General features: G+C 44.4%; 3 protein-coding genes across 4 annotated transcripts in view; 1 reads left to right on the top strand and 2 right to left on the bottom strand.

Annotated features, from left to right (window-relative positions):
• SLAMF8 (SLAM family member 8) overlaps window positions 1-1,933 on the top strand; it is a gene marked incomplete at its 5' end in the record, with an annotated part of 9,393 nt that extends 7,460 nt beyond the window's left edge. The window contains 1 exon segment of the mRNA XM_037130708.2: window positions 1-1,933. This exon segment is cut by the window's left edge and continues 252 nt beyond it.
• A 19,873-nt stretch (window positions 1,934-21,806) lies between these two features.
• On the bottom strand, window positions 21,807-29,666 carry VSIG8 (V-set and immunoglobulin domain containing 8). The gene is made up of 7 exons (XM_053667914.1): window positions 29,201-29,666; window positions 25,659-25,834; window positions 25,049-25,250; window positions 24,705-24,926; window positions 23,770-23,898; window positions 23,264-23,456; window positions 21,807-22,428 (listed from the first exon to the last, which is right to left on the bottom strand). Exons 1-7 carry the CDS (start codon window positions 29,247-29,249, stop codon window positions 22,155-22,157), a joined length of 1,245 nt encoding a protein of 414 aa, XP_053523889.1. The 5' UTR covers window positions 29,250-29,666; the 3' UTR covers window positions 21,807-22,154.
• A 7,283-nt stretch (window positions 29,667-36,949) lies between these two features.
• CFAP45 (cilia and flagella associated protein 45) lies at window positions 36,950-59,940 on the bottom strand. 2 transcript variants are annotated; one of them, XM_037130700.2, is made up of 11 exons: window positions 59,768-59,940; window positions 57,455-57,591; window positions 55,410-55,554; window positions 54,906-55,076; window positions 53,639-53,817; window positions 51,746-51,875; window positions 47,637-47,783; window positions 44,960-45,073; window positions 44,148-44,341; window positions 39,291-39,515; window positions 36,950-38,949 (listed from the first exon to the last, which is right to left on the bottom strand). In XM_037130700.2, exons 1-11 carry the CDS (start codon window positions 59,921-59,923, stop codon window positions 38,871-38,873), a joined length of 1,677 nt encoding a protein of 558 aa, XP_036986595.1. In that variant the 5' UTR covers window positions 59,924-59,940; the 3' UTR covers window positions 36,950-38,870. The 2 variants fall into 2 exon arrangements, with proteins under 2 accessions (XP_036986595.1, XP_036986596.1); XM_037130701.2 differs by having other exon boundaries at window positions 39,425-39,515.
• Window positions 59,941-71,112: the final 11,172 nt, after the last annotated feature.

Below are 71,112 nucleotides of genomic sequence, written 5' to 3'. Positions count from 1 at the left end.
CATGACCATCTATACCCTCCCTCTTCCCTCTCCCCTTGTTGCATGTCCTGGCACAGGTTTGGGAAAGTTGGGCCAAAGAGTATATTCCCTAAAAGACACTGGGCAGTCTCTTGGACCCACAGGGACAGTGATTGTTGAGAGCATTCACATCCTACCACTGCTCATGAAGTATTGTTATGGACTATTTGTCCCCTCAAAATTCATATGTTGAAGTTCTTAAGCCCCAATATCTCCAATATGAGTATTTGGAGATAGGGACTTTAAATAGATAAATATGGTCAAATTAAGTCACTGGAGTGGGGTTTTAATCCAATATACCTGGTGTCCTTTTAAGAAAAGGACATCAAATGTCCTTGGTGACCAGAAATACACACACACATAGAAAAATGGCATGGGAAGACAGAGAGAATGAAGCCATCTGCAAGCCAAAGAGTGAGGCCTCAAGAAACCAAACCATCTGACACATTGATCTTGGACCTTCAGCCTCCAGAACTACAAGAAAGTAAATGTCTGCTGATTAAGCCACCCAGTCAGTGGTACCTTGTTATGATAGCTTTGACATATTACTTAACCAGCTAGCACAGAAAGATTGCCTCTAGCCTGGGTTTCAGGCTTTAAAAGACATTAGGCCTCTGAAGTAACCGTGAATCTCTGAATCACCCACTTCTAGCCCCAGTCCCATCCCCTAGAGTTTAAGACCTTGATGCTTCCTGAAGACCAAGGAATTATTATAAGAAAAGATCTAGAAATACATGAAAGTGGGAGGCATTCTCTTATTGGTCTGAAAGACTTTCAGATCATCTTAGTTCATGACCCTCAAAGATAATTTATGGTTAGTTATAGAAAATCAAAGGATGGTTAATATACTGTGCTTGAGGTGGATGCCATTTTACACTTAATACCTTTTTATATAGAATGGAGGCCAAGGGGACTGGGCCAAAACAAGATAGTGAGTTTGTTTTGCTTTGTTTTGTTTTGTTTGATTCTTACTTTTTTGTTTTACATTTTACATATGAGTGACATCATATGGCTTTTGTTCTTTTCTTTTTGACTTATTTCACTCAGTATAATATCCTCAAGGTCCATCCATATTGTTGCAAATGGCAATATTTTATCATTTTTTATGGCTGAGTAGTATTCCATCATATATATGTACCACATCTTCTTTCTCCATTTGTCTTTCAATGGACACTTAAGTTGTTTCCATATCTTGCTGCAATGAACATAGGAATGTAAGTTAGTGTTCTCATAGTCTTCAGATAACTACCCAGAAGTGGAATTGCTGGATCATATGGTAGTTTTATTCTTAATTTTTTGAGGAACCTCCAAACTGTTTTCACAGTAGCTGTACCAATTTGCAATGCCACCAACAATGCACAAGTGTTCCCCTTAATCCAAATCCTAGACAACATTTGTTATTTCTTGTCTTATTGGTACTAGCCATTCTAAGAGGTATGAGGTAGTATCTCATTGTGATATTCATTTGCATATTCCTAATAATTTGTAATGTTGAACATATTTTCACATGCCTGTTGGCCATCTGTATGTCTTCCTTGAAAAAATATTTATAGAGATTCTCTGCCCATTTCTTAATTGGGTTGTTTGCAGGTGTTTTGTTGTTAAGTTATATGAGTTCTTTATATATTTTGGATATTAACCCTTGACTGGAAATATTTGAAATATTTTCTTCCTTTCTGTTGGTTGCCTTCTTGTTTAAAACAAAAATGTAACAAACAAAACAACACAAACACAAACTCATAGATAAAGACAACAACAGAATGGTGGTTACCAGAGGGGAAGGGAGTGGGTGAAGGACAAAATAGGTAAAGGTAATGAATGGAAACCAAATTTTCAGTGATGAGCATGCCATAGGGTATACAGATATTGAATGATAATGTTGTATACCTGAAATTTATATAATGTTATTAACCATTGTTACCTCATTTGAAATAAATTAAAATTTTATTTATTTATTTTTGCTTTTTAAAAATTTTATTGATTATGCCATTACATTTGTTCTATTTCCCCCTCCATTCCCCTCCACCCTGCACACCCCTTCCCCACCATCCCCCCCTTTAGTTCATCAACACGTGTCTCAAGTTCTTTAGATTCTATATTTCCCCTACTATTCTTACCCTCCCCCCTATTTTCTATCTACTGTCTATGCTACTTATTTTCTGTACCTTCTCCCCCCTTCTCCTTCTCCCACTCCCCTGTTGCTAACCCTCCATGTGATCTCCATTTCTATGGTTCTGCTCCTGATCTAGCTGTCCTCTTAGTTTGCTTTTGTTTTAGGTGTGATTGTTACTAACTGTGAGTTTGCTGTCCTTTCACTGTTCATCTTTTTTATCTTCTTTTTCTTAGGTAAGTCCCTTTAACATTTCATATAATAAGGGCTTGGTGATGATGAACTCCTTGAATTTGATCTTATCTGAGAAGCACTTTATCTGTCCTTCCATTCTAAATGAAAGCTTTGCTGGAAAGAGTAATCTTGGATGTAGGTCTTTGGATTTCATGACTTGGAATACTTCTTTCCAGCCTGTTTTTGCCTGTAAGGTCTCTTTTGAGAAATCAGCTGACAGTCTGATGGGAACTCCTTTGTACGTGACAGTCCCCTTATCTCTTGCTGCTTCTAGGATTCTCTCCTTCATTTGAATCTTAGCTAATGTAATGATGATGTGCCTTGGTGTGTTCCTTCTTGGGTCCAAGTTCTTTGGGACTCTCTGAGCTTCCTGGATTTCCTAGAAGTCTATTTCCTTTGCCAGAATGGGGAAGTTCTCCTTCATTATTTGTTCAAATAAGGTTTCCATTCGTGGCTGTTTCTCTTCCCCTTCTGGTACCCCTATAATTCAGATGTTGGAACATTTAATGATGTCCTGGAGGTTCCTAAGCCTCTCCTCATTTTTTTGAATTCTTGTTTCTTCATATTTTTCTGTTTGGTCATTTTTTCCTTCCTTCTGGTCTGCTCCCTGGATTTGAGTCCCAATTTCCTTTCCATTACTATTGGTTTCCTGTGCATTACCATTCATTTCAATAGTTTAGCCTTCATATGTTCCTCTAATTTGTGACTAAAATCAACCAGTTTTGTGAGCATCCTGATCACCAGTGTTTTGAACTGTGCATATGAAAGTTTGGCTATTTCTTCATTACTTAGATTTATCAGCTCTGGGGCTCTGAGTTGTTCTTGAGCCATGTTTTGATCTGTCCTCACCTGTTAAGTATGAGGAGAGGTGCCTTAGGTGATCATCAGGGTGGGGCTACCCAGGTGGCTGGTTTGTGATGCTGTATGTGGGGGCCGGGTCAGAGAAGGAGCAATGGCGGTCCTCTCCGCTCATCCAGTCCGCCTCACCACTTTCCCTTGCCTGCTTATCCGAGCACAAATGTGCGAGCCTGCTGCCCTGCACGGGCTGCCTGGGCCTGCAAGATCTGTCTCAATGCTCTCCCCTTCACTGTTTTATCTGCATGCAAATGCATGACTAACTGCAGACAGCCAGCCTTGCCTCTTCCCTGGGTCTGCCTGTAGCTAGCCCGCACCTGGGATCCGCGCCCCCGGCTGCCTGTGCACTGCCTGGGGGCGGGGGTGAATCTTTTTTGCCTGACCAGCTCTGCTGCTGGCTTTGCCCCCTCACCAGTTTAGCTGAGCGTTTCACTATTTTCGGATTCTGTATTTGATTTTCTGTGTGGTTTGGTTGCATTTATTGTTGTTAAAACTTTGTTTTTAGATTGGTTGTGGGAGGATGCAAAGTATTCCCACCTATACCTCCATCTTCGCTGAAGTCCAATAAATTAAATTTTTTAAATACAGGAGGGCAAGAGTGGGGTCAGAGTAATAGCCTAGGACCACAACACATGAGACTTTGTGGGGTGAGGGTGGCCAGGACAACCCCTATCTGTTTGGGTATCAGATTCCTTCCATGACAACTTTGTACTATTATTTCCAGTAGGCTCATGGTCAGAACAGAATCCTCTCAAAGTCTACTTTTGCCTTTCCTTGTTTTTATTATATTTTCCTTAAGTAAGAGCCTCTGTACCTGTCCTTTTATGCAAGGGACAAATACAAGAGCTGCTGGGGCAAAGGCATCAAGTGACATGATGTCAGAGAGAATGGAGAGGAGGCCTAGCAAAAGAAAAGGGTTAGAGAGACATTATTTTCATGAACAGAGATAGGAGCACTCAAAGCCTTGTTTAAAAACAATGGCTGCAAACATTAATGACATCTCTGACAGACCTTCTTTCCACATTTATTAAGTAACACTTATTCAGTTCATCAGCACTTAGTTACTTACTGGCCTTTGGGGAAGTACCACCTTCCTCCAGCTCTGATTCAATGTCTCCCTGCATCTGTTCTTCATGCAACCCAACAAAGGCCTTCTAATACAGCACATCCCTAAATCCAGGACAGTCTCAGTGGGTGCCTCCCATTGGGTTATACACTGCTCACAGGGGGTCTCATCTGCCAGGAGGGCAGGCAGAGCACATAGGTGTGTAGTGGGAACACTCCTACTGCACAACTGGCCAGAATCCATTTCTAGAAGCCATACTTCCAGGGCAACACTGGAAAACTCCAATGTCTAGAAGAGAATGACCAGAATGTTGGAAAGTCTAAAAAAGTTATCATACAAGAAATTACTAAAGAAACCAGTCATGTTTTACCTCAAACAAACATCTTAGAAGGTTCTAAGTCTTCAAGTACTTGAAGGGCTCTAATGTAAGCCAGGCTGTGTAACTAAGGCCAGCAGAACATGTCATTAAAAGGTAAAATATTGACTTTTGAATATATTGAAATATATTGAATATATTGAAATATATTTGAATATATTTGAAAATATTGACTTTTGAAAATATTGACTATTGAATAATAGTGTCTTAAAGGTGGAAGGAGACTTGGTGGTTACCCACTTTAAGTTTTTTATTTCTCAAGTGGAAAACCAAAGCCCAGAGTGATTGTTATTCTCTAGAGTTAGAGTTAGCTTTAGGTTTTCTAAATCAGTCCAGCACCTTACCAGAGGAAAACTTAATAACAAATGGAGAAATCTAAATGTGAAGTGAGCTGTTTCAATTAATATGCTTAAGCAGAAACCATCTCAGACCAATATTATATAGACTAAAGACTTTTCAATATTTGGTGGGAAGTTGTAGTCAATCAGGAATCTGCCTTCAAAGGCCATGTTGAACATGGATAATTAATTATGACACATTTTCCCCACTGAGTCCACATGCAGTACAATACTCAATTAAATCCAACAATTCATTGAAGTGGGGGGACAAGATGAAACCAATTTCCCATTCCTGCCCTAGAAAACCCATAAGATCCTTTCAACAATGAGAATGAATTATAAATTAAAGAAAGAATGAATGAATAGACAGTGGAACAAAAGAGGCCAATGAAAAAACCTGCCTAGAGTATCGGAAATGATATGTGCTTCCTATAAATAATAATTATTCTAGTGTCCTTTGTTCCACCATTTTTCTCTGTAAATCATGCAGGATACATATCAGAACTGGAAACAAAGCAGAGGTTGGTGGGGAGTAGTAATACTATTGTCATGAAAGTGCAACACAGCATGAAATCCATCAAATAAATTAATAAAGTCATATGGCCATTTAATAAATCATGTTCTTTAGCATATTTAAGAATAATGGGCCAACACTTCTATCAGTTAGAGTTCTCTCGGTGCAAACAAAGAAGCCAACTCTGGTTTTAACTAAAGCAAAAGAAGGGATTATTGGAAAGTCATGGGTGTGTCAGTGTCTTAGTTTAGGCTGCTGTAAAAGAATATCATAGTCTAGAAGTCTTATAATCAACAGATATTTATTTCTCATAGTTCTGGAGGCCCAAGATTAAAGCACCAGTAGATTCAGTGTCTGGTTAGAGCCCTCTTCCTAGTTCACAGACAGCCATCTTCTTGCTGTATCCTCACACAATAGAAGAAATAGGGTGTTCTTTGGGGGTCTCTTTTATGACTGTAATTCCATTTATAAAGGTTTCACCCTTGTGTCCTACTCGCCTCCCAAAGAGCTCACCTCCAAATATCATTACTCTGCAGAGTAGGTTTCAGCATATAAATTTTAGGAGCACTCAGCAATTCCATCTATAGTATTCAATTAGGCCTCAGAAAGGACAAAATCAGGTGGCCTCAGGGATGCAGGTTTCAGGACAACCTTCTCAAGGGCCACCATGGAATAAATCTATTGTATTTCCTGTCCTTGTGTTTCTCAGTGAAAACTGAAATTCCCAACAAACAGATTGAACTTGACTGGTATAGCTGACTTCAAGGATCCTCCCTTTGGAGGCATGGGGAGGAGCTATAAGACATATATTTTTTAAATATATAGTTTATTGATTATGCTATTACAGTTGTCTCATTTCCCCTCTTCACTCCCTTCCACCCTGCAAACTCTCTCCCACCCACATTCCCTCACTCTAGTTCATGTCCCTGTGTCATACGTATAAGTTCTTTAGCTTCTACATTTCCCATACTATTCTTACCCTTCCTCTGTCTACTTTCTACCTACTATCTATGCTACTCATTCTCTGTACCTTTTCCTCCTCTCTCCTCCTCCCACACCTCTGTTGATAACCCTCCATGTGATTTCCATTTCTATGATTCTGTTTCTGTTCTAGTTGTTTGTTTAGTTTGCTTTTGTTTTAGGTGTGGTTTTTAATAATTGTGAGTTTGCTGTCATTTTTTACTGTACATGTTTTTTACCTTCTTTTTCTTAGATAAGTCCCTTTAACATTTCATATAATAAGGGCTTGGCGATGATGAACTCCTTTAAGTTGACTTTATCTGAGAAGCACTTTATCTACCCTTCCATTCTAAATGAAAGCTTTGCTGGATAGAGTAATCTTGGGTGGAGGTCCTTGCCTTTCATGACTTGGAATACTTCTTCCAGCCCCTTCTTGCTTGTAAGGTCTCTTTTGAGAAATCCGCTGACAGTCTGATGGGAACTCCTTTGTAGGTAACTATCTCCTTCTCTCTTGCTGCTTCTAGAATTCTCTCCTTCATTTTAACCTTGGGTAATGTAATTATGATGTGCCTTGGTGCATTCCTCCTTGGGTCCAACTTCTTTGGGACTATCTGAGCTTCCTGGACTTCCTGTAAGTCTATTTCCTTTGCCAGATTGGGGAAGTTCTCCTTTATTATTTGTTAAAATAAGTTTTCCATGTGTTGCTCTTCCTCTCCTCCTTTTGGTACCCCTATAATTCGAACACTGGAATGTTTAAAGATGTCCTGGAGGTTCCTAAGCCTCTTTTTATTTTTTTGAATTCTTGTTTCTTCATTCTTTTTTATTTGATTGTTTCTTTCTTCCTTCTGGTCCACTGCATTGGTTTGAGTTCCAGTATTCTTTCCATCACTATTGGTTCCCTGTACATTTTCCTTTATTTCACTTAGCATAGCCTTCATTTTTTAATCTAATTTGTGACCAAATTCAACCAATTATTTGAGCATCCTGATCACCAGTGCTTTGAACTGTGCATCTAATAGGTTGGCTATCTCTTTGTTGCTTAGTTGTATTTTTTCTGGAGCTTTGATCTGTTCTTTCATTTGGGCCATCTTTTTGTTTGTTGTTGTTATTGTTATTATTATTTTGACATGCCTGTTACATAGTGAGGGGCAGAGCGCTAGGTGTTCACTAGGGCAGGGCAATCCAGTTGCTGGGTTGTGACACTGTTTGTGGGGCAGGGTCTGAGAGGGAACAATGGCTCTTGCTCTGCTCTCTGCTGGATTTCAGTCACTTCCACCATGTCCCACAAGCAAAATGGGTTCTACTGGTGCTGATTTCTGTGTGGGTGTGTATGTTCTGGGACTCTGTGGGTCTCTCCAATGAACTCTCCTGTGAGGCTGGGAGTCTCTCCTACTGCCTCAATCCCCACGGGTATTTTCAATTGGTGTTTTAAGGCTTTATTTCGCTGAGCTGGGACCCTGGGTTGCTAGATCTGTCTCACTCCCCAGTTTTGCCTGGTTTATTGGAGTGTGAATGTGGGACCTCTCAGTTATGCCAGCCACTTTTTGTGCTGTGCTCCTCCACAACCACTGTCTCACTGGGTTGGCTTGCTGCCACCTTGGGTGCCCAGGGTCCACCAGCCACCACTTTGCCATGAGCACTCTTCACCCGGCCACCTGATTCTACCCCTCCTACCAATCTGGATGAATGTTTCTTCTTTAACTCCTTGGTTGTCAGACTTCCATACAGTTCAATTTTCTGTCAGTACTAGGGTTTTTTTCGGTTTCTAAATGTTTGTTGTCCTTATTTTGGTTGTGCAAGGAGGCACAGTGTGTCTACCTATGCCTCTATCTTAGCCGGAAGTCTGCTATAGGACATCTTACCACAGTGGCAGTTGGCTTAATGAAATAAAATACAAAAAGAAGGTTGAACAGGAATCTATAGAACAGGAAATTCATTTATCTGTTCATTCAGTGAGCATTTACTGATCATTTGCTGGCTATCAGTACCAAGTTGGGACCAGAGATTTCTAAATGGTGGCATCACCATTCCTTCCCCCAACCAGGTTATCATCTAATGGGGAAGCAACATGTCATTAAGTCAGCAGATTCCAATGAGTAAACCATAATATAGCCCCCAGCCTGTGCTCAGAGGCATTCCTGACCTGTGAGACCTTCATCCCAAAGTACCACTCAGGTCCACAGGAAAGTGGTAAATAAAACAGAAGCTCTCACTGTAAGTAAAGCTTAAATTGGCAGGAATTAAAGAAGGTATGGCATCATAATTCCTTGGGGAAGATTATCCCAGAGTAGCATCAGGGTTTTGTTTGGTTGACTGTGTTCCCAAAATACCAAAACATCCAAAGCTGGTAGGTTTTCTTTAGATTTCCATCTAGGTAGCATTAAAGTGGGGCAGCAGTCTGCTCACAAGTTGGGTCTGGTGCCCCGCTCCTGGTGTGGTGTATCCTGGCTTGGATGCTTAGAGCGATACTCTGAAATAGTCGATCCTGCCCTCAGACCCAGCCTGTTGACTTCAGGTATGAATCCCCTCACTGGGGCTACTCAGACCCTCAGGAGGCTTGTTCAGAAATACACTGGGATCCTTCCTGCCCAAACTTGATAACAACCTTCCAGCACAACATTCCCAGAAAATCCCTAACAATTCACACACACTGGGGGTTTTGAACTCCTCCTTAACACAGAACATGGAGCCCAGCTCCCCACACATGGTGATGGTTCAGCATGAAAATGTGAGAGATGCAGATGGCAGCAACACTGAGAGCAGGCCTGGCCACTCCAGGAGAAGGGATAAGGAATGCCAAGCTCCCAGTATGCCAGGTATCCTGAAGCCTGAGCACTCATGGAAGGTATGAAACTGTCACCCATGCACTCTTTGAGAGGAGGAGTACACCAAAGTCCAGAGGTACCAGCTAGAGCCTCAGCCAACTTCAGGCAGCAGTTTGTGGAAAGTTTATTCCTCTGAAGGCTGTGTCCAGAAACAATGAGCAAAGGAGCATGTCTGTCAGTCCATTCCCTATCCAGTTATTCTCAGGAGGCCAAAGGCAGACAGTACCAGCCTTCCACCAAGGCAAGAGGACCACTGCCCTGGGCCTGTAAAGCAGAGCTACTCTGGTTCTCCTCCACTGCAAGGAGAGCAGTGAACATTCACCTCATTCTCTCCTTCTAGAACACACTCAGAGAATCCAGAATTATGAAATTCCTTGTTCAAATGGGAATCTGGGACTTGTACAAGCCCCCTTTTTGGATTCATTCCCCCATGGATGGACCATACTACTTATATGTGCACCCCTAGTTCTGAGGGTAGCTAAGGGGCAGCTGTTCAGGTTGGTGTAAAGCTCAGACATGAAGCCCTGGATGTCCACATATGTGGGCACATGGACCTTCACAGTGTGGGATAGATTTATGGGTAGATTCACAATGTAGGGTAGATTTATAGAAGGGACTGAGGGCTAGTTCTTCCTATGCTATGAAATTCTAGTATGAAACCCAAGGAGTCCAAGATCTCTGAATATAATCCAGTCTTCCAGGTCATTTTGAAGGTATATTTGTCAAAGTCAGAGGACAGGACGTATGTTATATAACAGATTGTTAGCTTGATTTATCAGTACAAATGTTAAGGGCAGGACTGACTATGGAGACCTCTCCCCTGGACTTTTTTCCTATCCTGATTCCCATCTACTTCCTGAACCTGAGACTTACCCTGAACCCTCATAATAAAGAGCAAGCTCCTAGGAGGAGCCCCTGATTTCCTGGAGGACTGAGCACATTCAGTGTTCATCACTCAGTACATGTCTCCCAAGTAGCTAATGTGTGCCAGAGACACTGGAGATGCAGCTGTGAACAAGACACCCAGCATCCAGGAAGCTTGCAGTCTAGTTTGAAAGACTAACATTAAACAACTACACACCCATGATTAATTAAAACTGTGCTAAGCTGTATAGAGGGTACAAACTGAAAGTTGTGAGCAAGGATGATGAGGGAGTTAAATACAGCAGGTACAGGGGCAACACAGAGGGCTTCTCTGAGGAGGGACCAGCAGGAAGAGAAGAACTGCCATGCTGAAAATGAGCACACTGGAAAGCCCTTCTGGAAAGATCTTGGCATACATGAACATCTGAAGAAGCTCCCATGCCTGGAGTTTTATGAGCAAGGGAAACTCTGGAAAGAGAGAACAGAGGTCAGATCATGCACAGTCCAGTAGGATTTAAAGTGGTAAGATTTGAAAATTAATTTTAAATTTAAAAGGAGGCCACTGAAGAGCGTTAAGAAGACAAATTATACAATCAGACTTGCATTTTTAAAAGCTCACTCTGGTGATTATGTGAAGAATGGATTGAAAGGGGAGCAAGTGAAAGCAGGAAGATGAAGCTATTGCAGTGATCCTAGCAAGACAAGATGATGGCTTGGAATAAGGGATATGGGGTGAGAAGTGGGTACATTCAAGAAATATTTAGGAGCTAAAACAGACAGGAATTGGTTATGAGGTGAGGGATGACACAGGGGAATCTGATCTAAGTAACACAGGGGTATCTGACCTAAGTAACTAGGCAAATGTAGGTGCTTTTCACCAAAACTAGAACACAGGAAAAAGAGAAAGTTTTAGGGTGAAGTCAGGAATTAATTGGCCCTTAATTATCAGGGAACAGGGCTTTAAAAGAACAAAACGTGTTGATGCTGAACAATGTATTGGGGTTGAATTATATGAAGATGGCCATTTTTATAAATAAAAGAGTGGTCAAAATAAGTAATTTTGTATGATCCAACCTAATAATTTAAATGTGAATCAATGTGAGGAAGAAAATCATAGTTTAACCCGCCCCTCTCCACTCCAAGGACAGCTGGTCCATGCCTGTAACTGGCTAGGCTTTTACATTTCAGATTCAGAATCACATTCCAGATTCATCGATATGAACCTGAGGGTGTGAGAGGCTGCAAGATATCTTTGGGCAGAGAGGTCCTCCCATAGCACCCTCAGCCAAAACTGCTGCAGCCCATCCTGGTCTGGTTAGCTTCTCTCTGAGCTGGTCTGAATCCTGCCTGCCCAGCTCCAGAAAGGACTTGAGTTTAATAATGGTGGGGAGTGCTATAGCTGCCTCAGTGACCATGAGGGGCCGTGCTTGACCTCAACACCCTCTGAATGCAACCTACCTCATGCCCCACTCCTGAAGCCTACAGAGTCCTACAGAGATTGTCTATCGGGAGCCCTTGTTGCAATCTCAGAAGGGCCTGTCCAAGAAAAGGGAGAGTGTCATGGTCAGACACAGAAGGGTAGCACATCAGCCACTCCAAAGGAGTGATTGTCAGAGGCTGTGATCATCCCACGTCCTACCTCCAATGAAGGTAAGTCACAGGAGCAAGCTACTCTGGACTGAATTTGTGCCATATATTTCTGAAGTGCTAATGAGTTGCCTAGGGGAGGGGAGGACTAGCAGAGAGTCAAGGGCACCGTGAGTCAGTGCCTTGCTGTGGGGATGTTCTTGGGCTGGCAGAGGACAATACAGGCAGTCTGCTGTGTCCCATCACTGGAAGCTGTGGCTATCTGGTCATCACTGACCCCAGTGAACATTTACCCCCTCACACACAGCCAGCCACCTGTGAGGTTGTTCAACCACCCTGTTTGATGGACACACAAACATCCCATCACCAAGTTATGTATGCCTCAGGGACCAGCACAGCCTCAATGCTGCCATCAGAAATGGCCTCATTCCTGGAGGGCTGAGTCAGCCTAGTCCTTCTGTCCTTTATGCTAAAGAGAAGAGAAAGGTTTCTTCATGGCATGGGTCATGGAGTCAGGGAAGGTGGAGAGAAAACTGAAGTGCTGGAGGAATGAGGTTTTTCTGGGCATTCTTTAAGAGAAAAAATAGGACCACTCAGTCTAGAACATGGAGGAAGGAACACCCCTTTCATCCTTACCCACCCCCTCAGTGGGGGCTATTTTAGCTGACATACACACCTTAACTCCCCTCTTCCCCAGCCCCACCCTCCAGAGGACTTATGATGGAGGTGATTCAGTAATTAGCAGCCACATTCCAGCTCTTGTCTGTCTCCTGAACATGACAAGCTCATGCCCTCTGCCCATTTGTCTCAACTCTTCTCCTACTTCTCAGCCTCAAATATAGCTCTTTATGCATCTTTTTCTCCGAGCAAAGCTTTAAAGCCTAGCCTGAGGCACTCCTCCTCCCAGAAACCTTCCCTCAGGTGATCTCATAGCATCAGCTCTCCTAGCCTTGCTTGAAGCTAAATCAACATCCATGTGCATTATTCTTTAATTTTTCTAAATGAGGTTAATGGTCTCCTTAGCAAGGCTGGGAGTTCCTGGAAGGGCCAGGTTTAATACCTTGGTCTTACCACTGACATAAAGTAAGCACATTGTCAAACCAAGTGGTCAATGCAAAGGGTGAAGGAGTACAGGTAGACAATGAGAGACAATTCTTTAGAAATTTGCTCCACCGAGGAAACCAAGAGTCTCAGGTTGAGAGATTCTATTATCTGGATGCTCCCCAGCACAATCAGTTGGCTGGGCTCAGATAACTTTCTGGGCCTCTTAGGAACTTCTTGGTTACCCACAAGGAAAGAGGCTGTTCCTCACTAACTTCCTACCTCCTCAGGGGCTCTGGGGCTGAAGTTAACTCCTCTTGCTACTCTTTGTCTGTCTCTTCCCATCCTCTTAATTCTTTGAAGCAACATTTGAGTCCCTGCTATATGCCTGGTATATTTTGGAGCTTAGGTATATGAATGAGTAAAACCAAGATTCCTGTTCCTATGGAGCTTACAGTATACAGAATAGGGGGAATCAATTAATAATTATAACAAATAAATTATATAGCATGCTAAAATGGGATACATGCCATAGGTTAAAGAAAAATAAAGGGAGACAAGAGCAATAAGGAATGCAGGCAGAAAGGCAGCAAAATCAAGTAAAGCCACAATGAGAGCAAGATAATTGAGCAAAGACTTGAAAGAGGTAAGTATCTAGCTGTTTGGAAATCTGGAGGAAAGCTGTTCTGGACAAAGACAGTAGCCACAGAAAACACCCTATGTCAGTTCAAGAAATAGTTAGGAGCCCTGAGTGGTGTGCGTAGGAGAGGCTACTGATTAATGTTTCTCTCTCACGTCAATGTTTCTCTCCCTTTTCTTTAAAAATAAATAAATAAAATTTTTAATTAAATTAATTTTTAAAAAAAGAGAGAAAGAAACAGGAGCCACTGTGACTCAAGTGGACAGAGCCAGGTGAAGGAGAACAGTAAGTTAGGTCCCTAAGGTGACATGTAAGGTGGAGGACCAGTGTAAGGACCTTGGCCTGGCTCTTAGTAAAATAGGAAATTATTTATGGGTTTTAAACAGAAGAATAATTTAAGTATCACTCTGGCTTTTACCTTGAGAGTAAAATATAAGTGGGTAAGGGCAGAAGCTGAGACACTGTTGGTGTAACCCAAGCAAGACATGATGGTGGCTGGGAAGTGGAAAATAATCATGGGAGACAAGAGGAGAATCAAATTTTAGATCTACTCTGATGGTGAAACCAACAGAACTTGCTGGCAAGCTGGATGGTAGGGCAGGGAGGATGAGTGTCAAAAGTAAGAAAAGAACTCAGGAAGAACAGAGTTGCCATCAACTGAAATGGGGGAAGACGGTGGGTAGAACAGGTTTAGGGAGGATCAGAGGCTTGCTAAGTTTGATATGTCTGTTAAAAATAAGTGACTGAGGAATATAGGAGAGAGGTCTGGCCTGGATACATAAATTTAGGTGTTGTTGACATATTGATTTTAAATTGATAGAGAGGTGGGAGAGGCAGGTGGGAAGTTATCCCCATCTTTGTTGCTCACTTTCTCCAACTGTGTACTACATTTCTGGAAAGGCTGATGGGTCTGGAAAGGAAGGAATTTGATAGAAACAATGTTATAATAGTGGGTTAGGCTCCTGACCAAGAACCTATTTCTCTGTTTTTAATGGCGTTGATCACAGAGATGGCATTTCCTCAAGACCTTAATAGACTGTGAATGAGAAGCCTACATTCTGCGCAAGGAAGAGTTCCCTAAAGAGTCTGTTGTCAAAGACACAGGGCACTGTGACCTGTTGAGCAGAGCCCTGCCTGATGTGGCCGTCTCCCTGGCCAGAGGTCCCAGAGCAACAGTGTGGTCTTTCCTGGGTCCTGCCCAACTCTGCTCATCAGCTGCTGGGCCCTCTCAGGGAGGGCAATTTTCACATACACTTTTGAGAAGGATTTTAGGAGATATGTGTGGCTTTTTTCAACACATGATCCTGAAATAATCACATGCTTTGGTAATTGTCAGCACCCCAAGTTTGGGGAGGAGTATTTAGTACAATATTTATCTATCACAATTATTTGAAGGAAAGTCAATTCAGGGAGATTTTCAGAGCTCTTGAAAGAAGTAGCTGTTGAGAGAGAAGGTGACACAGTTTTGTTTAAATGGAAGTCTAGTCTGCTGGAGGTAGGAGGATAACAGGACATTCCCAGGACAGGGCAAAGATAACAGAGTAACTACCATTCCTCATTATCCTGGAACAGGGTAGAAACTGGGACAGTAGAACAGGATATGGCCAGTCTGCCTTTGTGAAGAACCTGTGCAAGCTGAGAAAGAGGATGAGAGAGAGAAACAGATAGACAGAGTTACAGGTGAGGCAAACCGCTTTAGCAAAGGGACTAAGGCAAGTGGGGACTGGAAGTGGAACCAGGATTGGAATCAAATCCCAGCATTTGAGAGCTATGAAGCCAATTCAGGAGAGACACTGGTAGGAAAGGGCCGCAAGGCTAGGGTAGCATCCAGGCAAAAGTAAGGGTAAGGGCATAGACCTGGGGGTGTGTCTATGGGAGACGAGAAGGAAGTGAGGCCTGTAGTGAGCTCCAGGAGCTCAGTTCCAAGACTGAGATAATTCTCCCCAAAATGTATGTGCCCCCTGCTAGGATAGTCCCTCCTCAGCTTTGGAAGAGCTATATGGAGACCTTTCAGGAGAGAGTATATACCTAGGAGATGTTGTCAAGGTCAGTGATCCAGGGACACCACAGTGGGTACTGGGCCCAGAGGGAAGCAGTGGATAGCCTTAGTACCAGAAGCTAAGAACAGGTAGATGAGAAATAAGCCAGGCCCTGGTTCAGGGAGTTGGCTCTTAGAATTCTGGCAGCCGGTTCCTAGCCAGGCCTGACTCAGGGATCCTGCTAAACTTGTATTTCAGGTGAGTCCATTTCTTACTAATAGCACTATTAATAGTAATAAGGTAATAATAATAGTAATGAGGATTGCTGTTAATATTAACATATGTGTGTAGATTCCAGAACTCCAAGACAAGGCCAGGTTCTCCTGCTTCTCTACTTGCTGCTTCCTGGGTTCCTTGTCTCTCTCCCAAGACAGTGAGCCATCTCCAAGTTCAATCCCAAGGCTTTATTCTTCTTGCTCCAACCCCCTCTTTGTGTACCTCAATTGTCTCAGCCTCCACCCCAAACTTTGTGTTTTAGATCTTTGCCTCCATGCCTGCCATTTTGTGGCAATCAAGCATTTATAGAGTCTCTACCATATACCAGACTCCATAACAAGTGCTTCACACAAAACAGTACTATTACTATCCCATTTTTTGGATGAAGAAACCAAGGCTTTGGGAGCTTGTGAAATAACTACAAAGTCAAGTCTTTCTAACTTCAAAACTGAGGCCTTTTTCTTTGCATATTTGTTCATGACTAACTTGCAAATATTTATTACAAGTTTTCTCCCTCTCTCCCTTCCTCTTTTCTCCCCAAGACACCTGCATGGACCCACCATCACCTCAAACTCAGTGTCTGTTAAGTCACCCTAACAGGAACCATACTGAGCTTGGCAGTATCAGCCTATCCTTCTCTGCTCAATTTTATGCTTTGTCAAGAGTTTCAGTCTCCTTCTATGCTCAGTTTCCATCCTCCTTTCAAAATGCATCCAAGAAGACTGTTAAGGGCAATGGCCACAGAGAGGTGGCAGAAGGTTAGCTTGTCCACTGCCCACTGGCAGGCAGTGACCACACCCAAGCTCTTCCAGATTTCCTGAAGCAACCATTCACCTTACCTTGCCTACATGGGTCCTACATGTCAACATTCTCCCTTCAGTATCTTCTTCCTAATGTAATTACAAGGAACTGAATGGAATCAGCTTTGTATCCATACATAGGAATAAATGAAACGATTACTCCAGATGGGCTTGCTGGATACAGTGTAAGAGCAAGGGTATCCCAGGCTCTTACCAGGAAGCTCCCCTGGGAAAGCACAGAGAACAGGTTCTACAGTTCAGATCCAGTACCCTGCCTAGTAGCGACTGGATAATTCTCAAAACTCCTTTGTTTCCAGTGAGTCAGGAAAATACATTCATTCCTCTGCAGACTCACTCCAGTCTGACCAAGCCTAGAGTAACTGAAATGTAATTGGGAAGCACACATGCTAATAGGAACACAAGGAAAGAAATTGGTCTTGAGGATTTGTGGCTTAAAGGACAATTACTAGAGGATGACTTCCTAAAACCTGAGAAGAGATCAGAGATGAACCCGAGTCAGGAAGGACTCAATGTTTCTTGAATAGATTTCCCAGGGCTGGATGCCAAGTTAGGTTTCTGGTGGTTACCGAGGATAAATAAACTACCTAAATAATTTTTCAGTGACCACAGGAACCAGAATTCAGCTCCAAAAAGGCTAGGGAAAGACATAAAAATCAAACTGGGAATTAGAATGGAGATAACTAACTGTACTGTTTGTGTCTCTATGAAAAAAAAAGAGAAAAATCAGGACTGTACTTGAGATCCCCTCTTCTGAGGCAGCATGTGTGCCTTCTTCTGGCCTGATGACATGATCCACCTAAGTTTTGCAAGCCAGTTGTTAAATGCAGCCATTATTGAAATTTAAATTATATAAACTTGCAATTAAATAAGTTATATAAAACAAAGATCAATAATCAAAATTCATCACTTCCTAATTATTTTACTATAGTTCACTCTTTCTTACCTCTTGAGGTTATCAACTTCTATGAGATCTGTACAATGGAAATACTCTACAGTGGGGTGCTACTGTTCATTTTCCCTACTCCATACCAGGAACATCATGTTAGCAACCTGAAATCAGTCATAGTGCAAAAATCTGTATCACAGAAATGGCAAATGGTATAAATTACAGCTTCCCTGCCTCTTATACACTTCCACCTCTCCCAAATTCACTGTTAAATATTTACCACTGCAAGACTTCCCCTCCAACTCTGACAAGATTTTATGCAGCAGAAATGACAAACAACCAAGGGGTCCCTGAAGCAAAATCCTAGGAGCAGAAACTTCCCTCCCCACTCACCAAGCAGTGGTAATTACAGTAATGATGACTGCCATCCAGCCTGGGATAGAGGAACTTCCCTGGCTTCCCTGGTGAGTCACCCTAACAGGAAGTTGTTTCCAGAGTCTCTCTAAAATCTCTCTTACTGACTTCTGGCCAAGATGTAGATACACTTTGCCTCCTCACACAACCAAAAGAAGGACAAGAACAAATTTAAAAACAAAAACAACAAGAACTGCCAGAAAATCAAACTGTATGGAAGTCCAAAAACCAAGGGGTTAAAGAAGAAACATTCATCCAGACAAGTAGGAGGGGCAAAGACAGGCAGCTGGGGCGGAGAGGACCTGGGTGGGCAAGGCAGCAGCTGGCGGACCAGAATAGGTAGTGGCTGATGGACCAGTTGGTCCCACATTTGTGTGCAAATAAACCTGGAGGAAAAACTGGGGAGTGAGACAGACCTCGCAACCCCGGGTCCCAGCACAGGGAAAGAAAGCCTCAAAACCTCTTGACTGAAAAAACCTGTGGGGGTTCCAGCAGTGGGAGAAACTCCCAGCCTTACAGGAGAGTTTGTTAGAGAGCCCACAGGGTCCTAGAATGTACACAAACCCATCCACCTGGGAATCAGCATCAGAAGAGTACAATTTGCTTGTGGGTAGCAGAGGAAGAGACTGAAAGCAGGATGAGAGCTGAACAAGCAGCACTGTTCCCTCTCTGACCCCCACCCCCCACATACTGTGCCACAAGGCAGTGACATGAGTTGCCTTGCCCTGGTGAATACCTAAGGCTCCTCCCCTTACTATATAAAAGGCATGCTGAGACAAAAAAAAAAATAGCCCAAATGAAAGAACAGATCAAAGCTCCAGAAAAAAATAAATAACCAAGTGATGAAGAGATAACCAACCTATCAGATGCAGAGTTCAAAACACTAAGAATCAGGATGCTCACAGAAATGGTTGAATATGGTTGTAAAATAGAAAAAAGTGAAGGCTGTGGTGAGGAACAAATACCATATGCTCTCACTGTTAACTGGAACATAATCAACAAAAGAAAAAAGCAAGCAAAATATAACCAAAGATATTGAAATTAAGAACGATCTGACAGTAACCAGAGGGGAAGTGGGAGGGGGTAATGGGAGGAAGGGTTTTCAGGAACCACTATAAAGGACACATGGACAAAACCAAGGGGGAAGATAGAAGCTGGGGGGGGGAGGTTGGCTGGGGTTGGGGGGAGTGGTGGAGGGAAAATGCAAACAACTATAATTGAACAACAATAAAATAAATTTTTTAAAGTGAAATAAAGGATAATGTACAGGGAAACAACAGTGACAGGAAGGAAACTGGGACTCAAATCAACAGTTTGGACCAGAAGGAAGAAATAAACATTCAACCAGAACAGAATGAAGAAACAAGAATTCAAAAAAAAAAAATGAGGAGAGGCTTAGGAACTTCTGGGACAACTTTAAACATTCCAACATCCAAATCATAAAAGCGCCAGAAGGAGAAGAGGAAAAGCAAGAAATGGAAAACTTATTTGAACAAATAATGAAGGAGAATTTCCCCAGTCTGGCAAAGGAAATAGACTTCCAAAAAGTCCAGGAAGTTCAGAGAGTCCCAAAGAAGTTGGACCCAAGGAAGCACACACCAGGCACAGCATAATTACATTAGCCAAGATGAAAGATAAGGAGAGAATCTTAAAAGCAGCAGGAGAAAAAGAAAGAGTTATCTACAAAGGCGTTCCCACAAGACTATTAGCTGATTTCTCAAAAGGAACCTTACAGGCAAGAAGGAGCTGGAAAGAAGTACTTGAAGTCATGAAAGGCAAGAACCTACATCCAAGATTGCTCTATCCAGCAAAGCTATCATTTAAAATGGAAGGGCAGATAAAGCACTTCCCAGATAAGGTCAAGTTAAAGGAGTTCATCATCACCAAGCCCTTATTATGGGAAATGTTAAAGGGACTTATTTAAGAAAAAGAAAAAGATCAAAAATATGAACAGTAAAATGACAACAAACTCACAACCATGGACAACCAAACCTAAAAAAAAAAAAAAAAAAAAAAGAACTAAGCAAACAAGTAGAACAGGAACAGAATCACAGAAAGAGATCACAAGCAGGGTTATCAGCCTGGGGTGGGGGGAATGAGGGAAAAGATACAGGGAATAAGTAGCATAAATGGCAGGTAGAAAATAGACATGGGAAGGTTAAGAATAATATAAGAAATGTAGAAGCCAAAGAACTTATATGTATGACCCATGGACATGAACTGAGGGGGTAATGCAGGTGGGAGGGGGTATGCAGGGTGCAGGGGAATAAAGGTTGGGAAATGGGACAACTGTAATAGCATAATCAATAAAATATATTTTTTAAAAGAAAAAGAAAAGAAAATCTCTCTTACTGCTTTTTTTTTAAATATTTTTTTATTTATTTATCTTTAGAGGGGAAGGAAGGAGAGAGGGAGAGAAACATTAATGTCTGGTTGCCTTCCGTGCGTCCCCTGCTGGGAACTGGCCTGCAGGGAACTGCAGGCATGTGCCCTGACTGGGAATCGAACCACGATTGTCTGGTTCGCAGGCCCGCGCTCAACCCACTGAGCTACACCAGCCAGGGCTCTTACTGCTTTTTAATAAAAAAAAAAAAAACAAAAAACTCTCTTACTGCTTACTGGTTTTTTTGTTTGTGTTTGTTTTTCTTTTTGCCAGAACCTCACTGTTCTCACCCTTTAAACAAAGGCTAAGTCTGAGCATGGCTTCCTGATTGCTGGAATGGGAAAGGTGATGTCATTAAACACAACCTGTACATACAGCCAGCTGGCTGCCTGCTTCTCTCACCACCCTGCAAGAGGCTGAGCTGGAGGATCCTCAGACTGAGAGGGCCTTCCCCAAGTCATCGTAATCAGTTTTTTGCTTTAGGGCAAACATGTTCCTAGGCCCAGTGCCCTGCCAAAGGTCTAACTCTTTATCTAATGATTCACCTTACAGGTATACATAAATGTGTGCAAATAAATGAAGGAATGGATGGTTCCGGCAGTTCTCTGCTCACCTCACTGTTTAATCCCCTCACTCCCTGTATCCCCACATATCCCCAAGAACCTCCCACTTTCCCACCTCTACCTCAAGACATTTGTCCCTGGCTCCCTCTGTGCCACCATTGTCTCTTTTTTCTTCCCCAAGTCAAGGGATAAAAGCTCTGTGGGAACCATTAGAAAGAACAAATCTCTGATAGAGACTGATGCCACTGGTGGTATTCAAGAAGAGATTGTAATAGCCTTTATCAGGAAAGCTGTAGAGAGAATTAAAAGTCAAACATGCCTGGATGAAAACTTGTGTTATGACCTATGTGGCCTTGGTCAACATGCCTAATCCCTCTGAGCCTCAGTTTCCTCATATGTGTAATGGGATAATGCACAACTCCATAGTATTAAAGTAAGAATTGAGTAAGACGAACTACTGAGAAGCACCTGGGATTTACTGGGTGCCTAATAAACGTCAATCCCCTTTCCATTAAAAGGGGGGGTTAGTTAGAGGAACTTGAACTTTCTACCCCAGAGCATGACCCTGAAACCCTTCCTAGTTGTTGAAACATACATGTGGGAAAGATAAGAAAGTCAGAATGGGGTAGATGGGGGCCAGATAAAGAAGGGGGCCATAAAGACTATTGTTGAGAATAGTCTGGGAATATTCAGAGAGATCATCCCTGCCAGCCCCTTGCTTCCCCACTTCTGACCATCTACAATAAAAGAGAAATCAGGATTCTGGATTTTATATCTAGCTTGAGGGGTCTCAGTATCCCCATCTGTGTAGTGAAGGAGTAGAATTAGGTAGCCCCTTCCAGCTCTGATGGCTCCCCATATAAAGAGGAAATAATGCAGGAAGATGCAGGACCACAGGGAGCGATGTCCAGATACTGAAGCAGATTCCACCCAATCTCATACACAACACTCCATGGGACCAAAGACACCTGTCTCGGGTCTTACAGTTTCTTTATTGTGTTAAAAACTGCCATCTTAGAGCTCAGATCTCACACACAGAACAGTTCAGGCCAGACCCATACCCGCCCTGCCCTGGGGACCTCTTCCTTGGCTGTGGATACTAGGCCTCCTCCGGACTCAGTCTCTCTCAGATACTTCCTCCTTCTCCGGGAGCCTGGGGCGAGGCAGGGAGGCGGGTTTTGCAGAGAGGGCTCCAGGTAGACGTTCTCTGCCTACCCTGCCCCCTCCTACTCTGGGGACAGGGCTCGGCCTCCCTACTCATTTCCCAAGGGAAATGCCTTCAGACTGCAGCCTCCAGGTGGTCTGGGGCAGGCGGGGTCTGAGCAGCCTGAGATTGTCCCCCGCCATGACACAGGGAGCCCGCACCCTTTTCCGGCTGGAGCACAGCCTAGCAGCCACGCGAGCTCACACCAACAGGCCGTCCTTGCCTGGCAGCAACCCCTGGGCGCAGTTGGAGGGCTCGGTGCTGGTGACTTTGACAAAGACCTGGGAAGGGCCCGCTTCGCAGGCAGCAGCAGCTGTGTGGAGAGCCAGGGCCACATCCTCCTGGCCGCCACTGGGCGGAGGCACATACTTGAGGCGCAGAGAGCGGCTGACGGTCTGTGATGGGTACCCCAGCAGGTGGGTGATGCGGCTGCCGTGCCCACTGGCTTTGCACCCAGGTGCCACGGCGTCCTCTCTGTGGAGACAACAGGTGGGCGGTGAGCCGACTCCTAGGCGACGTGGTGTGGGCTGGCCTAGCAAAGCCATGGCTGTTGGCCACCTCTCGGCTCCTGCGCCCCCTCCCCTGGCGCCTCCTTGCCCCTCTCCGACTCTCCTCTCTGCCTCTTCTTGAACCGGAGAAAACACAGCGGTTCTGCGCAGACAGGGCTTGTCCATGTGTGTTCGTCCAACCGCCCAAGGCATGCAGCCCCATCTAGGCGCTCTCCAGTCCCCTTCTGATGCTTTCCCAGAACCGCCGACTTTAATAGGAGGTGAACCTTGGAGATCCAGAAGGAGTTGCTTTCGGGTCCTTCTTTCTTTAACTAATCTTGTCCTTGCCCTCTCTCCCTTTCTTCTCACCTCCTGCCCCTCAGTCTTCATCTTTTCCTCCATCCCCAGGTTATTTATAATCATCAGCACTACAAGTCTTGTTCTATTTTTATTTCTAGTTTGTTTCTAATATAAGATATTAGCACTACTCTTAACTCTTCTTAAATAAACATGTCCAGAGTTCTCACCAGTTCAATACTGGGGAAAAGTGGAAGAATACAGGCCCTGCCCTCCAGGAGCTTACAGTCTAGATAAGACAGAGAGGGGTGCACAGAGGGAGATGGGGGCATGGGAACAGAGCTGAAGACTGGGCATGGGAAGGGGGAAAGAGAAAAGCCATGCAATGAATGGCATGTCTACATGCTGTGGTCCCAGCACTCTGTGGCAATGGTGGGCAAGGTTGTGATGCCAGGTAGAAGTGAGGAGGGGCAGGGTGCCAGTTCCCTATTGCACAGCAGCATGCAGCATGCATCAGGTTTTACCTGATCTCATTAGCCAAGTCTCCACAGGCCCCTCCACTGCCGCCGTTGCTGTAGCTGAAGGTACCACGGGCACAGCCGGCCCCAGCTCCCCCGCAGCAGCAGCAGATGAGCCCCCAGATGCCCACCAGCAGACAGCCCAGCAAGAGTAAAGAGCCCAGCACTGCTCCGATGATCACACCAACACGCCGGGAGTCTGTGGAGAGAAGAAGAGGCCAGTCAGGCTCTCTGCAGCCTAACAGGTGCCTGACTAACCAGGTGGTGCCAGGGCAGAGTATCTGTAAGAAAGGGGCCCTCAGGACCCTGGGACACCCAGTGAGGACGATATAGAGAGATGCAAGGTTAACTTGTTAACCCCTTATGCTTGCATGTTACCCAGAAGGCTCCCCAGCTGCCCTAGGCCAAGACCTATACTCAACACATTGGGCACAAAGAGCTAGCTGGAGCTCCAAAAGACAGCCCAGATTCCTCCAGTCCAGATACAGGGTCCCCAAGGCCATTGCACCTACCTGACACCTTCACCTCCACCACACACACACTGTAGCCCACATGGTTGGCCACTGTGCACTGGTACAGCCCGTCGTCCTCACGGGAGACATCCTTCAACACCAGGTCACCATTGTTCAATAGACCTGAAACTGAAGTTGCAGCACAGAGATTGTAGTGAGGCAGAGGGTCCTGCAAGTCTCAGAGCCCCACCCCAACCTCAGGTACTGTGGGGTAGGGGATGGAAGGAAGAACAGTGTGTGCATGCGCACGCCCAGGTCCACTCCACACTCCAGATGAGTCACCTTCCCCCTGCTGAAACAGAGAGGAAAGGAAAGACCCCTCTGTCAGCAACAGGACAGAGACACCATTAATTCACTCTGTGCCCTTAGAGAAATAGGTTCCTTCTTTGAACCTTGGATTCCTCCTTTGTACTATCTTTGTTTTCACTATCTTTGTAGTGAAGATAGAGCTACATCAAAGGAATTCTAAGGTTCTCTCCATCTCTGATCATCTTGGTTGGATTTTGAATAGTAGCCGTCTTCTCTGTGTGCTGGCGGCTTTGCACACTTCACCCCCATTTAATCCTCATAGGTACCTGGAAGGTAGTATTTTTATTCCCTTTTCATATATGATGAACCAAGGCACAGAGAATTTAAACCACTTGGTCCAATTGCAGCCACTTGCAGCCAATCAGTGGTCCAGCCAGGATTCAAGCCCAGCTGTCTATGTCAGACCATGTTCTTTCCAAATTAACCATACTGCTTTTGGCTAACCCTCCCCCACCCCATGGCTTCTCTTCTCTCAATAGCAATTTCTGAAACAGGCTCAAAGGAGGCATCTCCCACAGAGATTATAGGTTTGACTTGGTACCACTGATGACTCAGGGAAGGTCCCAGCAGGTTCCAAAGTCCTGATCTTCCACTCATCTCTCCTCCCTCTCTCTGGGCCCCCTCACCTTGATTTATGGAGCTGTGGAAGGACTCCTGGTAGGACATTTCAGAGTAGAAACTGTGCTGGGAATGATAGGATCCTGCACGGTAGGGGTGGGTGTGCCCACTGATCTTGGCCCACTTGTAGGAAAGAGGTGGGGTGCCCCCATTGGCAAAGCACTTCAGCACCACATCATTGCCATGTGCCATGTGGCCCTCAGTCCAGCACATGGGCACTGCAGGCCGAGCTGCAGAGAAGCAGGTAATTGTGAGACAGGCTCAGCCAGGAGGCAGAGCCAGGTTCAGAGTAGCCAAGCCACCCTTGATTCTGAAATGTGGGGAAAGGGAGCCTAGAGGAAACTGGCTATACCTTGGACGGTGACAATGACCTTCCGAGTTGCCATGGTGGTCTTCTTTACCCGGCACTCATAAGTGGCTGTGTCAGATACCTGTAGGTTCATAAGGTTTATGGAGGCATCATATTGACTAGGGTCTGAGGCTGCAAAGCGAACCCTCTGCTGCAAGTGGGGAAGGTTGCCATGGTTGATCCTCTTGTCCTGGTAACTAAGGAACTATGGAGAAGACAAAAAAAGCAGAGGTGGTGAGACAGACAGAAACAAGGAGGGCCATATGGGTTGGTTCCCTTGGGCAATTCACTCAACATTTGAGACTCACTTTTCTCAGGTGAAAAATGGGAATGATGATGCCTGGTTCACTGACCTCTTACAAAATGGGTAAAACCAGATAAGATCAAGTGTTTTGGAAAGCATAAGGTCAGGCCGGGAACTTCTTGAAAGCAGGTACCCGCCCCCCTTGGAGTGACTGCAGAGCTCTCATCCCTGCCCAATTCCATGAGATCCTTGGAGAAAGTTCAAGGTCTTGGTTTTATTATCTGCCCTTCTTCTCCCCTCAGAGCACTGGCTGCCCACCAGGCAGACCATGGAGTGTAGAGTAAGGGGAACCATATGCCTAGTACTCACCACATTCTCCCGAGGTGAGGGGTCTGAATTGACCTGCATCCACTCAATGTCCAGCCCACTGGGACCATAATCCTCAGGGTCTAAAACATAGGGGCAGCCCAATCTCACATTGTCACCTTCTGCCAGGTACAGGACCTCCTGGCCATCCCCGTTGATCCGCACAGAGGACAACAGTGCTAGGGGAAAGGTAGAACAGGTAGGGTGAGGGGAACAGAACTTGAGTAGTCAATGTCAGCCTCTCCCTCTGCCATTCTATATCAGAAACAACCCAGGCTCAGTGGGGGTTCCATAGAGAGTATGGGTTGCTCTGAGTGTGTGTCTGGGTATGTATGTAAAGCAGCATATACAAGTCTGTGCACACTTGTGTATGCACATTTATATTCTATGATGTGTAAGATCGCATCTGAATCCTGTTTTTATATATATATACAGCTATTAGTTATTATGCTTGTATGTATGCATCATCATGTATGCACATGAGTGTGTACACATGTGTACATACATGTGTGTTTATGAGTATTTGTGGCTGCTTATGTATACTGTAAGGATACTCATGCCATGACCAGGTAAGGTGTCTGCTTTTATATTTACATAATTGCCTGTGTTTACATTATGCACATGGAGCACACAAAGCTGTTAAACACTCTGATAGAGGAGCCTGGCTGGTTAAAGACTGCCTCTGTCTGGGCCAAGTGAGGTGCTCCTATCTGAAGGCAGGAGGATGAACACCATGGCTCCTGGGATCCCTTCCCAGCCTAAGGAATAGAAGATGGGAGGTATCCATGTGTCTTGTGTATGACAGTGCATGTATGTGGCTATATGCCTATGTTTGACAGCTAGTGCCTAGCTGTCAGTATTCTGAGTGATGGGGCATGCCTGTGGATGATAGGGGAAAGCTGTGACTAGGGTATATTTGTGAGTGACAGTAAATGATGGTGTGTACCTGAGACTGTGACCACATGCATCTATAGGACAATGTGAGCCTTGGGTGATGAAATGTACCAGTGTAGACTTTGTGTCCTGTCCTTGTGTGATTATATGGCTTTTTGGCTGCCCCCACATGCTTGCTCCAATTGGGGCCCCTCCTGCTGCTGCCATCCTGCTCCATTGACTCAGCCTGGGTGAGGACCTGGCATCTGGAAATTCAACATTGAGCTCCTCTCCCTCCCTATTCAGAAGCCCGGGCAAGCACTAGCCCCAACAAGTTGAACCTAGCAAAAAACAGAGAGGGGTGTGTCCAGGGCCCCAACCTTGGCAGGCAGGACAGATAGGCTCCATTTCCCAATCTCCTGCACCCCTCCCTCCCCAGACCCCTTTGTCTACCCTGGCTCACTCTCCTGCTTTCTTTGTCAAGAGGGAGCAAGTCCTTTAGAGTCTCAGCCCCTGGTCTCATCAACTCACTCTGCTCTGCCCTTTTCTGGCTCTCTCTTAAAACCACTTTCATGCTTAGAGAGCATCTCACACACACAATTACACTCTGTCACAGCCAAACACATAAACACACAGACACATTCCACAAGCCTTCCAAATGCAGGTCCATACTTATGCAGTCCCACCTTCCTACACACAGATACTATCAGATCCACACAGACACACATCTGCACACAAACACAAATCCAGAGTAATCCAGACAATACACCCACTACACACCACATGGTCCACATGCACTTAGTCAAAGTCAGACATACCCGAAGAAGCTTACCCTGGTTCTGAAGAGCCAGAAGGCACTCTTCCAACATGCCCAGTAGCTCAGGCATCAACTGAACTTGCCCCTCGGAACTCTGGCTAGGCCATCAGCCACGCCTTAACCACACTAGGTTCTGGGGTGACCCAGAATGGGCAGGCTAGTTGCTGGGGCTCTAACGGGACCTGGTGATGCCTCCTCTAGCCCCAGGCCATGTGAACATAAACTCATTTCTGAGATAAGGATCCTGATGCCATCTGACAGATCCTAGGGTGGCACAAGGCAAGCCAGGGATGAGCCAGAACTGAGCAGAGAGTAGAGGCTCCACCCTAAGGAACAGCTCCTAGAAGCAACCCACAAAGAGAGGACTCTTCCTACACCTCAGGGCCAGCCAGCAAAAGGGTGAGTATTCGGGGAAGGGAGTTTGGGAAGGAGGGGCAAACTAGAAGAAGAATGCCTTTACCCTGTACTAGGCTGTGTGTCTTCCATTGTCCCAGGCTAAGGAGCCTCACCCTAGCCATTCACTCTCCCTAAAAGCTTTCTCAACCTCTTCCTAAGGGCTTCAGCCTTTCTTCATTTCTTCACTCTTCTGGGGAAGTTCTCCCTTGTATCTTACTCTGATTTCTCCTGCTGTGGCACTGAGAAAATGTGAGAGAAGAGGAAGACTGGAGAAGGGAAGAAAGCAAAAGTGGAAGAGAATGCTGGGCAAGATTTGGGGGAAGGGAGAGAAATCACAGTGGGCTCCAAGAAAGCGGGTAGGAGTGACTAATTGTCTCCCTACAAAAACACCAGCGGTGCACACTCTGTGCATGTCACCTCAGTAGCAATGTCTATTCTCAACTTGTAAATCTTTTATGAATTTCAGGCTGCTTTCAGAGCTCCTAACCCTCCCTCTGGAGGTAAGGAAAGAGAAGAAAAGGGAGGGGAGAAAAGGCAGCCCCCACAAGACAATACTGGTTTATAAATACACACAGAATACACCCATGATACACATCACAAACATGGAGATATCCCAAATTCCCAAAGCAAACCTGGAGCTTCTTGCATGGGTTCTGCCAGAGGCAGAGGGTGTTGCAGACATTCTAATAGAAACTGGATCATTCACGCACACACACACACACACACACACACACATGCATGCACAGGCTGAAAATACTTTCCCCATCATTAGCTCCTCCCCTACACTCTCTCATCCCCCAACCCAGACCCCAGGGTGGGTCTCAGAGCCATTTCCAGCAATATCCACATACAGTGTCCCTTGCTGAGACTTATCCCGACCTGGGCAGGTAGCCACAAAATCCAACCTTAACGTGTGACCCAGTGGGGTGCTGTCCCCATCATCCTGGAGGGTGAACACTACCCTGGAACTCTCACAACACAGGCCTGAAGCACAGGCCTCACATCAGCACTGTAACCGGCAGTGCTGGCCACATTGGCCAGAGGGTCTGCCCTCTGGAGGCAACTCCCTGCCCTGGGCCCTCCTGCTGGAATAACACACACATTAGTAAAAAAGGCTCCTTACCAGACTCCTCCTTATCTCCCACCCAGCTTTGTTGCTCACATGATTATCCATCCCACTCCCAGTTCCCACAGCCCTGTACTCCCAGTCACAGCACGGGAGTGCTGTGCATGAGCCTCACAGTGAAGGACCATCAAAGACCTCTATCCCAAAACTTCAGGCATAGGGCTGTCCTAAGGAGAGGCCTCTAGCACTATCCAAACCTGGGTGGCAGCAGGGCAAGGGTATGCTGCATCCTCCCAGGGCATCTCAGACAACTGCCGAAGCTCCTCTGTGCTGCCCTTTTCTCTGCCCATCTAGCATTGTATGGGCATCCCTGCCTGCTGCCCAGCCCCATACCTGGGCTCAAACACACGAGTAGAAGGTGGAATGCTCCTCGAATTCCCATGTCTCTAGGCTCGGTGTTTCCTCCACCTGGGCTGCGTATCCCTGGGCTGGTGGCTGTGGGGCCGGGGCCAGACCGTAGTAGTGCGTTTCTGGGAATGGGTAGAAGGAGGGGGAGCTGAGGGCCCAGACACTGCCCAGGATGGCAAGAAGGTGCAATGAGTGCCCGGCTGGGGAGCAGCCAGAGTTATTTGTATGGAAGGGATGGGGCCTGGTCCCCGCCTCAGGGAGGAGTCCCAAAAACCCTAATTATCAGGGTGACAGAATGGCCTACCCAGCCATCACCCAAGCTCTTCCCTATCCAGGGAGTGAGGCAGGATTGCCAGTGGGACTTATAATTAGGCACCTGTTAAACTTCCACTTCCTCCTGGCCCCATCTTCCTCAGTAGTCACCCCATTTTATGACATGCATGGAGCTCCTCTCACTACTCAGGCTTGTTGCCTTCTTTCCCAGGGGAAATGGAAGAGGAAGGAGAAGCCAGGCTTGAGGAGGAAGGGTGTCCAAGCTTTGAAGGGTTAACACTGGCCCCAGGATATGGGGGTCTGACACACTTTACAAATCCTGTCCCCTTCTGTTACTGATCTACTGACAGATATCCCCCCACAACCCCACCCAGGTCAGTGGGAAGGAGCACCAGGGAAGGGGATACTAGGGCTGGAGAGAAGGCCCAGGCAGATGAATGGGACCCAGGAATGCCCAGCCTGCCTTTCACCTGAGGCCTCTGGCCCTTCAAAGGGAGTCAGCCCTCCTAAGCTAAATAAGGGAGGAAAAGGGTGTGTTTGGGATCAGGGTCTTCTCCTGGCTGCCCCCTCTGGAGCTATGCCCCCACCCATACCTGATGCAAGGTCATCCTTGAATGTAGGGGATTGCTGGGAGCTGGGGGTATTATAGGGATCCAGCCCAACCTCCCACACTGAACTAAAACCAGTTCAGTGAGGCCTGAAGGGAAAAAGACCAGGATATGTGGAAGGAACACAGCAAGTACATGGGTTAGTGAGGGGATGGTGGGGAGAATAGCACCAAGAGGGACAGGGAAAGGGGTGTGCCTGTGTGTGTGCCCTCTCACTGGAATGTGCTATATCTCTACTAAGGAAGGCTAAGCCCACTGTGTGCATTTCTTTTAGTAAGTGTTTGGTGTCCTTGCTTCACACAGGAAGGTAACCCAAAGACCCTCATCACCTGGACCGTTCATCAGGGCATAAGCCAGCAAGGTCTGGGCAGCTTAGAGCTGGGGTGAGATGGCTCTGATGGGCAGAGGGGGAAGTGGGGGACAACCCTTGCTAGTTAATCCAGGGGGGTCCCAAAATAGGCCCAAGGCCTTCCATGGGCTTTAGGAGAAGTGGGTCAGGTCATGAGCAACCCTGTTCAATAGCCCACCTTTCTCCTGGACAGAGGGCACAGGAAGGATGGGAGGAAGAATCTTGGGGAGGGTTATGAGACTCAGGGATACTGCCATAGCCCACCCCTCCAGGAAAAATAAGACAGAACAATAAGGAAGCACAAGGAACTCATGCATCACTATATTTTAAAACCCTCCACCCACATCTCCAACAATAACAGGGTGCTCTGGGACCCACCAGATATACACAATTGTTGTGGACCGCTCTGCCTGGTTCTAGGAATTATAACTCTCTACCCCCTGTGGCTAAGGAGGAGTCAGGGACCTCTGGAATGCAAGCTGCAGGAGACAAAATGCATCTCTAGTAGCAAACCTGCCTCAGTTTCCTCCCTGCCCCTAAAGCATGGTTGGAAGACCTTGACGAGTAAGACCCTTCGGAGGAGGGGCAGCCTAGGCCAGACATGACCACTTGGGAGGCCATAATGGAAGGACTTGGGGGGGCTGCAACAAAGAGCAATGGACTCTCACCCCCCAGCTTTGACATACCCCAAGTCCCCACATCTTCTGGGAGAAGCACTTCCTGGCTCTAATCCCCTTAAGCCTGAATACCTGATGGGGAGGGGTGCAGCTCCTTGCCTTGCTAGAGTGTGTCCCAGGGGAAAATCTGGCATCACAAAGAATTCCTGAAAAGCCTGTGAAATCTGCTCTGCTAAGAGTGTTTTCATTCATATGATAAGGGTCCGGGAAGAAATTAGTATCTCTCCCCCAAAGTTCTGCAGCCCCCTTTCCTGGCAGACACTGACTCACACTAAGCCCTCAGATTTGTTTGAAATGTTATCTACTGTTTGATCCTTGCCAACCTGTATTCCTGTGTATTACAATCCAATAAAAGTCCTTGGAGGAAGGGGCTCAACCCCTTTTTCCCCTGAGAAACTGGCTGCCTCTCCTCCCCAAGCAGATCACATCATGTCTCAATCATGTTTACAGTCATCCATGGCACACGGGGAGACTTGCAAGGAAAGTTGCCCCCACACATAATGAATATCTTCATTTCCTTATTTATTTTGAGGTTCATAGGATTTCCCTGCACATTCTGGAAAGTAGGGATCATTATCTCCACTTTTTAAAATGAAAACAGAAGCCTGGAGAAACATGAGAATTCAGTCCAAGTGATACTGCTGGGGCCTATGTGGGGAACACCCAGGCATATTGATTTTCGATCCAGAGCGGTCCAAGAAAAAGGGCTTGGTGACCTTACAGGTTACTAGACCCACCTATGGGGACAAAGCATGCAAGGTCAGTGATAGGTGGAGGAGAGAACAGGTGGGACCATGAAGAGGGAGACTGAAAAGAAAGGAGTAAGACTATCGTTGCATTAAACTGAAGTGTAGGGTTGGAATTTCACTGGGTTCTGGATTTTATGTCAGAGTTGAGATGAAGGCTGGAATAAGGCTGGGGTGAAGGTTGGGGTTAGTTGGAATCATAAATGAGGCTGAGGTCAGATTTGAGGTTGAGATGGGAATTAAGGTTGAGATTAGGGTTAGCATATCAACTAGAATTGAGGCTAGGCGTGATGGCCAGAATCCATGTTATGATAAGGAATAGCATTTTAGTTTCATTTATAGGTATGCTTGAGAATACAGTTACAGCTCAAGCAAAGGCTGGGTAGAGACTGATGTAGAATTGGAATTATGGCTGGGTTAGAATTGAATTTGAGGTCTAAGACAGAATAGACTGTGGTTAGGGTTAGAACATAGATTAAAGTTATATGGTCAGGAGGATTCATTAGGATTAAAAATGAGACTATAATTATGACATAGAAAGGTTTTAGCCTCCGTCTGCTTAAGCCACATTTAGCTAGAATTTTTATCCCTGTGCTCTGGGAAAATACCAATGGCACATTAGGGACCCAAGATTTTTGAGACAATTGCACATATTCATGAGCCCATCTAATGGATATGAAGCAGTTTAATCCAATGACAAATCTAACCTCTGAAGTCCTGCTCCATAACCCCAGTTCACTAATGATTAAGCTCCTAGAAATGGATTTGGGAAGGGGATGCAGGAAGCTACCAGTGAGTGGGACTCTGACACCACAATGAACTACTAGATAGGGTCCGTCATAAGCAGTTTTACTGAGGTTGTTTCCTGATTTTGGAGTCTAAGAGATGGAAGCTGGGGAAGACTGAGGGCCCAGGTACTCCTAGAACAACAGCTACTTTTGAGGGCACCACGCCAGGGCCCCTCATAGCCTCAAAAGACAAGCACATTGTTTCTTTCCTCTGACCCACTGAAGGCTAATTGCCACCTCCTTGCAATTTGGGGCTCATAAAAGAAGTTGTCAGGCTTCCTGCCTTGTGCCCTGAGCCCTGCAGGGTTTGGGGGGACAGTGATGGAGTAAGAGGACTGTGTATCAGCTTAATTTTCTAGTGTAGATCTAGCCTATAGCCCCCTTCCTCTGGGACCAGCCCACAACTTCTCTGAGTTTCAACTTAAGCAGAGGAAAAGGGCCTGTTCCTGGAAGGGCCCCTACCCCAATTCTTCCTTTCCTTTCCCCTACCCAGTCTCCATCCCAAACATTTCATTTCCCCACCCACTTCCTTTCCAGGTCCCATAAAGATCTGGACAGAATCTCAAGATTACTGAGATGTTCTCTCAGTTCCCAGGAGAGACAGTGATCACTGAGAAGCAGAGGAACACAGGTGGCATCCAGATGGCACATCCAGAGGTTCAGAGTCAGAAAGAGAGACAAAGGAGGTAGAAGGCCACAAAAATTTTCCAAAAGCTTTTGGAAAATTTGGAAAGCTCCCCTGCTTTTTTTCTGAAAAATTTAGAGCTCTCTGGGAGAAAATGGCCTGTTTTGTGCATATGCCACAATTTGGGTTATATTTGCTTTTATTGTAAGACAGAAGCAGAAACTCAAAAACAGATGCTTAGAAAGCAGTGAACAGAGACAGAGAAGGGAAGAGGAAGGCCAAGGACCCAGAGAAGCCCAGAGACTGCTTATGACACCGGGTGCAGCCTGACCCCAGAACATTTAGGGGAATGACAGGAGGTGGCCTTGACCCACCTAATGTTTCTTCAAAGTGCCCTTCACAGCAACTCAGCACAACTCTTATAGGTCCTGCCCTCCTCTGCCCAAACTATCCCTCCAACCCCTCCCCGAGATGCCCTGAGCTCAGGCTCAGGTTCTGTTCTCCGCCCCCAGCCCACAGCTCTGCAACTTGACCCTTTCTAAAACACACACAGTCAGCAGGCTCTTTAGCACTTCTCTGGAGTCCCCATGTAGACCAGGCTCACCCCTGCAACACCAAGGAGTGAGCAACAGCCTCCTAAAATAGCCATGCAAGCCTCTGAGGAAAGGTCTGGGAGCAGGAGTCATGAACAGCGTGGGATGGACAATATGCTAAGTCTCAAACTGGGTAGTCAAGGCACCACATGGACACAGTCTCAGAGAAGCCAGGGAGCTGCTGAAGCTGCTGCCTTTTCACCCAGCTCTTGGTGAAGGTTTGGAGTTGGAACACTACCAGATGAGGCCATGCTTGGATGAGAAGAGTAGCAGGCTTAGAGGTGCTGCAGGTGATGTGATAGGAGAATGTTAAGTTCAGTTGAGGAAGGATTAGAGTTAGAAATGAAAGCCATGTGTAGGGTTCTGGGTTAGGGTTAGGGACTGAGGTCTAGATGAGGGCTGACAGACAAAAATTTTGGACACATGACTTAGGGACTCTCTGAGCCTCTCCCTACTGACTCCTCAAGTCTTGGCAATTCCTGGTGGTCCACCTCAGAACAAGAGGGAATGCCAGGAGGGAACCTGGATATTCCCACAGCTCTCCCATCAAGTGATATCCTAGAACTGGCCCAGACTCATAAGAGCAAACAGCACTGAAATGGGCCCCCTTGCTGAAAGGAGTGGCAGTCAGCAGAGCACCATAACAAAGGGTAGTTTATTAAATGTTATGAACTGAACTGTTATCAAGGGAGTAATGGAAGAAAGAAGAAATGCTTGTAAAGAGTACAGGCATTCCTAGTGACAGACTTAAAGAAGAATTAAGAAACCCTAAGGATAAAAGATCTTTTTTTTTTTAAAGATTTTATTTATTTATCTTTTATAGGGGAAGGAGAGAGGAAGAGAAACATCAATGCATGGTTGCCCCTCATGCGTCCCCTGCTGGGAAATGGCCTGCAGGGAACCGGCCTGCAACCCAGGCATGCGCCCCAACCGGGAACCAAACCGCGATCCTCTGGTTCGCAGGCCTGTGCTCAATCCACTGAGCCACACCAGCCAGGGCAAGATAAAAGATCTTTACCTCACCAAGATCAACCTTATACTACAGAACCTTCATCCACTCAGCAAATGAGCTGGGCCTTGTACTAGGCCCTGGGCAGCAGCAATTAATGAAGTGCAGTGTCTATTCTGCTAGAGCATTTGGTCTGGTCAAAGAGACAGACAAGGAAGGGATGCCAACCCCTCATCTCAGCATGATGGACTGTGTTGATCACTGCAAGGCCCCTGACCTGGTGGGAAGAATGTTTTAAACAGAACTCTGAAGAATATCTTGATAATGTACAAAATGATTGAGAGAGGTGACTGGAAGAGAACTTTGGTCCTTGGAAAATAAACCAGAGCCCTGCCAGAGACCACAGAGAAGAGAATATAGTCAAGAGACCACTGATGGTTATTTTTGGACTGAGGAACTGAATCTCTGCGGACCTTACACCAGAATACTCAGTGGTATCAGAGCCAGGCCTTCTGCATGGACTAGCCAGGCCTTCCATACACATATTTGTATGTGAAGAGAGAAACCTTGTCATAGACTAGTCCATATGCCCACTGAGACTCTGACCCTTGAATTTGTATAAATTTTGTCTTTGATTCTGCTATCTGGATTCCTGCAATACATATCTGCAGAGAGGAACTGTGGTCCTCCCCCAGCCCCCATGGAGGCCCCAGGCTTGCCTTGCTGTCCAGGCAGTTGTCAAGGAAAGTGTGTGGGAGCTGGCAGGTGGCAGAGCTAAGCCAGGGGTGTATCTGCTCTGCAGCCTTCCCCACTAAGCCTGTCCTGACCAGCCTTCCCTCTGCTCTCCATGTTTTCTCACGTTGCCTGGACACTGGGAAAGGGGAAGGAGTGTGGGAAAGGTGGTGCCAGAGGGGACTGAAGCAATACAGCTCAGCCAGGGCAGCAGACATGCCCAGCCCAAGAATAAAGTAGAAGGCTCCAGATTTTCCCCATTTGCCTCTATCCAACAACCCACTCATCCCTCCCTCCTCCCAAAAAATGTTCAGAAGAGTCATGTGTTTCCAGAATATTTTGGATAGTTCCCCACCTGGAATCAGGCTGTGAAGGAGCTGGGGCAGGAGATATCTGAAGGGGCATTGTGTAAAAAAAAAAAAAAAAAAAAAAAAAAAGGCCTAAACTTGTTTAGTGTGGTCCCAGTGCACTGGGAATGCACAATGAATGCACAGGAAGATATATATTGACTCAGTATTAAGAGCTTTCTGAGCATTGGAGCTGGCCTGAGATGGTTTGGGTTGTTTTATGAGGTAACGAGCACCCTGAATCTCAGAAAGTGCAAGCAAGCTCCAACCATTTGAATAGCAATTACAAAGGAGATTCAAACACCAGAGGGTCCTTGAGGTCCCTTCCTGCCTTGAGATTCTATAATTTGGTGCTCATACTCACTAGCCCAGAGACCAAGTGTCTTTCCCCTGGGGCCATGCAGAAAAGATCCACAACTCTGGGTACTTTCTCCTGCCCCCCATTCCCTCCCACTGCCTTGACTTCTCTTTCCAGGGGTCTCCTAAGGAAGCCACCTAAAATTTCAACCCTATTTCTGTCCCAGTCTCAAAGTCATCAAAGGGCATTGAGATAATGGTGACCCCCTAACTCAAGAAGATATGAAGAATTCAGGAAGAAATGCAGAGCTTGTACTGCAAGAACATCCCAGCTGGGAGGCTGGGAACTAAAACAGAGGGAAGGTCTATGCTATTTAAAGTCAGTTTCTGGGACTCCAGATTTGTATGATATTGAAAATGAACTTCTTCCAGGTAAAATTTGTGTCATTTGTCAGTATCTCTCTCAGAGTATGAAAGGGAGAGGGAATTGAGGTGGGGAGTAGATCACCTTGGCAGCTGCCTAAGCTGGGGGAAGAGACTCCTGGTCTGGTATGAGTCTTCCCCATCCTCATCTCTCCCCCAGGCATGCATGTGAGGAACTCTGAAGGACCCATGGCTCAGAATTCTTGTCTGAGACTCCAGCATCTCCCTTCCACTGTCGCCTAAATAGCTGCCACCTTTCTTCACCCCAAAAATCTGCCTAGCTTTGAACATTTGGGGGCCCCTTTTATTTGAGCCTAATCAAAGTGCTTTTACTGAGACCAATTCATGCCCAGACCTGAGTCACAGATGTGGATGCTGGCTTTCAGAGGACAGCCCAGCACCCCACTGAGTCAGAGGCAGCCTGACTTGGCCACTAGGACAGGTTGCTGAGTCATGACCAAGTGGAGTTGCTTATTTGGCAGGCACAGCGGTACTGAGACAGCCTCCAAGTTACAGCAGAGCATGACACAGCCAACAGGCACATGTGGGCAGGTGGGGGCATGGAGTCTAGACAGAAGCTGGGGGACAAATGCTCAGGTGGTCACTGCCTGAAGATCTGAATCAGTACTCCAAGATAGAGCCCAACCACTGGATTTTCCAGGCTACACAAGCCCAGTCTGACATTACAAGGACAGGAAGACCAGAGGGCAGAAGAAAGGGAGCTGGGAAGCCAATCAAGGACCCATAAAACTAAGTGTCAGTAGTTTAGGCACTTTTTTTTTTTACTGCAGGCTTCTTACGTCTTTACATCAATCGAGGGAACACAGCAAATAGCACTTCCTACTCATCCCCAGATTTCCCCAGTACCACTCTCCTCTTCGTAATTTCCCAGACACCTCTGAGCTGATTCAGTGGCTTGGAGGAGCATATAGAGCTCATTTCATCCTCTGAGAACTAGGAAGGAGAGCTGAAGCCACCCTAGAAGAAAGTGTGGCCCACTCAAAGGTCCAACCTCTAGCAAAAAGACTGAGGCTAGTTATTCCTGAGCTGGCAGGCTCACTAAGTCACTAAATCTTTCACAAATTCTGATTTTCTCTCTTCTTTGTCTCAAGGTCTCACTCCTCCCTTCTGCAAGTTGGACTCATGTCATTTCCTGCTGCTTCTGCCAACGCTATCATGCTTGGCCCCACCAGCCCCCAGTTAACACCAGATACTTTTCCCTGTAATTATTCCCATTGCCACTCATGAATGACAGCAGAAAACTCCACTCATGATTGGAGTTTTTATAAAAGATGCCCCGATGTGGCCAGCTAGCCCAGATGCCAGCTACTGACCTGGCTGTCAGGAGTGTCCCACTTTTAGGGACAAGGTTCTAACAGATGAGTCAGGCCAGTCCCGAAGCACAGCTTCTTGGGAATCCAGAAAGGAGAAACTGAACCTCTCTTCCACATCATGACTCAATTCCAGGAATTCCTAGAGGGGGACAACCCTAAGGGCTAACCCTGAGTTTCTCCCCCAAACCAGCTTCACCTGCTCAGAGGTGGCTACACTTCTTCATCTGAAGCTGGCTTCAGATTGATTCATGTAACCTACAACTGCCCCCACCATGTCCAAGCCATGGGACAGGCAGGTGTCTATGTTGTGGCACTGCGTGGAGTTGAAAGGGCTCTGGAAGGAGAGAGCTGAGACAGGAGGATAAGCCTAGGTTCAGACACCACCTACTTCACAGATGTGGTCTGAGTCATAGGTGGGAACCTAGTAAGACCTCTGCCTCGGGCAGCCCAGTGCCTCCTTCCCTGTTCTCCTCAGCCCAACCCTGCCCTAGCCTCTCCCTGAGAGCATCTCTAGCTTTTTGCCTCAGCCCTAAAATGCCTGAGTTGGGTGTGGAATGGAGGCAACTAGACTGTGCTAAAAGCTGACATGATGGAAATACTCCAAAGGGTCACAAAAAGGCCATGAGCCACCAGAACAAATGAACTACCTCGCTTAAAAGGACAATCATGAAGAGTATCCTTGCATTCCCAGCCCCTGAGTGTCACACCACCCACACCTGGATCTCCTATAATCTATTTTGCTCCACATTCACTACCCTGTAGTAGCCACATCCCCACACAAGGAAATGGGGCTGTTCCTTAAAGAAGTAGAATAGATTTAATCTGTAACTATGAAATGTCAGCAGCAATCATGGACACCCAGAGATTGGGTGAAACTTCCCCTGCAGGCATCCAGAGTAGCTTAGAGGCACCCTTCAATTCACAGAGGTGGCCAGCTGGATGTTAGCTTTGCGCTCAGCTTCAATGCAGTACTTCTCAGGAAGGCCAGTAGCTCTGCAGGAAAAGCAAGGGGTAGGTGTAAGGGGAGGGTAGAACCAGAGAGGAGGCAGCAGGATGTCAGTCAACTTTGGGTAGGCTTTCAGAACCTGGGGCTCTGCATTCTCAAACCTACTCCCAGGATTTATCTCCCAAACATATTCCTGTCAAATCTCCATCACCCTCCAAGTAGTTCCCAGAAAGCCAGGAACACCCAAATCTCAGGAATTTTTGCTGGAGGTTTGCTTTCAGAAGGCAACCTCTCTGAGCACCTCTGCAATGCCCCTTCATTCCCTGAATCCCAGCTTTCCAGCCCTGCCATCCCCTTGGGGAAGGGGAGAGGAGTTGGGGAAGAGCACCTCAGCTCTTCAATCTTTCTCTTCTTTATGTCATCAATGCGCTCACGCCGCTTCTGTGCCTCCTCTTGGAGGCGCCGGCCCTCCTCAAAGGTGGTGATTCTATCCTGCACCTGCTTCTGCTGGTTCTCACGCACCTGGCGCCGGAGCTCATTGGCATGCTGTAAGCGCCCTGTGGCCTTTTTCTCCTCCTCCAGCCTCTCGTTTTCAATCTGCTCTCTCTGAGCCCTGGAGGAGGGACACAGGTTGTGGAATTGGTTAGGCTGCTCTGCCCCTACCAAGGAAAGGCACTGGGTGGGCTCCTCCAGTTGATGTGTCTCAGAGACCCATACTCTGAACCTTTTTTGTGGCTCAGAGATCAGCCTCCAAGGCTGCCTCTGCACATGCTCCCCCCTCCCATCCAGCCAGGACATGCAAAGGTATGCCACCCGCACACTTAGAAAGGCCCCATGCTTGACTTAATTCTCTGCTGTCACTGTTTTGAAATTCTTAATAGTTTTTAAACAAAGGGCCTTACAATCTCATTTTTCATTGAGTCCTGCAGATTAGGTAGCTGGTCCTACACCCATGGTTTCCACTCACTGGAAGCTACTGTTTTTACTCTTCTGTCCCATAACAAAGCATAACTCTCCTCCAGCTTGTTCTAAGATATCTTTTTTTCTCTCTCTCTCTCCCTTCTTCCTTCTCTACCTTTATTCTTTCCTTTCTTCCTTCTTATGAACAGTAATGATAACATAACAAAACCAATGAAAGAGATACTTAGGAAGTTAAAAAGGAAGTGGTAAAATCTGTCATGCAAACTCTCCTTAGTTGCTAGAAGAAGAAAGGAACTCAGCCTAACATCTCTTAGTTCCCTTGTTGCTCCAACTCTTCAAATTCCTCTTAGGAGTCTTTTTTACAAGAATACTTCATGGACCAAAGAGCTTGTTTCACAGGAATAATTCATGGACCCTGACATGAGGAGGTGGAAATGGCTAATATAGACTAGATAGGCTCAGAAAAACTCAAATATATGCATATCTCAGAGGAAATGCAGACTTAAACCATCCAGAGCTATCATTTTATTTCTTTCTCAACATAATAAAAAAATGTAAAATCATCTCAGGCAGGGATCTCTCACCTGTTCTGCTCCCCTGGGATCACTCACACCCAAACAAAGGTACCAAAAGCACCACTTCACTTATCATTTCCCTCTAGCTATACATGGGGTATGAGGTCCACTCCCAGAAACTCTTCTATACTATGCAAATACCTTTTAAAAGTTCTACTCCAAAAACAAAACAAAACCCTCTTAGTTTATCAGAAGAGAAAGTGCTGACTTTCTTTTTTTTATTGATTATGCCATTACATTTGTTCTATTCCCCCCGCTCCGTTCCCCTCCACCCTGCACACCCCTCTCCCACCATCCCCCCCTTTAATTTAGTTCATGGACACGTGTCTCAAGTTCTTTAGATTCTGTATTTCCCCTACTATTCTTACCCTCCCCCCTAACTATTTTCTATCTACTGTCTATGCTACTTATTTTCTGTACCTTCTCCCCCCTTCTCCCTCTCCCACTCCCCTGTTGCTGATCCTCCACATGATCTTCATTTCTATGGTTCTGCTCCTGATCTAGCTGTCCTCTTAGTTTGCTATTGTTTTAGGTGTGGTTCTTGATAAATGTGAGTTTGCTGTCCTTTCACTGTTCATCTTTTTTATCTTCTTTTTCTTAGATAAGTCCCTTTAATATTTCATATAATAAGGGCTTGGTGATGATGAACTCCTTGAATTTGATCTTACCTGAGAAGCACTTTATCTGTCCTTCCATTCTAAATGAAAACTTTGCTGGATAGAGCAATCTTGGTTGTAGGTCTTTGGTTTTCATGACTTGGAATACCTCTTTCCAGCCCCTTCTTGCCTGTAAGGTCTCTTTTGAGAAATCAGCTGACAGTCTGATGGGGACTCCTTTGTAGGTGACTGTCCCCTTATCTCTTGCTACTTCTAGGATTCTCTCCTTCATTTGAATCTTGGCTAATTATGATGTGCCTTGGTGTGTTCCTTCTTGGGTCCAACTTCTTTGGGACTCTCTGAGCTTCCTGGATTTCCTGGAAGTCTATTTCCTTTGCCAGAATGGCGAAGTTCTCTTTTATTACTTGTTCAAATAAGGTTTCCACTCATGACTGTTCCTCTTCCCCTTCTGGTACCCCTATAATTCGGACACTGGAATGTTTAAAGATGTCCTGGAGGTTCCTAAGCCTCTCCTCATTTTTTTGAATTCTTGTTTCTTCATTCTTTTCTGTTTGGTCATTTTTTCCTTCCTTCTGGTCTGCTCCCTTGATTTGAGTTGCAGTTTCCTTTCCATTACTATTGGTTTCCTGTGCATTACCATTCATTTCAATTAGTTTAGCCTTCATATGTTCCTCTAATTTGTGACTAAAATCAACCAGTTCTGTGAGCATCCTGATCACCAGTGTTTTGAACTGTGCATCTGAAAGTTTGGCTTATTTCTTCATCGCTTAGATTTATCAGCTCTGGGGCTCTGAGTTGTTCTTGAGCCATGTTTTGATCTGTCCACGCCTGTTATGTATGAGGAGCAAGCCTTAGTTGTTCACCAGAGCGGGGCCACCCTGGTCACTGGTTTGTGACGCTCTCTGTTGGGGCAGGGTCAGAGAGGGACAATGGCGGTTCTCTCTGCCACTTGCAGGCTCCTGCAGCTGGGGCCTGTGTGGTCCGTCTCACTGCTAGCTCCTTCACTGGTTTGTCTGTGTGCAAATATGTGACCGCGATCAGCCCTCAGTGGGTCCACTGCCTTGCACCCTCAGTGGGTCCCCCCACTGCCTGCCCACCTGGGTCGAGTGCAGGTGGGTCCGGTGGATCTTTCCTGCCTGACCCTGCTCTGCTGCTGGCTCTGCCCCTCTTACCAGTTTGGCTGAAGGGTTTGTTGTTGTCAGACTTCCCGTGTAGTTCAATTTTCTGTGGTTTGGCTGCGTTTTTGTTGATAAAACTTTGTTGTTTTTAAACTTGGTTGTGTGAGAAGGCACAGTGCTTCCACCTACGCCTCCATCTTGGTGGAAGTCCACAAGGCTGTACTTTTGAAGTAGGAAAATTTGGCTATGGCAGAGATGCTCCCAACACTTAAAGACACCCATAGTGGTGGCTGCATGGTGCTGGAGACACTGGGTACTAACCTAGAACAGCTAAAACTGAATTTCACCAAAGGGCTGGTCTAGCTTTAATACCTGGCTAGTATATATGCTTCAGGCAAACAGAGCAAAGAACAAATAAGTGGGTCAGTGGCAGAAGTAGAACCTTAATTTCTTTCCATTAACATTTACTAGTCCCTGCTAAAGGCAATACAGATGTCCTGTGCCATAGAGGCTGGGGAAGGCAGACATCTGAAAGGCAGACAGCAGCCCAGAAGCAAAATCTCTGAGGTCATTAAGGAAGCTGCTTTCTTTACCAGGTATCCAGAAACTATGGCACGATTCTTGAGGACAGGGAACAGAAAGCTACAGAGCCAAAGGGCATTGCAGCCTGTAGGGACAGGCTGGAAGTGCACAGTACAATAAAAGACTATGAACCTGACTCTGACAAGAACAGAAATTGCTATGGATCTGCTCTGCCTCTAGCCAGGGATCCAAGGACCTGGTCTGACATTCAACTAAATGGCTATACTAAAAAGAAGGACCTATCCCAGGCTGGTGTGGCTCACCAGGCAGGATTGGGTACCAGCCTGCCAACCAAAGGATCACTGATTCAATTCCCAGTTAGGGCACATGCCTAAGTTGTGGGTCAGGTTCCCAGGAGGGGATGCATGAGAGGCAACCACACATTGATGTTTCTCTTCCTCTCTTTCTCTCTCTAAAAATAAATAAATAAATAATTTAAAAAATAACACCAACCCCCAAAAAAGGACCTAGCACATGTAGATCAAGAAAACCAGACTGCCACTCAATCTCTATTTATCTCAGCACAATTTTATTAATTTTTATCCCAACTCCCCCCCCCCACACCCACACACTCGAATTTTGTTTGGCTTGTTTCATTTTGAAATTTTCTAATCTTATAGAGCTTAAGATCTTATAAAGCAAGAATGGAGTCATTCCCAGTTAGACCAGAACAGTTAGAGACTGGAGAACACCCCAGGGGCCACATCTGGGGGTGACAGACCAGAGCAGTTGTGACTGCTGACTCCTTTAAGGCAGTGATAGTAAGAAATGTGAACACTTAGCTTTCATTTATGTGGTGAAATTATCATTGAGCCATGAGAAAAAAACAAAAATAAAAGGATAAAGACCTGGTGAGGCAGAAGACATGGACAGATATAGGTGATGTTCATCTAAATGAGTCTCTGACATCCTTATAGAATAGGCAAGTATTTTGTTCATCTCTAATATTTCCCATAGCATGCAACACAGAGCCTTGAATTTATGTGCTTAGCACATATTTGTCAAACAAATGGCAAAGACCTTCTTTAAAACCCCGTTCCAATGACCCACAACCAATAGTGTTTGAAGTTTTCTCCATCTCTCCTCAACTTCCCTGCTGCAATTTCATCCCTAACTTGCAGGGGAACATGGGGCAGGAGGTAGTTCACAGAAAGGACAAGAGGTATACTTTTACTTACACCCTTAACACTTCAGGATAAATCATCCCAATAATCCCCAATTCCTTCAGCACTTTCAGATGCCATTTTTCAATTCTCTAATCAGCTCAAGTATCTGAAACATTTCATCCATTCATCTAATTAGAATGGACCCACCAACCCTGTCAAGGTGGATGTGCATCTGTCCGTGGACGTGGTCAGAAAGCTTCTCTACCCAACACAGACATTTTTGCCACACTACAAGGAAAGAAAGCCAAGGTTCCCACCCCTCCTACCGAAGGATCCTCTCAAACTCATCTCGGTCCCGTTGCACTTGAACAGCAAGACTGTGCTCTTTTAAAGCCACCTGCTCCAGCCGACTTTTCCGCAGTTTGGTCTCTGTTTCCATCTTCTTCTGTGCATTTTCCTTTTCCTTTCTGCGCCACTCTCTGTCTGCAACCTCCTGGTTGCGCTTGGCCCGCAAGGCATCCTGGGAAATGAGAGGGTGGGGAATACCAGTACAGTTGCAAAACAACGAGTTACCTGAGGGAAGACACCCCCTTCATAGCCTTTGACACAAACTGCTTTGAGAAGGTCCATGAATTTCTCTAGCAACAAGGTTATTCTAGGAAAGAATAAATGAAATCCTATCATAGAACTTTCAGTCAGAAGATACCCTGAGGGAGTCATCTTGTCCTTTCAGCTTATTCATCCCAATTCTTTTCCTATACCTCAAACACATCCAGGTAGTCCTGAAATTGCTTCCAATCTTTAAAGCTGCTGATAACAGAGATGCTTCAGTTTCCTCTGGTGACACATTTCAGTGGCTAGTTAAGGTTGAAAATTCTTAAGGTTTAAAAGTTAAGGTTGAAAAATTTTGTCAGCTACAAAGCTGACAAAAATTTTCTCTTGAACCTTAAGCCCATATGCGCATTGGGTCCTTACTGCCATAGACACTGGGCACAGGCCCACTTCTTTAGATGATTGGAGTCTAGATAACTAGCATCCTTTCTTGTAAATCTCTCCACCCTTTAGACCATTTTATAGGCTGTCACAGGAATAATTAAGTAAATGGGAGAGGTAGAGGGAAGCAGAGACTAAACAGTACCTGTTCTGCCTGGTAATCCTGGGCCTTTTCTTGCATGGCCCTCAGGCGGGCAATCTCCTTCTCTTTCTCCCTCCTGATTCTCTCCTGCTCAGCCTCAAACTCTGCTTCTCGAGCCTGCAAAAAAGAAACGCTTTGTAGAATTGCTCTCATTGAGACAGCCTTGCAGAGAGAAATCAAGCCCCTGTACCAGTCTGTCTTGTATCTCCCCTACCATCCCTGGACTCTTAGTAGGGTAAAATGACTAGCAATGCAAGGACATAAAACCAATTAGCATTTATAAAATGATTTCTCCTGTATTATCCCACAGGGTCCTCATATCTCATGAGACAGACATTATAGATGAAGAAACTGATATTCATAGAGATCAAGGGTCCTGCCTAAGATTGCATAGCTAGTCAGCTATCAAACAGGATTTGAATGCAGGTTTTCTGAGTATAGCCTTTATACTCTTTCTACTACTTCACAATTTACAAGGTAACAAGTTACAAGTTACAATTGTAACAAGTTACACTGGGCCAAGTTTTTTGAAGTAAAACTTGGGGCTCCCTGCTTGGCTTGTAAAATTTAACAGGTGGAGGTTATCTCATTAGTCCCTAGGCAAATGGCCAACATGCTTTGAGCAGTCCCACAGTGGTTGGCAAATACCCAAGAAGTGAACCATCAAAATTAACTCCCTTTGCTACTCCTCTGAAATAACATATATCCCTAAAAATTTACCAAACACAGTCTCCCAACAACCATTCTGGGGAAATCATAGGGTAATAGCTCAGGCTGTGTGGAGATGTGATCTTCCCATAAGAAACATTCCTTAGCCCTCATTCTATTGTCCTAGACTTCGGTGCAGCTCAATGAGTTGCCCACTTCTAAGCTGTGCACATTCTGTGTGTCAAGCTGGTCTCTCTGTTCTCTCTTGCTCTAAATGGCAGGGCAGAAAACTCTGGAGGTTTCCACAGACAATTAGCTCTAAAGAGGCAGCCCTGGCTGCAACAACAGAGATCACTGTGAGATCAGCAAAGGGCTTGTCATATAGTTGGATACTTACAGTGGGCTGTGACCTCTTGTAACTCCTTCTGCCAATGTTCTTTCCATTTATGAAGATAAGACATATTCCTCTCCTGCCCAGAAATATATGATTTCTCATTGTTCCATCTTCTAGCTCTGTTCAAGATCCAAGTCATCCTCAACAACTGCTCTCAGCTCTCTGTCACCTCACCACCTCATTTCTTATCATGACCACCACAGATGCTCTGCTGCAGCCAGCAAACCTGTTTACCAACTTCGACATTCAGAGAAATAGCCACTGAGTTCCAAACTATGAGTGTAGGTATGTTCAGCCTAAACTGACAGTGGACACACATTGAAGCATTCAGGACATTTTGAATCAATCAGTGACTAGGTTCACAAGGTGGCTGTAATGATTAAATAAATGAGACAACACTTGTGAAGTACTTGATGCAGAGCCTGTGTACAAACTAAGCACTCAACAAACAGCAGTTGTGTGATCGCTATTATGCACAAACCATCTATGACCCTCATCTTGCATTCTCACTATTGCCTGTATATTCCTGCATCTAATAAGAAAGCCAAAGCCAACAAATAAGCTTTGTTGAGCTTCATTTTCTGTGGTTTGCATTTGGAGTATGTTGTATATTACATATACCTTTTCAAATTATACCCACCCTCCCCTTGTCCATCATTAAAACTTATTACTATAGAGAAATATAATGTGCCCTCTGTCATTATGAAACCTCAAAACTAGAGGACAGGACCAACACACATAGAATTGAATAACTTTCCTGCCACCTTGAGTCCTTCCATTTCTTTTTATATAAATTCATATTCACTCCATCTAAACCATGCTTAGAAGCTTCTTTTACCCACCACTCCTCTAGACCAGGGTGTCGAACTCATTTTCACCGGGTGCCACATCAGCTTCATGGTTGCCTTCAAAGGGCTGAATGTAATTTTAGGACTGTATAAATGTAACTACTCCTTAACTAGGGGCAAGGAGCTCTACATTCAGACCTTTGAAGGCAACCACAAGGCTGATGTGGCACCCGGTGAAAATGAGTTGGACACCCCTGCTCTAGACCCAATCATTTCAATATCCCATATTTGCTCCAGAATGAGCATGCATATTCTTTATTATCATCCCCTCATAACAATTGCAAGTACTGTTCTCTGTTCCATGGCTCATTTGTTTTTATGGATTCTACAGTGGCGGATAAAAAAGACTCTTTTCTGAGTCTAACACCCAGTACAGGATGCCAAATATAATAATTTTCACAAGAAATTTATGGGACGCTGACTCATAATTACTGAGTATATCGTATCCAGGTTATGAGGAATCCACAGAAAACTTTACTTTCACCAATACTCTTAATTTTCTTCCCTGGCTGCACCTGACCCTCATTCCCACATCTAATCAAAGGTGTTAACAAGGATAATAACACCCTAATTTGGGTGTTTTTTCCATGTTTTTCTCTGTTAAGGAATAAGTGGACTGGCCAAGATGAAGAGAAAAAGAAGCCAAGACATTGAACTAAGGACTAAAGTTTTAGAATGAAGATGGTGCTGCCTTGCCCTGGAGTTCCTTCAGTTCTCAGGCCTGCCTCTCCCTATGAAAAACACTTCATTCCTGGTCAGCAGTCCCAGGCATCAGAAACCAGGTCCCTACCATCTTCTTCTTGGTGAACTCCATCACCATCTGGTCTGCCAGCTTCTCCTGAGCCAGCAGTTCTGCTTTCTGTTTCTGGTTCTCATCATTGATGCGCTTAATCTCAGCTTGCATCTTCAGTTTTTGCTGGTGCCTTCGCTCCATGTCCTACCAGCAAAAAAAAAGAGAGCCTCAGAGTAGAAGGGGACAAGACCAAAAATACTGGCATATAAGGATAAAGAGACACACATAGACGCAGGGAGACAAATACTTCCAAAGCTATCCTTTGCTACAGCTGTTCTTTCACAGGTTGTCAATGATCTCTTCCAGTTAAGTGGCCTCTTTACAGTCTTCATTCAACTTGACTTTGTGGTGGCCTCTGACACTGTTGGTCTGTGTATACTCTCAGGAAGTGTAGAATCTTAAAATTCTAATCAGTGTCTCCCACGTCATGCTAAACCCCATCCCTAAGGCTTTGCTCATGATGTGTTCCTCCTGCCTTCAATTTCCTTCTATTTAAACCCAAACTTTTGGTCATCAATAGTAATTATTTTAAATAAGTATTACCCTCCCAGTCAGGGCACATGCCTGGGTTGCAGACCAGTTCCCTGCAGGCCAATTCCCAGCAGGGGATGCATGAAAGGCAACCATACATTGATGTTTCTCTTCCTCTCTCCTTCCCTTCCCCTCTAAAAGATAAATAAATGAAATCTTAAAAAAATAAGTAAAAAATAAAAAAATAAATAAGTATTACCCTAATTGGGTACTTTCTATTTATTGAGAACATAAGCCCATCTCTGACACTTTAACACATCTCCAAATCCTGAAAGTTACGCCTTGTTATCTTTTCTTGTGCAGATGAAGATACTGAGGCCCAGAGTTCAAGTGATTTTTCCCAGGACTAAACAGCTAATAAACTGCAGAGCCAGAATTTTAAAATCTGATCTAAAATAAAGTTCCAATCTTCTCTGGAAATCTCACTCAACTGCCCCAAGTTTTAATTCTTTCTTCATTGCTGATTATCTATCTGCAATTAAGATGGTGCCACATCTCCTGAGATTTAATAATATACCACCTTGTAGGTCCCATGAATTTTCTGTGTGTTCATTCTGTCACAGCTGGAGAACAGGGATCATGTGTCATACTTTCTCTTTCTTAACAACACGTAGCCCAATTGAGAGGAACACAGAAAATACTCAATAACCTTTTGCTGAATGAGGCAGGGAAGTGGGAACCAATATGAGTGGCATGTGAGAAAAAAAATCTTAGGCACAGGGAAACATGAGTGATACAGATCAGAGAACCAATGTGACACTGAATGGCAAGATCCCTTCTAAGGAAGAAGCCTCTGCCTTTCCCAGCCCTGGGCTTTTGGAAGCACCTGTTGATCAGACAACTTCTAAGCCAAGCATATTCTCAAGACTCTGTGCTGAGAGACACAGGAATTTTGTGCAGCTTTCTCCCTATACCCTCCAAATAAACTTGGACTCCTTACTTCAAATTATTCTACCCACTAACTCACCCTATTTTCCACAGTTTCCAACTCCTTCCATTTCTTCAAAGGCTAAACCCCTCCCTGGTCTCCCAAAACCTTCTCAACCCAGCTTCTACCCTGCCTCACCCAGGGCAAATCAATTTTCTCTCTCCCCCAGCCTGGTTCACTGCCCAGTTCAGCGGTTCTTCTCCCAGGAAGCTTTCTGAACCAGGTCAGCACAGCACTGTCTGCCTCTAGCCAGGTCCATGTGGAGCCTGAGTCGTGGCTACCAGCATTCCCTCACTCTCACTGTACCTACCTCCTTGCATAATCCACTTTTCCCCTTTTGCCACTCCAACTCTCACACTCCTTTTCCCCTTCTCCCTTTTTTCCTTTCCTTTCTACCTTCTTCTTCAGTTTTAGGCCTGTCGTTGGTACCCCAGACATTATTTAATCTCATTGACCCTTAAAGCTAAAAAAGCTGCTGATCTCTGATATATATCATACAATCAGGTATTTATTTTTTGCCTATTTATTTATTTATTTGTTTTGTTTTTCTTGGTTCATTTCATTTCTGAGAAACCAAAGAACCTTCCCTGTTTCTCATCTTTGAAGCCATTCCAAAGCAACCCCAGATGAACCCCCCTCACTCTTTGCCATCTTGCTAGCAAGGTGAGGAAAGCTGTCCTCACACCACCCTGAGATGGTAAGGCAAATGTGAGCTGGAGAAGCACAGGTTTTTACCTTAAAATTGCCTAACAATACTTCCTGGAGACTCAGACAAATGCCTATTAGAAGAACAGCAAAATGACAATGAGACATCAATGTAATAGTGTTGACTCAATGACACCTGAACTTTCTCAGTGAGCCCACTAATCCCCACTCACCTCAATCTAGTCGGACTTTCCAGCTTCCATTTCTCACTCTTTTCCCTATGTGTTTATCCCAGACCTCTCCTTCCTGGTCCTTTTTCTCTCTTTAGCCAGGAACTTGACCAGGTCTCTCTGTCTTCCTGCACTGTTGATTGCCTTCTCAAGTAGTTCACAAGGCTACATGGTCCCTCGTCTTCACTAACTATCCAGGTGATCTTCCTCTCATACCACAGGTACTCTGAGAAGTCTTCATAACTATAAGACTTCTTCAGGGACTCCCTGTCACTCACCACTATTAAATGCACTATTAAATGACAACTCATTCATCCATGAACATGGGGAAGGAAGAGAGAAATAAAAGCATACATCTTCCACAAGTTAAATGGCACCATGAGGAAATAACCACAGTGTGGACATTCTTCAAGTCAACCAACCTGGATGCTTCAAAATATCAGTGTTCTAAAAATAAATGAATGAGCCCTGGCTAGTGTGGCTCAGTTGGTGTCATCCCACAAACCGAAAGGTCACAGGTTTGATTCTCAGTCAAGGCACATGCCTAAGTTGCAGGTTCAGTTCCTAGTTGGGGCATGTGCAGGAAGCAACTGATTGATGTTTCTTACACTGATGGTTCTCTCTCTTTCTCCCCCTACTTCCCTTCTCTCTAGAATCAATAGAAAACTTTTTTTTTAATTTTAAAAATGAATGAATGAATAAATGAAAGAAGGAAGGAAGAAAGGAAGGACAGAACAACTCTTCCAGATCAAAACAGATTAAAGGGACTTAAGTGAGTGATCCTGGTTTGGAAAAAAGAAAACAACCGCAATACATTTTTTAAACAATTGAGAAAATTTGAATATTAGTTAAATATTAAATGATATAGAATCACTGGATTCAACTTTTTGTCAGGGGATAATGGTAGACAACATAATGGTATTGTTGACATGCATACTTTGTTGCTTTGTTTTTCAGAGAAGTGGACTGAAGCATTTAGCAGCAAAGTGTCAAGATATCAGCAACTATTTTAAACAGTTTAACAATAACAAAATACACATATACATCTAAGAGAGATAAACAACTAAGGAATATTAGCAATCATTAAATCAGTAAAGCATTGATGGATGTGATACAATTTTTTCAACTTTTCTGTGTGTATAAATTTTTCAAAAGTAAAAAAATTAGGGAAAAATAATAGATACTCCAAATGCCTGCTATGTCCTTGCTGTGCTTTTTTATACTGCAATAGACTAGAGAAGGCAAATGGAAGAGAATATTTTTAAGCCTACTTAGTTTGGGCAGGTATACCATCATTTCTTATGCAAAGAGTATGCATACTTTTACTCCTCGACACAATTAATGACACTAGGATGTTATGTACTTTGAATGAGGTAACAGCAGGAGCCTGAAACTCTGACACTGCTACTGTTCATCTACAAAATGTATAATATCCCTAGATATTTGAGGGGAGACCAAAAAATACCCTTGTTTATTTGTGTAGGGCAAGCAGCCGTATATTTATTTTATGTGTTCATTCACATGAACATGTTGGTTTTGGACCTAGGTCCCAGGGAGGAAAGGGCTGTCTCTATCCAAGTCACTGCTCATCTTTAGCATGGCACCAAAGCCAAATAAATGTTCAAATGGCAATAAAAAGAAGTTAATGGTATGATATTGTGAAGTGATCGTGTGCCTGACAAAACATTAGTCCATGCCCTGGAATCTCCAAATCTTGGAGAGCTTTATTGCTGGTGCTGCTGGAACTTGGCATATCTGTCCAGCCCTGTTACCCTGAGATCCTCTTCTTGGAGTTGCTCCATGTATTCCAGCATCTGCTCCTTCTCCTGCTCCCGCTGCTCAGCAAGCAGCGATCGCTCCTCCTGGTTCTTTTCCATCTGCTGCACAATGTGCCGTCTTCCTCTGGAGGAAACAGGGCCACACTGTTTTAGAAATCAAGGATCTGTGTCTCTATGCTCCAACTTTCACCCAAATGACTCCCAGGATGGGAGGTGTGGCAGGAACAATTTAGAAAAGTGCCTTACCCATTGCTATGTCTCCTGAGCCCAGACCAAAGTCCTTCCCCAGTGTCTCAAGGGGATCTCTTCTGAGTTCCTGGTAATGGGGTTCATATTTCTTAATATTCCCTTTCTTCATTTGCTCCTAAGAGTGTACCTCACATCATAATGCACCTTCTCTCTTTCAGCATGTAAAGAGCTTCTGAAATCCTACCACCTCCCAAGCCTTTCCAGACTAATCACAAGGAGCTGACTTCTCGTAATTACATAGCTTCACAAAGTTCACAGATTCTTCACAGAGCTTCAAGAATTCAAAAGCCCATGGCTTCTCCTTCCTCCAGTGCCTTGGCTATCACCCCATGCATAGTTTGTCAACTGTCTTTCTAATATCCTATTTCACATTTTGAGACTGTCCGATACTAGTGAACAGACTGTGTATGTGGAACCACACTCTACGACCACTGTTGCTGTGGCTCCCTATGTGTTATTCAGATGTCAATAAATGTGGAAGCACCCAGACCCCATTATATATGAGTAAAGTCTGGGAGAATGAGAGAAGACACAGATTAGAATGATAATCTAGAAGAAAGAATAAAAAAGTCATTCAGATAGAACGCTTGAATGTCTTTATGACTCCAAATTAAATAGACAGGAGTAATGAGTAAGAGTTACATGGAAGCAGGCTTGAACTCAGTACAAGTACCAGCTCAAATCATTAGAGCTGCCTAATAAGGCAAAGATATTTCCTTGATTGGAGCTATTTGTGCAAAAGATGAAGAGTCACTTAGCCATTAAATAAACTTTTAGTGGAAGCCTATGATAGTGTACCAGGTACCTATTAGAAGTCCAGAGATGAATGGTGCAAGAGAACAAAATACAAATGAAAAAAGAGAACTACCATTCAGTATCATACAAGTAGTATTTATAGAGGTGATTTTTGTATTTTATGGTTGATGTACTAAATCTAGGACACTGTAATTCCATAATTTATCTGCTCTGGGTCTTATCTTTTCCTATAAAATGAAGAGAACTAAATTCATTCATTCTAACATGTATTAAGTACCTACAATAAGCTAAACACTCTGCTAGGCCAAGGAGCTACAGAAATGAATGAGATAGGGACCCTGTCCTCCATGACTATGTAGTCTACTAAGGGTCAGAGAGCCACATTTCAAAAAGTGGTGTGCTGGGTATAAGCACAGTGTGATGGGACACAGAGGACAGAGCCACTGAGCCTGTCTGCAGAAGTTAGGGAGGTTTCTCAGGGGACGTGACAGTAAACTACATACTAACAAAAGAAAAATACTACAGTGTTTTCCAGGAGAAATGAAAAAAAAAGGATACTCAAAACAGTGGGAATGACAAGACATGGCAAGATCATGAACTTGTGACAAGATCTACCATGTTGCAGGATGGGAGAAAATGCAGAGCAGATGGCAGGAAATGATGACAAATGAGGCTGAATCAAGGCCAGATCATGAAGCACCTGTTAAGATCTTGGAAATAAGCTTTACGAAGTTCTGTGGTTCCACAAATCACTTCATAAAGGTTTTGAGATAATAATAGGTGATGATAATGGTTATTTCTCATCTCTTACCTCTCTAAAAGCCTACATGGACCTAAAGATACATGGAAATGGCAGAAGGAAAGACATTAAAACCTCTTTACCGGATTCTTTCCTCCCTCCTCTTCCTGTCCAGTTCCTCCTGCCTTTGAATGGATTTCTGCCGTTCCACCTCCATCATCTGATCCAACCGCTTCTCCTCTGCATCCAATTCTTTTTGGATCAGCTCCTTCTCCAGGATTTGGGCATCCCGGATGGCATGGCACTTGGCATTAAGGATGATCTGGGGAGTAGAAATGAAATTGTGGCACTAGGTCTGGGCCTAAGTTAGAGAGGAATGCATCTACATGAGGGCGTAGAAGTCGGAGGGGAGAGAAATGGGAGCAGAATACTATAAAGTGTGCTGAAAATGCACATGGCTGCTGACAAGCCCAGAAAAGCAAGAACATTCTTATATTTGACACTCCCATTAATATTACTCAAACAACGCTTACTGGGCCCCTGCTAAGTGCTTCTTTCAGGGAAATTGGTCTTAGTGTCAAGGGCCATGTATCGCACTTTGGGACTATGATGAAAGCTAAGGGCATCCCTCCTCCATAAAACTTATATAGACAAGAAAATCTCCATGAAACTTTAGAGGTTATGGTCTCCATTAGGGACCCATAAATCCCATTTGAGACCCCTGTTCTATCCTCAGGAAAACTAAAACACTCTTGCAGAGGCCAAGCCACCAAATTTTTAAGCTGGAAGAGCCCAGTGTGATGTAGAAGGGGATGAAAACCTAGGACTATCAATAAGAACCACAAAGCAAAAGCTTTAGAAAATAAAAGAAGGTATTAGGTAAAGATTAACCTGATAGACAGAAATCATAGATAAAGGGGTTGGGGAGTCAACATTTTTCATTTGGTTGGGAAGTAAACCACATGCCAATGAAGAATTCAAATGAGCCTCTGGTCTTTATACTGTCGGCTAAGGTACTTCAAAAAGAACCCAAATGCCTGGACCACCCTCTGGGGCCAGAATTGAACTAGCAGGATAAAAATAAAAGTAAAATCCTCTCATTTATTTATTGATCTACAGTGTGCAAAGCCTGTCCCATATATGAGTTCATTAATTCTGCCAAGTAATTTTACCAGCCTCACTTTACAAATGAAGAAAGTGAGGCTCGGGGGTCAAGCGACTTGCCAAAGGTCACACAACCAACACAAGGCAAAGCCAGTGCTCCCTCTGATTACAACAATTATATAGCAGATGCAACTCTGTCTCACCTCCACTTCACTCCAGTGAACCCCTTACCTTGCCCTCTCCTTGCCCCCTCTCCAGCTGGAGCCAGTACGTGAATAAGAGGGGAAAAAAGTGTAGAGCCCCAACCTTGCTCATGTCCTTGAGCTCCTCCTCCTGCTCCATCCGTAGCTTGTTGGCTCTCTGCAGCAGGTTCTGGGCCCTTTCCTTGGCCACCTCCTCCAGGTCACTGAGCTTCTTGTTGTTCCTCCAAACCATTTCCTTCTGTTTCATGACCTTCTTACGTGTGATCACTGCATCCTACAGAAGACCAGACTGCATCAGTGTGGTATTGCTCCCTGTGCTGTTTCCTGGGCACTAGCTCGACTACCACAGGTAAGCCAATGTGATTTTTGCTCCACCCCATCATGCCATCAGAACCCAGATGTTTCTTACCCTGGCTTTATCCTCACCCCTCCTCTTTCCCCCTAGTAGCTCCTGCAACTGGTCTTTATTCTATAGCATGTCTCCATCCATGCCTTGTTCCAGGGTCCCTTAACTAGAGTCTCCAGTCTCATGGGAAGCTGGCCTCTCCCCCGCACATCTCTCTTCTACCTCCCATCTGTAGAGACCAGAGCTCAAGGGATTAGGTACCAAGATGGCTTCCTTCTCCTTCCTGAAGGCCTGCTCCCTGGCCTCAAGTTCTTCTCTGGTCAGCACATGGGATGCCCATTTAATCCGTGCAAACTCCTCAGGACTCATGATAAGGGATTCTCCAGAGGGATCCTTTGTAGGAATGCTGACATGAGGAATGAACAAAGTTAGGGAATGGAAGCAAAAGAAAGTTCTCCACATTACACTTCAGGCTTCTCTGCTCTCTTCCTCCCCTCATCACAGCCAACCCTCTGCACAAACATGGCCAGTGGGAGGAGAGACTGCCAATTGCACTGTGGGCCTACTGAGGAGAAGATGTCCCAGGAGAAGGTAAAGTAGCATCATGGGCTCCAAAGGGACATTTTAAGAACTTATTCTAAAAGGCCCAGCTTGTATGTCGCCATCTCTTATAGCCATCCATAGCCCTCCCCACAATGTACACATATGCAGATTCCCCCACCAGGAGACCCAACAGACCACCTCCTGCTCTGAACCCACCATGGTCTGCTCTCACTGGCTGTGTTATAGCCAGCTGGGCAAAGCCTGTTTCCTTGCTAGATTACTCCTTTAGGACATGGTCTGTGTCTTAACCATAGCCTAGTCTCTGGCCCAGTGTTGGGTACAGAGTAAGAACTCAAAACAAGGCTGCTGAATTAAACTTTAAAGATAGATTATTCCTCAAGGATGACATAAAAAGGGCAGAGATGCCAGACAGGTTGAAATGAATGCTAGTAAGAATCCTAAACACCCTATCCATTCAGCCCAGAGAGATGCTTTGACCCTAAATATTAATTAAAATGTCTGATCAACAACAGTTGGAGACATGTCTATAGACCTCTCCTTTCCAGCCACCCAACAATTCAACAAACCAATAGGTAATTATAATGATTACAAATAAATGACATACATTAAAGGAGGAGGTGGGGGATACAGGGGGTAGGAATAAAGCTGCTTCTAGGTGAGGCCATTTAACAGGCACATGGCAATGAGACACAGACGTCTAAGGCAGGAAGTGAAACCTCATTTAATTAAACTAGTGTTTGGGGAAGGTCCAGGAGGTGGAGCAAATGGGACTTAGCCAAGATATACTGGCTGACTAAGAGGCATGGTTCGAAACAGCCTAGAATCTGGAATGATCAGGAATAATCTGAATCTACAAAAGCGTCTCGTGGGCTTTCAGCAGCCCTGACAAGGAACCGGCTACTTCACTTCCAGTGTATTTTCAGGACTAGAACCCTTTAAGAAGGAACCAATTCTCAGGCCCCAGGGATAGCCACAAGGCTGCTGACCAAGTCTGGCTGTTTGATGCCAGGGCTAACCATAAAGTGCTCCTGGATCTGTGTCCTAGCTGTACCTCCCCAGCTCATGACACAGGCAGCATTTTCTAGAAATTCAAGATTTTAGTGGGTGGGGCCAGAGCAGGAAGAATGGTTTCAGAGAATGAACTACTAGCACAAGAGCTAAACCACCGGGCAACAATATTGGCTCATTTCACATTACTCAGTGAGGCCTACACCCCATAGGAGGAGCCAAGCAAGGGGGCAGCTCTGTTTGAGAGCTATGCTGACCTAATTCCCAAAGAAACCAACAGCCTGTGGGAATTTCCTTTTTTTTGTCCTCAGAGCCTGAGAAGAAGTCAAGGGCCTAATTAGGCATCTGGTCAGTTTCCTTTTGCTTCAGATTCTTGATGCAGCCAAAAGGAAGTGATTCATCTGGACCATTCCCTTTACCAAGTGCACACATGGGGCTCAGGAAGGATCCATTAAGCACCTCCTCTATACAAGTTCCCTTAGGTTCCACAGCAGGCAGAAGGACAGACAGAGAAAGAAGATGGGAATCAAGGATAGTGGAAATAACAGATACAAGAGAGGAAAAAAGAAAGAGGCCAAAAATGAAGAAGGAGAAGCATGAAACAGATAGGGGAAATGAAGACAAAAGACTTGATTAACAATGAAACCAGGTGGATTTCCTCATGCCCTGGAATCCTCAAGTCCTCAGCAGAAGTGCAGTCTGGGATAAGGCAAAGCATGACCTTTGATACTCACATGAGTTCCCGGACCATATCTCGGGTGATGAGCCGGATGGTCTCCGGCTTGTGGTCCAAGCCCAAAGCAGTGAAACTTTTCCGAATGGCCTGTTTATCTTGGAGCAGCACGATGGGGCTATCACTCTGGGCCGAGGGCTGTGAGTTCAGCAAGGACAGTTTAGAAGCTGGCCACCTCACTTCCTCTAGTGAGTCCTAATTTCAAGTGCAGCATTCCACTCTCCTGAGGCTTTCACCTATCCAGTGGCAGGGGAGGCTGGCTGGGGCCCAGACTGCAGGACAACCAAGAGTAGCCAGGGCACTGAGAAAGCGGTGTGTTGTTCTGCACTTGAACATGGCCAGATGTGTCGGGTACTGACCGGCTCTTCTGAGAACAAGACCTCTCTATAACTTACACAGATAATCCTGGATGGATAGGAAGGGGGCGGAGGGTGTTGCTAGTATGTGTACATACTTTACCTAAAAACATCAGGAATAAAAACTGTAGGTCTCTCACCTCAGTGGATTGAGCACAGGCCTGTGAACCAAAGGGTTGCCAGTTCAATTTCCAGTCAGGGCATATGCCTGGGTTGTGAGCCAGGCCCCCAGTAGAGGGTGTGCAAGAGGCAACCACACATTGACATTTTCCTCCATCTCTTTCTCCTTCCCTTTCCCCACTCTCTAAAAATAAATAAATAAAATCTTTTAAAAAATTGTAGGCCTCTAAATTCTCATCCTCTTTCCATGATTTATAAAAGGAGGGATAATTCTCTCTCTTAGACCACACTATAGGCTTGAAGCAATACAATTTGTTAGACTCATCCAATCTATGATATTCACTTTTAAATACTTTCTAATGATTAGTTTACTTTGATCCCCAAAGAAGTCCAAATGGGGGATGTGAGAAGTGGCTAAATGGCCTGGTGGAGATGTGCCCTTAAATCTAATATGATGAGAAAGTCAGAGAATTAGAATTCAGCAAGAATACAAATTAGATATGATTTGTTTTTCAAAATTTTCTTACTAAGAAGTTAATAAGAAAAGAAAATCACTTATTTCAGAGAACTTTTGAACACCACAGAGATCTTCATTTATCATTAATGCAGTAAGCACGGTGCTGAGAAGAGGCAGCGAGGTGGCCTCAGTGGAAGTCCTTCCTTCCCTAGAACCTCATTTGCACAGAGGTCCCAGACTGCTGCTGCCACCTGGTGCCCATCTCTGCTTCCAAGTGGGCACAAGTCAGTCATACCACAGGCCCCATCTGCCCCCTACTGCTGGTTGAGAGACTTCCAGGACTCTCACCCAGCAGTAAGGTCAAAAAAACAGGACCAGGAATAAGCAAGGCATCTTTCTGACCGCCCTTTTTGCTAGTCAGCAGGAAGGAAACTCGGCCATTTCCAAATCTATTTTGCTTTCACTAGAAGGGTCACCCTGGGCCCAAAACAAAAAAATGTAAGTGAAACTGCATTCCTCTGATTCTTCCCATAGTCAGCAGGAAAACTGCTGCAGAACGGAGGTTATCTAAATGCAGAAGAATACCGTCTTGAACCATCTGAAAAGTCCCTTCACAGTGAAGATGGTGAGCAGCAAAGGTAGATGTCACTTCTTCTCTCCTCAACCCTCCCGCTGTCAAAGGTATTCACAGCAGGATTCAGGCCACCACTGACATCTTTGCTCTCTCTTTTTTAATCTTTCACTGCCTTTCTCTCCATGTCTCATTGTCTTTCTAGACTTGCCTCTCTTCTTTCTCACCTACTGAACTCCCTGGATACCGAGATTGTTCCAATGAACACTCCAGCTCTCCTTTTTAGACTGAGTTATCAATGTCTTAGTACAACATTTGCAAATAAAGACCTGCTCATTTCCCAAAGCTAAGAAATTGTTTTAGCTGAGCACCTGGGAAAAGAGAATGATGGTGTTTTGCCCTGGTGCTGTTTTTTCGATAGAGAGGAAAATACATTGTTCTATACTGCAAAATTGATCCAGTGTGGCCCTAAAATGTTTTTCTCATGGAGTGTTCACTAAGGAACTATCCAACTCTCTGCAGCTGAGCCTCCTCTTCAATATTATGACATATTTTTCAATGCTGTGCAGACATGAGGACTTAATAGGTAGAGGACACCAGGTGTCCTATTTATGTTGGCCCCTGATGTCCTATTTATGTTGACATCTCTGATGTCAGAGATCCACTACTGACTGTCAGAAGGCCCCTCTGCCTTCAACTGAGAGTTGCCAGGAGCAGTCACATGCCCAGTGCTAGCTTTGTCCTAAGCAACACTAGTATAGGTTACTGCCTCCACATGACAGCTACCTGGAGAAACTGCGTGAGAGTTACCTTGATACCTCCAAAGAGGCTCTCATCTACCTCGGAGCTCAAGGCTTTGGTCCGATAGCGAGTCCTATTCCTTGACCTGTTGGAAGTAGCAGAAGAGGAGCTCAGGACACCAGTTGTGTTTAACGGCTGCAGGGAGAGGCAAAAAGTTTGAGCCATTAGTACTGAGTACCATCCGGACCTTTGGCAAGGTAAACACTTCACCAGCCCACGCCAGGGTAAGTAGGGGTGCATGTGAAAAAGCCACCAAAAAAGCACCTGGATAAACCCTGAAACATAGAAGACACCCACAAAGAAGTAAAAGGGTCTTTGAGTAGGGGCCAAGCACACTAGCTCAGTGAGAAGAAGCATCTCTGTATTCCCAGAGCTGAAGAAGGCCAAGTCATCATGCCATATGGAAGAAAGAAGGTAGGAAATGAGGATAGCAGGATGACCTCATTGTTGTCCCAGTCCCAATTTCCCACAAGGACACTCTCTTGTGAGTCCACTTCAGGTTGTCTCCCCAAAAATGTATAGTATCCTCTTCACCTCCAATATTCTCAGTGTGGAGTCTATGCCCCCTTCAGAAATGACACTACTATTTGAACTCCTTCACATCTCCACAATCTCACAAAATTACAGTGGGTACCAGAGGATATTAAGAATAGAAAAGCACCTCATCCACTGTTTGGCACACAGTTGGTGCCTAATAAACTTAAGCAGACAAATGATGACTGATTTCCAGCTATAATCAGATGAACCGGTGCATAACACCATGTGGCTTTCATTCCCAGGACCCCTTTAATGTGCACTAGTCAGTTTTAACCACCCAATGTCTTTCTATGTTTGAAAAGTTGCCATCAACAAGCTGTGGAAGACAAGGCTCATCTCTGATTATCAAAGCTGAACACACCAGATATTTTCCCTCCAGGCTTCAGCAAAGCCCATCAGATCACCCATTCCTGAGAAGGATTAAGGGATAAGTGATGCAAAAAGGAGAACAAGGAAAACCTTTTTGGCAAAGGCAGCAGTTGCAGCCATATCTGGTGTCTGGGGCAGTGCTAACAAGGACACCAGCAGGAACACCCCACAGCCAAACCGGCCAGCACTGGGGATACAGCACACGTTAAGGGTCCTTCCCAGACCAGTGCTGGGTTGTGTAGGGAACCACTTCACAGGATGTGGAAAGGTAGCTCAGCACCCACATGGAAAACCAATGGGGGGGCGAGTTGTCACACAGGACCACGCCCATGAAGTTCTCCTGTGGGAAATCAGGGGCACATTATACCTAGGCTGCTTTGTGACTTGCTTTTTGCTAAAACTCTCTCACCCTGAGTTCAGTAAGCAAGCACTTGCTGCATATCTTTAAAGTAACTTCCTGAAGTCTGTGCTAATTCTCCCAAGGATTGAAATATAACCAGACCTGTTACTCTTATGTTCCCTTGCATTTGCAACATTTTTTCCTTGTTAATCTGTAAGAAGTCATCAGTAACATCCCTTCTGTTGCTATCTGTAAAAAGTAATTACCTAAAGCAAACCTAAGTATAATGAATGAAAACCTTCTTTGATGTATGCTATTAGAAAGCCAATAAAAGCCTGTCAAGGCAAGGGTTGGGGTGCTCTCCCCTTGAGAGAGTAACTGTGCTGTCCCTTTTTCTCCACAGGACTCAGTAGTCTGTGTGAACGTCTCATCTTATCCATAACACTGAGGACACTGTGGGCTGGTGTCCATGTCAGGGTTGTTATTTCAACCTATATTCTCGCTGCAACTTCTCCATTTGTTTCCATTTTCCAAGCTTAGTTTCCCAGCCTTGGTGTAAAGTCCAAAATCTTTATATTAGAGTTCTGGCTCTGCTGCTTATAACCAGAAACCCTGAGTAACATAATCTCGTTCCCAGAGTTCATCCAACTTCAGCTCAGTCCCCAGAGGAGAAGTTTGTCTCTAGAACATGGCTTCTGTGAACACTGAGGGGTAACTCCAGGCTTAATCCAAAGCTGATCCAAACCTCATTTTGCAGGAGCCCACATCTTCCACAGTTCTCTAAACTGGGATGTCTCCAGGGATGAAATGGACAGGACATGGACTATGCATTCCAGGTCACTAGACACTAGACCATGTGTTTTGAAAACTCTCATCTGCCATGACCAACCAGACACCCCAGCACCTGTTCCACATGTATCAGGTTTTCACTCTATTTTGTCAATTATTCTCCAGCTGGCTTTATTCCATACAAGGAGCACTGCTGTGTTCCCTGTCCCTCACTGCCTGGCAGAGCCAGAAACAGGCTTAGTACACCTCCCTTGGAAGACTCAGCGAGCCCCAATAGAGCAGTTCAGAAAAGCTTGGATTTATTAAAAGGCAAATATAACAGCCCATGAATACCTAATAACTGACTCATGGTGAGTGGAGAGCAACTGCTCCCCCTTTCCACCAAAGACAAAATAAGAGGAAATGAACAGAAACTGCAATAGGTGTGATTGAGGCTAAGTAATGGGGAATAACTGGAAGAGGTGGAAGGCACTGGATCATGAGGAATGGTGTGATTCTATACATAATTTTTTTTTAAAGCTGTGGTTGATCCTGACACTTAGGCACTTGCTATGCATTTGATTGAGAATTAATGAATGAAACCAAGCAAGATGAACTCTCAAGGGCTGCAGGCCAGATTGAGATAGAAGCCTTTCTGGAATACTACTCCCTGACTGCAGGTCACTGCACCACTCCACATTTTCCACATAACATATGGCCTGCACTATAGAAAATAATTTATGTTAAAAAGGTAGAAGACAGATGGAAAATAATAACAATATTATTATTGTTTTGTGTTTGTTTTCCCATTTCTTTTCAAGGAGTCTTGCGGGTTTTCCCTTGTGCTCAGGTGTCCACCAGACTGCAGGTTCCCCAGGGCTGACACTCATCACCTCTTTCAGATACCCTTAGTCCCCAAATCAAGAGAAAGTCTGTCTGTCTGTCTGTCTGTCTGTCTCTCTTACACACACACACACACACACACACACACACACAGATACTTGTCTGCCTGAGCCTAGAAGTCAAAACAGAGGGAAGAAAACAAATGACCACAAAAAGTAGCCACTGGGCAGAGCAAAGGGAAGCACTGAACTTTAGGGTTGGGTGGCTAAGAAAACCTCCCTGAGGAAATGCTGACTTTGAAGCCACACACTAGGGTTAGAACAACCAGTTTTGCTAAGAGTAACAAGAAGGATTAGAGAGGTCACTGTGCAAAAATGCTAGGAAAAAAAAAATGAAGAACCAAACAGAAATGGAAAGTTAGATCCTTCTGGGCCACGGGCAGTACCCAAAAGGTCCTTTTAGGTGGTAAAGAGCTGGTTATATATTTTTCATGAACAAATAGACATCCACAAGAAACTGAGCAGTGCCTAGAAAAAAGCCTGCCTAGTCTTTGAGGGAGAACAGCTCTTGAAGAAAAAGAAGAGAGACTGGTAGTAATAGCTAGGGAGGTAAGAGCAATTGGGAAAGATGAGGACTGGGGACAGATAAAGATGCCAGACCTGCTTTAATATTTTCTCTTGGTGACTTAGCTGCTGATTTCCTTCCTATTCAAAAATTATCCCATCCCAGCAGCACAAAAATTTGGCCACTGTTTGGAACTCTGGGAGAGACTCTGATGCAGTAAGATAAGCTGGTCAATCACAAGATGATTTTGACTTAGTCATTAATGTAGGATTATCTACATAATATATTGTTTTAAAGAAATCAGATTATAAGAAACATGTAATTCTATAAAAATATTTTTATGAGGGTATGCACCCAGAATGAGTTAGTGAAAGAATGTTCCAAAAAGTGTTTTAATTTCAGGTGAGCATTATCATAAGATGTTTCTTGTATTGGATAATTTTCTGCAATGGGTAGGTAACTCTTTTTATTATTAGGGAGAAAAAGCTATTTTTATTTGAAAACAAAACTTAAAAATGGGCCTGATGTCCCAACTCTGAACACAGCTGAGTCTAGCCCTTTAAAAACATAGGCACATGTTATGTCATAGGATGTTCCACTCAATTCCAGCAAGACAGAACTGGGATGGGGTTGGAACTGGTCAGTGTGAAGTTTTCCTGACAAAACTGTAACATCTGTCAACTGAACATAGACAAAGGCATGTCCTTTCCTGGATGTTCTCTCCACAGTGGATCTAGTTCCTCTTTGTATACAGGTTCACTGTAGGGTAGCAAACTCAGGCTTCAAACTCTTGGCCTGTTTCTACTTTCTTTTTCTGTAGGCTCTGGTTACTGAGAAGGTAGAAATGCCCACGCAGCAGACACCTTACCTATTTACTAAATGATCCACTCAATTTACCTCTTTCCTCAAATGGAATTATGTTGGTCATCTGTGGGATGCCATCTGAAAATGACACCCTAGTCACTACTGAGGTCTATCCCTCCTTCTACAGGATGTTGTTATTCCTTGTGTTCGTAAATGTCCTGGAGGTCTGCCTAATTGTGAGCCCCTCTTTACCACCTCTCCCCACTCCCCCAAACACTCTCGAAACTAATGAGTAGCACCATACCCACACATACACACACACACACACACACACCCTCGCTCACACACACCTGGCCTAGCAGAAGTGCAAAGGTCACTAACTTGACCTGCTGCTTCTAAAAAGTGCCCTTATACCTAGTCACATTCAAGGAATTTCAGAAGGGTTCAATCAGCAGGCCAGATCTCTGCCCTGAGTGGCCCTTGGGTGGGAAATCCCTAATCTGAGTGCACAAAAGCCCACAAGTGTAGCCCAGGTACAATTCACTGATTAATTTGGGCTTGGAAATATGAAATTTTTTAAACACGAGAAAAAAAGAACATTTACTATATGCCCTTAGATGCTGAGCATGATGTCAGGCCCACACAGACAGACAGGAACCACTGTGCCTATAAGGTGCTGAGGAAAGCTGAGAATAATAGGTATAACTGCCTATGTGACAGGAATGCCACTGCAACACTGCAGGGAGTCCTCAAAAGAGGGGAACTGCTCTTTGCTGTTTATTTTATAATTAACCAAGCTCTTTTGAACTCTCTTCCTAGGGACCTTGAATTTGAACCACTGAGCCCCAGAAAAGCAGTGTCACCTCTGGTCCTGAAGTATGTTCATCAGTACATCCAAGGAAACACTTTTCCCATTTAGTGTGCCCCTGAAATTTGAAGGTTATTTCCAATATCCCAAAGCCGCAACAGTTACCGTCTTATCCCTCAGGGACCAACACACTCTCCACTGGAGCCCAGACATCCTCTGCATAGCTTCTCCCAGGACCACTGCCCTTCTCAACCCTCATGACCCGGGTAGTCCTTCCCACCTCAGGGAACTGAAGGCTGGCCGGACCTGTCCCAATGGCTCTTCAGGGCCTTTCAGGACTGGTACCCTCCTCATTCATTCATTCATTTGCAAATGTTTGTTGAGTATGTACTGGGTGACCCAAGCCCCAGTAACAGAAGAGAAAACTAAAAATATTAGGTAACTTATGTGTTGTCACTCTGCTAATTAGTGGCAGAACAGCTAAATAGATGTTTAGATATAGATATATAGATGTATAGAGATATAGATATATATATCCTGTTATCTGGCCTCCTCACCAGTGGTTTTTACCCCATCACAGCTCACAGTTCCCACTGAGACAGTGCCACTACACATTGTCAATCCCTTTGGACCCCGCCTTTGGAGGAGGAAGTTTCTCAGGACTTTCCCTGTTTTTTCTAGAGGTAACCACCCAGCTCCTGGGCCTTTCTGATACCCAAACCGTGACCTAACTTCTGTCTTCCCCAGTTCTCCAGTTCTCCAGCTCAGAAATCCAACCCAATTCAGTACACAGTTGGCTAACGGAGGTTCTCCTGCACCAAAGGGAACCTCACCATCTCAGCCGCGCCACCGCCAGCACCTTGGAGGAAGTGCTGGGTGTCGACGCGTTGCCATAGCTACCAAGAGCTCCGCTTCCGGCCCAGGCCCCGCCCCTCCCCCTGCTCCAGTGGGGCGGAGGCAGCAGTCCCAAAACCTTTCTCCAATCTGACAACAGCTCCCGGGTGCCGGAACCTGGGCTCGGAAGAATTGGCCCTTCCTGGCGTGTGTCCCTCCCCTCGCTTTGGATAAGAATTATAACCCTCAAGGGAAAAATGTGGGCCCTGGAGGTCTAACCACCAGCTGCCCCTCCAAGAGCCAGGCCCAGGGTCACTCTTTTCCCCCAGACGCCCCAATGAGGTGCCAAGCCAAACTCTGAGGAGAGTTTAGTCTGCAAGAAGCAAGCAGAATCAGAAGAAACAAGTTATGCAACAGGAGAATCTGGGCAAACCAAAGAAAGAACTTCCAGCCATGAGGAAGTTTATGTAGTTTCAAGAACAGTTTCTTAAAATGTGGGTCTCAGTTCTCCAGCTCAAAATCACCTGGAAGAACTTACTAACAGACGATTTGAATAGAAATCTTCAGAACGGGTTCTAGGGAGTCCGTCTTTTAACACTTCCCAATTTGTATATACTGTTTTGACGAGGTCTTTAGGAGTTTTATGATTTTCCCAATTGGATTAGCCACTATGCCCCCCAATCTGCAGACACTAATTTAAACAGGCTTCAGGCTGACACCCTCACCAAAGCTTTCCTACATGACTAAGGACATTTTTCGTTGATTCGCTGAAATCTTAAGCCAAAAAGAAGTGTTGACTCTGGGATTCTGTGAGCTGCTTTCTCACTCCCAAACCTCTCTCCAAATCCCCACAGCTGACCTTTCTGAAGTTGACTCCAACTTGACTTTTCGAAGCCAATCACTGCATCCTGTGTCATTGGCTGCAGAGATGGGGCATTGAGGGCCATTTACAAGCTCCAGGGGAATGGAGAAAGGGAGGTGAGGCCCCCTCCAGCTGCTTTTAAAAGGACTTACTGCAACAGAATTTATATTCCTCCCTAGAATTCTCAGCCTTATCTCCTTTGGGATCCTCAAATGGACAAGACTAGGGGGAAGGATGTGGAGCAAGAAGTGCTGGAGGTGGAATCCAAGGGAGGAGGAGGCAAAATTGAGGGACAGGCCAGAAGAAGGGGAGCACAACCCCTCAGGGCTTGGGAGTGAAGGAAGGGCTTTTCTGTTCCTGGCACCCTTCCTTTCTGAGCCTCAGCATCATAACCTCCTCTTCTCTGCAGCCAAGAGAGGCAAGAAGAGGAAGTAATCAGCCCACTGTGGACTGGATGCTTCTAAGTTTTCCACCCAGTCTTCACAGCCACATCTCTATATGGTGGTTATTTTCCCCACTGCCGAAGAGGAAACTATGGCCAAGAGAGATAATTGTCCAAAGTAAAGAGCTGGTGTTCTCTTCTCAACCAAAGCTGCCTCTCTGAAGGACAAGTCTTAAGTTGAGGCAGGAAAGAAGGGATGATAAACTGCAGTATAAGGAAATCGCCTACCAGGATTTTGTTTGAATTTATCTCAAAGCCATTAATGCTTAAGCTTCAGGCCTCTCATTTACATGAACCCCTTGCAAAGCTCTATCATGGCTCTTAGCAAAGTGTCTACTTGGCAATGTATTTTTGTTAACTTGCAAAAGTAAGTTGGGGGATACATTTATTTTTAATTGAGTAAAACATGTTTAGGAGGTTCTCCACCACTTACGTGTATGGTTACATTACCGCCCTCTGTCCTGGTGTAGGAATGGCTGCCTGGAACATTCCATCCACTACTCCACTTCACCTGATGTCATGACAGACAAGTGCTGGCCATATTCTCCATGTGAACATGTATTACACTGCTCAACACCAAAAGTATTTGAGAAGTGAAGGAAAAAATAAGGTTTGAAAAATAAGCAAAGCCAGAAGCCAGTTTGTGAAAAAATTCTAACCCTCCATTGTGTCAAATTATAAATGGGGATTCTGTTCTAATCAACGCCTGGTCAAAACTAAAGTACTCTCTTGTCAAGAAGAGAACCAGTAATGCAGCATATATGATTATAAACATATTAAACACCTTATCAGACAACACAGCTGCCTCCAGAGGAACCACACATGTTGATAGCTCTGTTTTTCCAACAGCCTTTTTTTTTTTTGGCATTCCTCTCATGGAGTATTTTAAACACATGTGCCTACTTGAAATTTTCTGTGTTTAATGAGACGATCTTTCTGTTTAAAAACAATCCCAGCCTTGTGTATTAGTTTTCTACTGCTGCTGTAACAAATCATTACAAATATAGTTGCTTAAAATAATACCAATTTATTATCTTACAGTTCTGGAGTTTGACACAGGTCTCACTGGGGTAAAATTGATGTGTCAGCAAGTTTGTATTTCTTCCCGAGGTTCTAGAGTCAATCATTTTTGCAGTTCTAAAGGCCACCCATATCCCTTGACTCATGGTCCCCTTCCTCCATCTTTAAAGACAGTAACATTACATCCTGCTGAGGACTCTGCAGTAGTCACACCTCCCTCTACTGGGAAAGGTTCTTATGTGATGAGGCTGGCCCCACTCAGATAATACAAGATAATCTCCTTATCTTAGTGTCCTTAATTTAATCATATTGGCTAAGTCCCTTTTGTCGTATATGGTAAATATTCACAAATTCTAGGAATTAAGAGGTGGATATTTAGAAGATGGGAGACGCATTATTCTGCTCACCTCACCTTGCTAGGAAACAACAATAGTTGAAGGATATGCAGTATTTTCAAAGGCTTGGAAGAGAAACACAAACAAACAAATGAAAAAAATGTATTTGAAAAGTTGATACAACTTGAATATGTTATTCTAAACTACATTTTGGAAAGCCTCCATGAAGATTCAGATAATACAAGTGAGATTTAATGGATTTGGGCATATATCAAGAGCATATATTTTTTCTTTTGTCAATTTTAAATATATGTATAAAAGAACAGAAATTTTACTTACAAATTAATGGGCTTAGTCTGCACAGCAAAGGAAACCATCAACAAAATGAAAAGGCAACTTACCAGATGGGAGAAAATATTTGTAAATCATATATCTGATAAAGGTTTAATATCTAAAACACAAAAAGAACATGACTCGATAGAAAAATAGCAATTCAATTTAAAAATGAGCAGAGGAACTGAAAAGACATTTTTCCAAAGATGTGGCTCAGTGGATTGAGTTCTGGCCTGCAATCCAAAGCACTGCTGCTTTGATTCACAGCCTAGGGCACATGCTGGGGTTGCAGGCCAGGTCCCCAGTGGAGAGTACTTGAGAGGCAACCACACACTGATGTTTCTCTTCCTCTCATTCTCCTTCCCTTCCCCTCTCTAAAAATAAATAAATAAATAATTTTAAAGAAAAAAACAAAAACAACTTGCCAACAGATACATGAAAAGATGGAAAACATCACTAATCATCAGAGAAATGCAAATCTAAACCACTTCACACCAGTTAGAATAGCTATTATAAAAAAGACAAAAGATAAGAGTTAGGATGTGGAGAAGAGGGAAATTCCTGCACTGTTGGTAGGATTGTAAATTGGTGCACCCACAGTGAAAAACAGCATGGAAGTTCCTCCAAAAAACTAAACTAAAATTACTATATAAATCCACTAATTCCACTTCTGGGTATATATCTAAAGAAAACAAAAATACTAATTCAAAAAGATACCTGCAACCCCACATTTATTGCAGCATTATTTATAATAGCAAAGATATGGAAGCAAACAAAATGTCCATCAGTGGATGAATGGATTTAAAAAAGCTGTAGTACATATACACTGGAATATTATTCAGCCATAAAAAGAAGGAAATCTTGCCATTTGTGACAACATGAGTGGACCTTTAAGGGCATTATGTTAAGTGAAATAAGATAGAGAAAGAAAAATACTGTATGATCTCACTTACATGTAGAAGCTTAAAAAACAAACAAAATGAACTCAGATACAGAGAACGAATTGATGATTAAGGAGGCATGGGCAAAATAGGTGAAGGTGGTCAAAAAGTACAAACTTCTATTTATAATATAAGTCCTGGGGATGTAATGTACAGCATGGTGACTATAGTTAACAACCCTGTAGTATATGTCTGAAAATTGCTGAAAGTAGATCTTGAAAGTTCTCACCATGAGAAAAAATTATAACTATGTATGATGATTACTTTGAGATATATATAAATATCGAATCATTATGTTGTACACTAATATATGTTAATTATAACCTCAATTAAAAATAATGGATTTATGAAACAAGTAATAAAAATGAGTCATGAAATCAGTAGAAATTATTTTGAAACCGAGAAGCAAATTATAAAAAACAATTTTCAGATTATACCAAAAAAGGTAATTTAGTAAGAGGAATAAACAAATTTTAAATATCATAAACAGGTACTTGGATTGTACAATAATTCAATTAACAAGGAAAAGAAAACATATGAATACATTGGGAAAATATTAAATTTCTTGATTGACATGAAACATTGACATTGTGGCCCTGGCTGGTGTAGCTCAGTGGATTGAACGCGGGCCTGCGAACCACAGGATCGCGGTTCGATTCCCAGTCAGGGCACATGCCTGGGTTGCAGGCCAGTTCCCAGCAGGGGACTCACAAGAGGCAACCATAGGTTGATATTTCTCTCCTTCTCTTCTTCCCTCCCCCACTAAGCATAAATAAATAAAATCTAAAAAAAAAAAAAACAACATTAACATTGTGGAGATTGCATAAAAGTAATATTAGTACAGTAAAATGAGGACAATCTGGTTAATGAGTACCATCAATTCAGAGAACATTTAAGAGTAATTACTGAACAATGTCTTGAAATCCTACAACTAATATAAGAAATTTAGCACAGATGTTCCTATTTTGACATTATAGAAATTAATATTTTACCAACAAGAAATTGTGAAATTAAAAGAAATATTCTAATATATCATCATAATAAAGGTGTTGATCAACTCATGTCAGAGGAAAGACTGAATTATTCTGTTCTTTCTATATAAAGTAATATTTTAAAGTCATTGTCATTTGAAGAGACAAAGAATAAGCAGCCCTGGCTGGGTGGCTCAGCTGATTGGAGCATCATCCTGTATACCAAAAGGTTGTGGGCTTAATCTTTAGTCAGGGCACATACATACAAGAAGCATCAGTGAATCCATGGATGGTTGGTACAATGAATTGATGTTTCTCTCTCTCTTCCTTGCTCTCTAAAATCAATAAATAAAATTTCCAAATAAAAAAAGAAGTCAAAAAAGGTAAGGGTGAACTATTTGAGAGTTGTTTCAGGCAGCTAATTCATACAAATCTATGTTATTTTTAGATGTTATGTTTATAGTATTTGCTTGATTTTTTAAAATGTATAATTTGTTGTAATTTATTATTCTAAATAAACGTTTACTCTTATAATCAATTTTGTATCAATCTTGTAATAAATTTTATTTTTCTTAAATGGAGC

The sequence above is a fragment of the Artibeus jamaicensis genome, unplaced genomic scaffold, assembly GCF_021234435.1.
Source record: "Artibeus jamaicensis isolate MK-2021 breed Jamaican fruit bat unplaced genomic scaffold, CSHL_Jam_final contig_475, whole genome shotgun sequence".
Classification (NCBI taxonomy): Eukaryota; Metazoa; Chordata; class Mammalia; order Chiroptera; family Phyllostomidae; genus Artibeus; species Artibeus jamaicensis.
Note: the sequence above shows the minus strand (reverse complement) of the source record. Positions and strands in the feature narration are given on the sequence as shown.

What these genes read in the sequence shown, in the direction of transcription:
- VSIG8 (XM_053667914.1), bottom strand. Translation starts at nt 29,249, where the DNA reads ATGGGAATTCGAGGAGCATTCCACCTTCTACTCGTGTGTTTGAGCCCA. An exon ending in ACTCGTGTGTTTGAGCCCAG is followed by an intron (nt 25,835 to 29,200) that starts GTATGGGGCTGG and finishes CCTTTCCCCTAG; the next exon opens with CACTGTTGTCCTCTGTGCGG. An exon ending in CCACAGCTCCATAAATCAAG is followed by an intron (nt 23,899 to 24,704) that starts GTGAGGGGGCCC and finishes CTGCAACTTCAG; the next exon opens with TTTCAGGTCTATTGAACAAT.
- CFAP45 (XM_037130700.2), bottom strand. Translation starts at nt 59,923, where the DNA reads ATGGCTCAAACTTTTTGCCTCTCCCTGCAGCCGTTAAACACAACTGGT. An exon ending in AGCTCAAGGACATGAGCAAG is followed by an intron (nt 53,818 to 54,905) that starts GTTGGGGCTCTA and finishes TCTACTCCCCAG; the next exon opens with ATCATCCTTAATGCCAAGTG. An exon ending in AGGAGGGAGGAAAGAATCCG is followed by an intron (nt 51,876 to 53,638) that starts GTAAAGAGGTTT and finishes TGTTTCCTCCAG; the next exon opens with AGGAAGACGGCACATTGTGC.